General features: G+C 37.3%; 2 pseudogenes; one reads left to right on the top strand and one right to left on the bottom strand.

The window, feature by feature from the left end:
• Positions 1–21,795: 21,795 nt before the first annotated feature.
• Positions 21,796–32,081, top strand: LOC125935073 (olfactory receptor 2T27-like; annotated as a pseudogene).
• A 6,843-nt stretch (positions 32,082–38,924) lies between these two features.
• LOC125935071 (piggyBac transposable element-derived protein 2-like) lies at positions 38,925–51,015 on the bottom strand (annotated as a pseudogene).
• Between the last annotated feature and the right edge of the window lie 21,074 nt (positions 51,016–72,089).

The raw sequence follows: 72,089 nt of genomic DNA, 5'->3' as shown, positions 1-72,089 counted from the left end.
TTCACCTTCAACATAGTATTGGAAATTTTAGACAGAGCTATTAGTCAAGAAAAATAAACAAACTACTTCCAAACTGGAAAAAAAAATACATGTAAAATTATCTCTGTAGATGACATGAGCTTATATGTAAACAAGCAAACCTATATACTTTTAAAGTTTTATTTAAATTCCAGTTAACATACAATGTAATATTAGTTTCAGGTGTCTAATAGTGATTCAACACTTCCATACAAGACCTGGTGTTCATCACAAATGCTGTCCTTAATGCCTATCACATACTTAATCCATCTCACATCCATTACCCCATAGTTAATTATAGAGAACAAACTGATAATTTGTTAGAACTGGTAGCTCTAAGAGTCTAAACCCTAAAGATTTTTTTTTTAAGTTTTACAAAAAAATAATCTAAATTCATCAGATTTTCATTATACAAAATCAGTTCACTAGCAATAAGAGACATAGAAAGGACATTAAGAAAGCAATTATATTTACAATGGCCACAAAAAATGTAAAATACTTAAGAATAAACCTATCCAAGCAAGTGAAAACTACAAATTTATTGAAAATTAGAAACCATTACTCAAAGAAATTAAAGACACACATAAATGAAAACAACAATACCCTGTGTAGACTTAATGTTGTTAAGATATCAAGACCACCCAGAATGACCTATAGATTCAATGCAGTCCTGATCAATACTATCCAAAGTGATCTACAGATTCAATGCAATCTTTCTCAGAATCTCAAAAGCATTTTTAAGACATTTAAAGATGTATCTTAGAATTCACATAGAATTATAAGGGACATTGAATAGTCAAATCAATCTTTGAAAAGAACAAATTTAAATGACTCAAGATATATTACAAAGTCACAGACATAAATAAAAAAAAAGTACTATTGAAATAACAGACACATAGGCAAGACTTAAGACTTAATTGAAAGACTTAACTGAAAGGCCAAAAATGTTAAAAATCCTAGAAGAAAACACAGGGAAGTCTTCGTGACGTTGTATTTGACAACAACATGAGACTGTAATACCAAAAGTATAAGCAACATAAGGAAAATAGATAAATGGGGCTATATAAACTTACACCTTTTTGTGCCTCCAAAGACACAATGGACTGAGTGAGAAGACAACCTACATAATGGGAGAAAGTATTTGCAAATCATATATCTGATAAAATGTTAAAATCCAAATATATAAGTAACTTATAACAATGTAAAATAACCCAATTAAAATGAATACAAAAATTGAATAGGTCATTATCCAAATATGATACACCAATGACTAATGGGACTATGAAAAGATGCTCAGCTTACCATTGGAGAAATGAAAATCAAAGCCAGAGTGATTCATCACTTCACAATATTTTAAATTTTACTATTAAAAACAAAAACTTGAAAATAACAAGTGTTGGTGAGGATGTGGAGCAATTTGAAATTTTGTGCACTCTGGTGCAATTGTAAAAAGGTGCAACTGCTGAGGAAAATAGTATTGTGATTCCTCTCTCTCTCTCTCTCTCTCTATATATATATATATATGCTAGATGATCCAACAGTCCCACTTCTGGTTATGTATTCAAAAGAACTGAAGAATGATGTCACCAAGATGACTTCTTAATTTCCCTTCCCCCATGAACACACTGAATATACATCTATGCATTGATCAATTTCCTTTGAGAGGTGTCCAATAACTCGTTGATTGACTCTTATACATCAGGGGAAAATATCCAAATCAAAACAGGTATTAAAGGTTGTGACACAATTATCCCATTAACCTCACCCAAGGAACATTGCCTTATAATCAGGAGGGAACTTTCAACATGAAGATTCTTCCTTGCGGTGCTGGGTGGCTCAGTCGGTTGAGCTTCTGACTTTGGCTCAGGTCATGATCTCATGGCCCATGACTTTGAACCCTGTGTCGGGCTCTGTTTTGACAGCCTGCAGCCTGCTTCAGATTCTGTGTCTCCCTCTTTCTCTGCCCCTCCCCCACTCATGCTTTCCCCCTCTCTCTCTGTCAAAAATAAATAAACATTAAAAAAATAAAAAAAAATCTTCCTAAGGAGAGATTGGTCTGGAGCACACATTTAGCGCTCCAATTTTTGAAACTGCCACGTAGGGATGGAAATAGCTTAGCTCTAATATTAATGGGACTTGCAATCTCAAGTCTCACCAAACACTAGCAAACAAATAAACAGTTGTTAAATGAGCATGAAAGTACTCCCCCTGGATATAACTACAAGTAAGTGGAGAGGGAGCTGGCAAAAATGCCCATTTCACAGTTTATCTCTAGAAAGTCTTTGTATGCTTTCCCAGGTACTGTCTGAAGGTAGAGCTTCTAGAACAGCTAAGGGCTCATAGTTATCCTCCTGGGAGTTCTCCCCCCGACACACACACACACACACACACGCACACACACAAAACAAAACAAAACAAAAACAAAACAAAACAACAACAAAAAAACACTGGACAATTCCCCTGAATTTCCTCTCTTGGTCACCTCAGCAATAAAACCTATTCTCTAGCTTCTATCTGGAAGGAGCTCATCCGGACATCTAGCATCCCAAATGTTGTTGCTGCCAAACAAGGAAAAACCCTCAAATCATGTAGGTCTGGGAGCTGACATGACTTAGATTTCACAAGTCCTCCAGGACTACATAAAACAAACGCAGTTTTATTTGAGGGAACAACCATTCCTGGAAGCTATTCTTTCTGGCTTAGCTCAGATTTGGTAGGCAAACAACAACAACAACAACAACACAACAACAACAACAAAAAGAAAACAAACAAACAAACAACAACAACAAAACTCCCAATTTCTCCCTGGGGGTGGGGGTGGGGTCTATACAATGTATCTAATGTTCTCACCTCCCAGGGCTTTCTGAATGTCAGAATTGTAAATCAACTGTGTTGGGGAGCTGAAGAGCCAGGTAATTAGTAGTCCCCTGGGAGCCTAAATAGACATATTGTTATTTTCCATGTGTCTGGGACAACCAAACAGTAGTTTGGTATAAGTCTTGGTAAAACCTCCTCCACTGGGAGCCACTAATAACAAATATGACCGGTTTAAAAATCACAAAGTTTAGTCCAAAGACCCCACTAGAAAGGAGAGTTACAGACCAATCTCCCTGATGAATCTGGATTCAAAAATTTTAAGCAAGATACTAGAAAACTGGATCCAACAATATATTAAAATAATTATTCAGCATCACTAAGTGGGATTTATTCCTAGGATACAGTGGTCATTCAATATCCAAAATCAATCAACATGATACATCACATTAATGAATGAAAGTATAAGAACCTTATGATCTTTTCGATAGATGAAAAAAAGCATACGACAAAATACAGCATCTATTCTTGATAAAAACCCTCAAGAAAGTAGGTATAGAAGGATCATACCTCAAGATAGTAAAAGCCACATATGAAAGACCTACAGTTAATATCATCCTCAGTGGGGAAAAATGGAGAGCTTTCCCTGTAAGGTCAGGAACACGACGGGGATGTCCACTCTCACCACTCTTGTTCAACACAGTCCTGGAAGTCCTAGCCTCAGCAATCAGACGACAAACGTAAATAGGAGGCACCCAAATCACCAAGGATGAAGTCAGACATTCATTCTTTGCAGATGACAGGATACTCTAGGTGAAAAACCTGAAAAACTCCGTCAAAACAAAGGTAGAACTTATACATGAATTCAGCAAAGTCAACATAAAGAAATCAGTTGCATTTCTCTATACTCATAATGAAACAGTAGAAAGAGAAATAAAGGAATCAGTCCCATTTAAAATTGCACCAAAAACCATAAGATACCTAGGAATAAACCTAACCAAAGAGGGGAAAAGTCTATACACTGAAAATTACAGAAAGCTATGAAAGAAATTGTTTTGTTTTGTTTTTTCTCCACTCAAATAGTCACCCATAAAATTTCTAGCAGGGCTAGTTTGGTGGTCACAAATTCCTTTAGTGTTGTAGACTGTGAGTCTGGGGTTCTCTCTTGTCCAGCAAGAGAGCAGACACAGAATTAAAATGGAAGAAAGGCTAATGTCCAGGAGGAGACAAGAGCCTTGATCCGTTTTTATTAACACCAGAAGGTTTACAAGCATAATGAATGTGCACAAAGAGATAATGAAATGTGAACATTAGTTCATGTGTGTGAGAGAAGGAAGTTTCGAAGGTATGTAGTGTTAGGGGTTTGGATCAATACAAAACAAAATCCTGTCACTGTGCAGATGGTTATTTACAGCAGGCGCAAGGCACTGTGTCTGTTTATCTTAGCTTGCCTAGGGGATAAGACAAATAGAGAATGATATCTCAGGGTCAACAAGGCACCTTTCTTTTGATAATTAGCTCCACTCCTGGCAACTTCACCCTACTGTGGTCTATAGCCCTGTTTACCTATGTACCTATTCTGGTCCATCCCTCCTGTGAAAGCAGCTTTCTGCTATTGTGCTATGTTGGGGCGCTTCCACCCTGATGATCTAATCTTGGATGCTTTCATCCTGTGCCTTACTATTCCTCTATGCCTTTTTTCTTAAATTGGGATACTGTTGCCATGTTTACCTAATCTTAGATGTTTTTGTCCTGTGGCCTCCTATTCCTCTATGCCTTCATTCTATATTCAGGGTGCTTCCACTTTCTTTACCTAATCTTGGATGCTTTCATCCTAAGCCTTGTTAACTCATTGGTGCAAGCTCAGGAAATTCCTAAGCTTATTCCCCACAACTTTAGTTTTTTTTGGGAAACTCTTTATCTCTCCTTCTATTATGAATGGCAGCAGTACTGAGTAAAGTACTCTTAGTTGCATATTTTTCTCAATTAGCACTATGAGTATATCATGCCACTTCCTTCTGACCTACCAAGTTTCTGTGGACAGAGAAACTGATAACTTATTTGTCTTCCCTTGTAGGTTCATGACTTTGTTTTCCCCTTGCTGCTTTCATGATTCTTTCCTTGTCTGTGTATTTTGTGATTTTGACTATGATATCCTGTGATGATTGTTTGTTTCTGTTGAATTTATGAGATTTTTCTTGGATTCTTGGATTTCAATGTCTGTGTCTTTCCCATATTAGAGAAGTTTTCAGCTACAATTTGTTTGAATAAACCTTCTGCCCATTTTCCTCTCTCTTCATCTTCTGGGACCCTATGATACAAATGTTATTCCTCTTAATAAGTTGCGGAGTTCTTTAAATCTTGTATCATGATCTCTTGCCTTTGTTTACCTCTTTTATTTAGCTTTATTGTTTTCCATAATCTTTTCCCTCTATATCACTGATTCCTTGTTCTGCTTCCATCTTGCTTGTCATGGCATCCATTCGAGCTTGCATCTTGGTTACAACATTTTTAATTTGCCCTGACTAGATTTTAGCTCTTTTACCTCTGTATTTTCAGGAAGGGATTTAAGATGGCAGAGTAATGGGCACCCTGAGCTTGTCTCATCTCTAAAACACAGCTAGATCAGTATGAAACCATTTTGAACTCTTAAGAAGTTGATCTGAGGATTAATGCAACAATGTGCATAATTTGAGATAAAGACCTTGCCCAGTGCCTGGTGCATACAGGTGAATTGTGGGAGAGAAAAACCACAGTAGACAGAGGGTAGAGAGCCATTTTCAAGGAGATAGGACAGAGACAGAAAGAGGAAAGGTGAGAGAGTGCACTCATCAGGGTCATGCAAGAAAAGCACTCCCCCTAAAGGAGCTGGAGAGAAAAAGAGAGAGAAAGACTGAAAACTCTCTCAGGAGACTGGACAAGAAATCTGTTCCTCAAAACCATTGATGAGGAAAAAGGAGAGGGTTTCAATACTGCTAGGTTTCTGTAAAAAGTGGAGCACAGAGTCTGAAATTTTGAGCTCAGTCTCTGGAGGCACTCTGGCGAGGAAGCAGGGTGAATCCCCAGAAGAAGGAAGCAAAGACTGATAGGCCCATGTGCCACAGAAGTGGTTCCCCTGTTTGGAATGCATTTGGAAGAGGCGATAAGGTTACTCTGTGGGCAAAAGTCCTGGTGAACCTGGGAGAGCTGTTACATTTATGGATATTGGAAAAATGATGCCAGCTGAGTGCAGCAAATCTAGGTACATTCTGTGTGTTGTTATCTATCATCAACTCTGAGCCTTTTATATTGTACAAACATGTGAACATCTGGGACAAATCAGTACCCAGTCATTGATCAGCAAAACCTTCTTCCCAGAAGATCAGCGTGGGTCCAAGCTGTGGGGAGTCTCTTAAATGTGGGATTTTTAGACACAGCTGCACCTGAGACAAAACTCTGGGAAGAGGTGCTACCTGGCGGACAGACAGCTTGGACAAACAAACAAGGGAAAGGTGGGAGCAGATGGACGCCTGAATCAAAGAGTGATTGATCAGTGTCTATGGGGATGCAAAATTCTTGTACAGGGGACTAGAGAGGAGGGGAAATCAATTTTGCCTGTAATGCACCAATACTGATTGATCCCAGTGAACTAAGCAGCACCACCATGTGGAGAAGAGAGTGGTTATACTAAGCTCCACCCACCTGAGCTTTCCAGGAACACTCCCCAAAAGACCAGCACAAATACCTACCAACATCTTTGGGTGGAATGATTTACAGACCATAGGGTGTTGAAAAGTTTCAGTTCTAAGGGAAAATTGATCTAGTTTCCTTGGGCTTTCATTTTATTTGCTTGTTGATTTTTTCTTCATTTTCTTTGCTTCTGTTTTTGATTATGTTGTTTTCTTTTTCTTTCTTTTGATTTTCTTCCATGTATTCAGAAAGAGCAAAAATTTTTTAGTTGTACTATTTTTCTTTTACTCTATTTTATTATTTTAATTATTTGTTCATATTTTAAAACTTTTTAAAACTTTTATATTCTTTATTTTATCTCTTCTATAAAGATTCTCTTTTTAATATTTATTTTTGAGAGAGAGAGAGTAGAGAGAGAGAGAGATAATCCAAAGCAAGCACCAGACTCTGAGCTGTTAGCACAGAGCCTGATGTGGGGCTCAAAGTCACAACCCCAAGATCATGACCTGAGCCAAAGTTAAGAATTTGACTGAGCCACACAGGTACCCAAGATTCATTCAATAAGCAGAATAAAACACACCTTCTTATTTATTTATTTATTTATTTATTTAAATATGAAATTTATTGTCAAATTGGTTTCCATACAACACCCAGTGCTCATCCCAACAGGTGCCCTCCTCAATGCCCATCACTCACTTTTCCCTCCCTCCTACCCTCCCCCATCAACCTCAATTTATTCTCAGTTTTAAAAAGTCTCTTATGGTTTTGCTGCCTCCCTCTGTAACTTTTTTTCCCCATCCCATCCCCCATGGTCTTCTGTTAAGTTTCTCAAGATCCACATAAGAGTGAAAACATATGGTATCTGTCTTTCTCTCTGTGATGTATTTCACTTAGCATAGCACTTTCTAGTTCCATCCACATTGCTACAAAAGGCCATATTTAATTCTTTCTCATTGCCAAGTAGTATTCCATTGTGTATACAAACCACAATTTCTTTTATCAGTCCATCAGTTGGTGGACATTTAGGCTCTTTCCATAATTTGGCTGTTATTGAAAGTGCTGCTATAAACATTGAGGTACAAGTGCTCCTATGCATCAGCACTCCTGTATCCCTTGGGTAGATTCCTAGCAGCGCTATTGCTGGGTCATAGGCTAGATCTATTTTTAATTTTTTTGAGGAACCTCCACAGTTTTCCAGAGCGGCTGCACCAGTTTGCATTCCCACCAACAGTGAAAGAGGGTTCCCGTTTCTCCACATCCTCGCCAGCATCTATAGTCTCCTCATTTATTCATTTTAGCCACTCTGACTGGCGTGAGGTGATATCTCAGTGTGGTTTTGATTTGTATTTCCCTGATGAGGAGTGACACTGCTCATCTTTTCATGTGCCTGTGGCCATCTGGATGTCTTCTTTAGAGAAGTGTCTATTTGTGACTACTGCCCATTTCTTCACTGGATTATTTGTTTTTGGGTGTGGAGTTTGGTGATTTCTTTATAGGTTTTGGAAACAGGCCCTAGGTCTGATATATCAGTTGCAAATATCTTTTCCCATTCTTTTGGTTGCTTTTAGTTTTGTTGATTGTTTCCTTTGCAGTGCAGAAGCTTTTTATTTTGATGAGTCCCGATAGTTCATTTTTGCTTTTAATTCCCTTGCTTTTGGAGATGTGTTGAGTAAGACATTGCTGCTGCTGAGGTTTGAGACGATTTTTTTCCTGCTTCCCCCTCTAGGGTTTTGATGTTTTCCTGTCTCACATTCAGATCCTTTATAAATTTTGAGTTTACTTTTGTGAATGGTGTAGGAAAGTGGTCTAGTTTCATTCTTCTGCATGTTGGTGTCCAGTTCTCACAGCACCATTTGTTAAAGAGATTGTCTTTTTTCCATTGGATATCTTTCTTACTTTGTCAAAGATTAGTTGTCCATACTTTTGTGCCAATACCATGCTGTCTTGATAATTACAGCTTTGTAGTAGAGGCTAAAGTCTGCAATTGTGATGCCTCCCACTTTGGTCTCCTTCAATATTACTTTGGCTATTCGGGGTCTTTTACAGTTCCATACAAATTTTAGGATTGCTTCTTCTACCTTTGGCTGGTGCAATTTTGTATCGGATTGTATTGAATGTGTAGATAGCTTTGGGTATTATTGACATTTTAACAATATTTATTCTTCCAATCAATGAGCACTGAAAGTTTTTCATTTTCTTTGTATCTTCTTCAATTTCATTCATAAGCTTTCTATAGTTTTCAGCATAAAGATCTTTTACGTCTTTGGTTAAGTTTATTCCTAGGTACTTTATGATTCTTGGTGCCATTGTGAATGGCATCAGTTTCTTTATTTGTCTTTCTGTTGCTTCATTATTAGTGTATATGAATGCAACTGATTTCTGTACATTGATTTTGTATCCTGTGACTCTGCGGAATTCATGTATCAGTTCTAGAACACTTTGGTGGAGTCTATCTGGTTTTCCATGTGTAGTGTCATGTGATCTGCAAAAAGTGAAAGCTTGACTTCATCTTTGCTAATTTTGATGCCTTTGATTTCCTTTTGTTGTCTGAATGCTGATGCTAGCACTTCCAACACTATGGTAAACAACAGCAGTGAGAATGGACATTCCTGTAGTGTACCTAATCTCAGGGGGGAGGCTCTCAGTTTTTCCCCATTGAGGATGATATTAGCTGTGGGCTTTTCATAAATGGCTTTTATGATGTTTAAGTATGTTCCTTCTATCTCGACTTTCTCGAAGGTTTTTATTAAGAAAGGATGCTGAATTTTGTGAAATGTTTTTCTGCATTCATAGACAGGATCCTATGTCTCTTATCTTTTCTTTTATTAATGTGATGTATCACATTGATTGATTTTTGAATGTTGAACCATCCCTGCAGCCCAGGAATGAATCCCACATGATCATCATGAATAATTCCTCTTTTATGTTGTTTAATTTGATCTGCTAGTATCTTGTAGAGAATTTTTGCATTTATATTCATCAGCGATATTGACCTGTTGTTCTCTTTTTTTTTTTTTTTTTTTTTTTGGATCTCTGGTTTTGGAATCAAGGTAACAGTGGCTTCATAGAATGAGTCTCGGAGTTTTCTTTCCCTTTCTATTTTTTGGAACAGCTTGAGAAGGATAGGTATATCTCTGCTTTAAATGTCTGGTAGAATTCCCCAGGGAAGCCTTCTGGTCCTGGACTCTTATTTGTTGGGAGATTTTGGATAATTGATTCAATTCCTTCACTGGTTATTGGCCTCTTTAACTTTTCTATTTCTTCCTGTTCGATTTTTGGAAGTGTGTGGGTGCTTAGGAATTTGTCCATTTCTTCCAGGTTGTCCAGTTTGTTGGCATATAATTTTTCATAGAAATCCCTGATAATTGCTTGTATTCTGAGGGATTGGTTTTAATATTCCCATGTTCATTCATGATTTTATCTATTTGGGCCATCTCCCTTTTCTTTTTGAGAAACCTGGCTTATCAATTTTGTTTATGTATTCAAAAAACCAACTCTTGCTTTCATTGATTTGCTCTAAAAATTTTTAGATTCTATATTGTTTACTTCTGCTCTGATATTTATTATTTCTCTTCTTTTGTTGGGTTTGCAGTGTCTTCGCTGTTCTGCTTCTTTCCTCTAGGTGTGCTGTTATATTTTGTACTTGGAATTTTTCTTGTTTCTTGAGCTAGGCCTGGATTGCAATGTATTTTCCTTTTGGGACTGCCTTCACTGCATCCCAAAGCATTTGGATTGTTGTATTTTCATTTTCATTTGTTTCCCTATATTTTTTAAATTTCTTCTCTAATTGCCTAGTTGACCCATTCATTCTTTACTAGGGTATTCTTTAACCTCCATGCTTTGGGAGGTTTTCCAGACTTTTCCCTGTGGTTGATTTCAAGTTTCATAGCATTGTGATCTGGAAGTGTGCATGGTATTATATAAGTTCTTTTATACTTATTAAGGGCTGTTCTGTGACCCAGTATGTGATCTATCATGGAGAAGGTTCCATGTGCACTCAGGAAGAAAGTATATTCTGTTGCTTTGGGATGCAGAGTTCTAAATATATCTGTCAAATCCATCTGACCCAATGTATCATTCTGGCCTGTGTTTCTTTATTGATCCTGTGTCTAGATAATCTATCTATTATTGCAAGTGGAGTATTAAAGTCCCTTGCAATTACCACATTCTTGTCAATAAGGTTGCTTATGTTTGTGATTAATTATTTTATATGTGTGGGGGCTCCTGTATTCGGCGCATAGACATTTATAATTGTTAGCTCTTCCTGATGGACAGTCCCTGTAATTATTCTATAATGCCTTTCTTTCATATCTTGTTAAAGTCTTTAACTTAAAGTCTAGTTTGCCTGATATAAGTATGGCTACTCCATCTTTCTTTTAACTTCCAGTAGCATGATAGATAGTTCTCCATCCCCTCAGTTTCAATCTGAAGGTGTTCTAAGGTTTGAAATGAGTCTCTTTTAGATAGCAAATAGATGGGTCTTGTCTTTTTATCCATTCTGATACCCTATGTCTTTTGGTTGGAACATTAAATCTATTTACATTCAGTGTTATTATTGAAAGATTTAGGTTTGGAGTCATTGTGTTGTCTGTAGATTTCATGCTTGTAGTGATGTCTCTGGTACTTTGTGGTCCTTGCCACTTTTCACTCACAGAATCCCCCTATGATCTCTTGTAGGGCTGGTTTAGTGGTGATGAATTCCTTCAGTTTTTGTGCTTTGGGAGAACCTTTATCTCTCCTTTTATTCTGAATTACAGACTTGCTGGATAAAGGATTCTCAGCTGCATATTTTTTTCTGTTTATCACATTGAAGATTTCCTTCCATTCCTTTCTGGCCTGCCAAGTTTCAGTAGATAGGTCTGCCACTACTCTTATGTGTCTACCTTTGTAAGTTAGAGCCTGCTTATCCCTAGATGCTTTCAGAATTTTCTCTTTGTCCTTGTATTTTGCCAGTTTTACTATGGTATGTTTTGCAGAAGATTGATTCAATTACATCTGAAGGGAGTTTTCTGTGCCTCTTGGATTTCAACATCTGTTTTCTTCCCCAGATCAGGGAAGTTCTCAGCTATGATTTGTTCAAGTACACCTTCATCCCCTTTCTCTCTCTTTCTCTCTTTTTTTGGAATTCCTATGATAAAGATATTGTTCCGTTTGATTGCATCCCAGTTCACTAATTCTCCCCTCATACTACTTGATTTTTTTATCTCTCTTTTTCTCAGCTTCCTCTTTTTCCATAATTTTATCTTCTAATTCACCTGTTCTCTCCTCTGCCTCTTCAATCCATGCTATGTCTGCCTTCATTTTATTTTACACCTCATTTATAGCATTTTTTTTAGCTCCTCATGACTATTTCTTAGTCCCTTGATCTCTGTAGCAATGGATTCTCTGCTGTCCTGTATGCTTTTCTCAAGCCCATCGATTAATTTTATGACTATTACTCTAAATTATTTTTCCATTATATTGCTTAAATTGGTTCTGATCAATTCGTTAGCTGTCCCTAATTCCTGGAATTTCTTTTGAGGAGAATTCTTCCGTTTATCATTTTGGGTAGTCCCTACTGTAGCTCCAAACTGCAGGGCACTTCTGTGCTGTCTGGAGTAACTTGTGTTGGTGGGTGGGGCCACAGTGAGACCTGATGTCTGTCCCCAACCCACCACTGGGGCCACAGTCATATCAGTGTATACCTTATCTTCCTCTCTCCCAGAGGAAGGACTCTCTGTGGAGTGGTGTGGCTCCTGTCTGGGCTACTTGCTCACTGCCAGGCTTGAAAACACACCTTACTTTATTTGTTTTTTGTTTTGTTAGAGTTTCCTTTATTTTTTTTGTTTTGTTTTCAATTTTTAATTTTTATTATATTTCATCATTGTTTCTTCTTCCAAAATGACAAGATTGAGGAATTCACCCCAAAAGGAAGAACCAGAAGAAATGATGATCAAGGACTTAATCACATAGATATAATTAAAATGTCTGAACTAGAATTTAAAACCACAATTATAAGAATAATAGCTCGGGTTGAAAAAAAGCTTAGAAAACAATAGGAATCCCTTTCTGCAGAGAATTCTTTAGATTATCAGAAAAGGAGAATTAAAGGTGAAGTAAAGAGAGTAAATATAGAAGGGGTAAGGTCACAGATGGAAAAAATATACATATATAGTGCCATTTCTAGGTTCTGGTTACTAATTCCGATCCTATGATTTCAACATCTTTATGAATTAAGGAAATTATGTTTTCAGTTCCCCCATAAAGTGGTTCATGCTATGCTGTCAATTACTATATTTTATAGACCTGCTTCATATACATGTGTTTGAAGACCTCCATTATCTTTCAGTTGAAACTAGTAGGGAGACAGCATAGAGAAAGGAAATGAAACATTGGGCACAGACTTCATTCTCCTGGGCTTCTTCCCTGGAATGAGACATACTGACCTCCTTGTCTCTGTTGTCCTCCTCATCTACACTTTTGCTATCACAGGAAACACTGTTTTGATCATCCTCATCTTGTCAGATCCCCACTTCCACACCTCCATGTATTTACTGATTTGACAACTCACTCGACCCGGTTTTCATCTTTAGCATACTTCCAAAAATATTGGTCATCTTTTTCTTAGGTAAAAGAAAAGTATCACTGATCAACTCTGGAACCCAGGTCCTCTTCACCTTGACTCTTGGGATTACTAAGTGCCTACTCTTGAGTCTCATGGATTATGATTCGATGTGGCCACCAGCAATCCATTCAGATACCCAATTATACCTGTCTACAGGTCTTCCAGAATATGGTCTTTGGGACCTGGGTGGGAGGGACTCTGGCATCCTTGGTCTGTGCAGTTTATGCCATAAACTTTCCTCTCTTTAGCCCCTGAGAACTCCACCTGTTCTTCTGTGAGGTATTGTTGAGAAGTCTTTGACATCTTGGAACTGTTTTATGAGGACATCTCAGCCTATGAGAAAGCGATAGTAGTGATCCATATTGTTGTGGTTCTTCTTCCCAAAAGCTTTTCCCTGACCTCCATCATCCTCATCTTCCTGCACGTCTTGCAAATAAACTCCTGTGAATGCAGGATCAAGGCCCTGACTACTTGCTCCTTCCATCTGATGGTGCTTATCATTTACTTTGGTCCATGCATGCTGATATAAATGAGGCCTTGATCTTCCCACACTTTCATCCTGAACCAGGTTCTCTTTATGTTTGACACCATCCTCACTCCTATGCTTAACCTCCTCATCTACAGTCTAAAAAAGTGGGAGGTTGTGGGCCCAATGGTGAAGGTGTTTGAAAAGTGCCCCATCAAAACAGGTTTCCATGCTTCAATGAGTGGACAGAAAACTTCATGGTTCAAATAATCCTAAGAGGCCACAGGGTCTGAGGAGACAATGGGACTCTGTGTCTCCATTTCCTCTCTTCAAATCTTGGAGTCCTCTTATCCTTGTCTCATGTTAATATCAATTTTAAGTAACAAAACAAAACGAATTATCTAAGCAGAGAGGAAAACAAACTCTTCTAAGAGGTGTAAATCACAACTAGTTTTCTGTGTGAATATGAGCTTTCACCTAATTCCCTCATCTTTCTTCATGTCAGTTTGAATGGAAGAGCCCTCTTCCTTATTTTAGATGTAGTGAAAAATATAAGAAAATTATAGTGCCCTTGCGAAGAAAATGCAGAGGTTTATTTGCTATCACTGTCCCATTAGATTTCATTTGTAACAAGTTTCCAAATTCCCATTAATTCTTGGGTTTTGAGCCAATGAATAAAGAAAAAGTAAGCATTTCTAAATAGTCATCACTTTTGACAATCTGGTAACACAGTAAACAGGGTCCATTAATCCCTCAAGTATCATGAATACCTTTATTCCCTTCTTCTTTTCTTTCTGTAATTGCTAGTAATAATTGTGTAACCATGTAACAGCTCTGGTCTCTTGGTTCATTATGATTATGGATAAATCAGTGTGTTTTTTTCTGTGTAAACATACCCATTTCCCTGGTCAGAGGTTCCTCACTCATCAGTGGACTCCCACAACCTATGGGGTATGTGATAGCAAGGCCTTGTATGACATCTGTCAGTCTACCACCAATTCCACCATCAACTGGAGCTGCAGATATGCTCAACAGCTTTTAGCATCTCCAGATGTCATTTTATCTCCAAACTCTCCACCTTGACATAAGCATTACTTATGCTTAGACATTAATATTCCACCTCACCCCACTCTCCCCACTCTCTGCCTGAGCTCCTTTCCTTCAGATCTCAATTCAATACATCTCACTTAATGTAACCTCCCCAGCTCCCTACCAGGTTGATTTGGTAAAAGTAGATCTCCTTCCAGGACTCATGTCTCCTTCTGTATATCCTATATCTTGCAAAATACTCACAATTTATAATTGATGATTGGATTCATTACTGAACTTGATTGTCAGAGCCAGTCTTTGTTGCTCTTTCCAGATTCTCCTCTTATCCTTTGTCATGTTAGCTTTTCTTCTTCTTAATAGCTTCTTATATAGGGGAGCCTGGGTGGCTCAGTTGGTTAAGCATCCAACCTGGGTACACTCAGGTCATGATCTCACAGTTTGTGAATTCTAGCCCCACGTCAGGCTCTATGGTGACAGCTCGGAGCCTGGACCCTGTTCTAGATACTGTCTCCCTTTCTCACTGCCCCTCCCATGCTCACACTCTGTCTCAAAAATAAATAAACATTAACTTTTTTTAATTTAAAAAACTTCTTATATAAATTATCAATAATAGGAATCTAAATTCTTTTTTACTCATTGAAAAACTAAATAAAATAAAATAAAAATTTGTGCTTCCTATAAGTTATTTTAAAAGCAAAATCTCAATATATTGTTTTTTTTGCATATTTTAAGGCAAAGCAGTTGAAATGTTTTGCACTAACAAAAATAATTATAAAAGTGCTTTCTTTCATTGTTCTCACACACACAAAAAAATGGATCTTTCTCCTCCAGGGTCAAAGATCTCTGTTCCAAATAGCAATAACATTAAAAACCCAAAATAAAAATTATTGTTTAATTTAGAATTTCTAGAAATAAAGTAACACCTTGTTAGCTGCTAATGCTGAACATGCTCAACATTTTAAAAATAGTGTTCCACAAAACCCAAGAGTCTAGAAAGTATTAGCAGTTGGATAAACAAGCTCAATCTCAAAGTACAGAAGATACAGTTTTAAAAAGAATGAAGAAGGTTTTTTTTTTTTTTTAGAAAGGATGTTGCATTTTGTCAAATGCCACATTGTGTATCATGTTGATTTATTTACAGATATTGACTCACCCTCTGGTGCAAGAATAAATTTCACATAATCTTGGTCAATAATTATTTTAATGTATTGTTGGATTTGAGTTACAAGGATCTTGTTAAGAATTTTTGCATTGTGGTTCATCAGGAAAATTGGTCTGTAATTCTCCTTTTTAGTGGGGTTATTGTCTGGTTTTGGAATCAAGGTACTGATAGCTTAACAGTATCATTTTGGAAGTTTTCCTTCCATTTCTATTTTTTGGAACAATTTCAAAAAAATAATGGGCATAGAAGGAACATGGCTCAACTTCATAAAGACCATATATGAAAGATCCACAGCTAAAATCATCCTCAATGGGGAAAAATAAGAGCTTTCCCTGTAAGGTCAGGAACACGACTGGGATGTCCACTCTCACCACTGTTGTTCAACATAGTACTGGAAGCCCTAGCCTCAGAAATCAGACAACAAAAAGAAATAAAGGGCATGTTAATTGGCAGTGAAGATCTCAAACTTTCACTCTTCTTAGATGACATGACAGTCTATATGGAAAACTCAAAAGACTCCACCAAAAAGTTGCTACAACTTGTACATGAATATAGAAAATTCCTTGGATATCAAAATTTTTAAAAAAGTACATAAATTGGTTGCATTTCTATACACCAATAATGAAGCAGCAAAATGGGAAATTAAGGAATCAATCCCATTTACAATTGCATCAAAACCCATAAAATACCTAGGAATAAACCTAAACAAAGAGGTAAAAGATCTGTACACTGAAAACTATAGAAACCTTGTGAAAGAAATTGAAGAAGACAGAAAGAAGTGGAAAAAGCATCCCATGCTCTTGGATCAGAAGAACAAATATTGTTAAAATGTCACTACTACCCAAAGCTATCTACACATGGTAATACATATATATCTATCAATAATTACTTTAGATGTAAATGGCCTAAATGCTCCAAACAATAGACAAAGGATAGCAGAAGAGATATAAAAACAAGTCCCATATATATGTTGTCTACACAAGACCAAAAGACACATACTGAATGAAGATAAAGGGATGTAAAAATATTCGCCATGCAAATAGAAGTAAAAAAAAAGATGAGATAGCAATTCTTATATTAGTATGAAAAGAAGAAGTTTAAACAAAAACTGTAACAAGAGACAAAGAAGGACATTACATAATGATAAAAGGATCAATCCAACAAGAGGATATAGCAATGTAAATATCTAGTCACCCAACACTGGAGCAGCTAAAAATATAAAGCAAGCATAAATGAACATAAATAGAGAAATTGATGGTAATGCAATAACAGTATGGAGAATTACCACTCTACTTACATCAATGGGTAGACAGAGAATCAATAAAGAAAAAAATATCTTAATGACACATTGCACCATATGAACATAACAGATATACACTGAATATTCCATCCAAAAACAGCAGAATACACATTCTTTCAACTGCACATGGACCTGACCTTCTCCAGAATAGATTACACATTTGGGGGGGCGGGGGGAAGCAAGCATCAATATATTTAAATAGATTGAAATCATACAATGTATGTATTCTGATCACAATAGTAGGAAACCAGAAATAAATCACAAGGAAAAAAGTGGAAAATATACAAACACATGGAGACTAAACAATATGATACTAATGACAAATGAATCAATAAAGCAATCAGTGAATAAATAATAGATAAGAAAGTTAAAACATAACGTTCCAAAGTCTATGGGACACAGACAAAGCAGTTCTAAGAGGAAAGTATACAGCAGAGAAGGCCTGTGTCAAGAAACAAGAAAAAGCTCAAATAAACAATTAAGTCTTACACTTAAAGAAACAGGAAAAAGAACAAATATAGCCAAGCATGCATAAAATAAAGGAAATATTAAGAATTGGAAATAAATTACATAGACACTAAAAAGCACAATAGAGAATTTGAAGAAAACAAAAGCTGGTTATTTGAAAACACAAACAAAATTGACAAATCCTTAACCAGACTCATCAAGAAAAAAATACAAAACATCCGAATAAGTAAAATCCAAAAGAAGAGAGGGAAAGTACCAATTGACACCACAGAACTAAAAGTATTATAAGAGAATACAATGAAAAATTATATACTAATAAATGGATAACCTAGAAGAAATCAATAAATTGAAAGAAATTTACAACCTTCCAAAAATAAAACAGGAAGAAATACAAAATCTAAACAACCTGATTACAAGTCATAAAATTGAATCCGCTATCAAAAAACCATGAAGTGTGAGGAAGAGAAAGATGGTGGCAAAGTAGCAGGACCCTAGGTTCATCACATCCACAAACAAAACTAGATAATTATCAAATTATCCTAAATATCCTAGACACACAAAGCAAACTCAATGATTAAAGTGAGATAAGAGGTCACATCAAAGCATGTAGGAAACACAGAGACATGGTTTAGGGGAGAAAAGGATCATAGATATAAAGGGATGGAGTCATGGTCACAGAGACAGGTGAGAGGGAGAGAACACAGAACACACAAGGAGAATATTTCCCTATAGGCTTGGACAATAAGAGGGGTTGAATTATTTGAGTTCTTAATACCAGTCTGGTTTAAAGCCTGGAGTTTTAAAAGTCAGCACACTTGGCTGGGATAGAGCCAGAAGGCATTGTACTACTTCTGGAGAGAAGGCAGGAAAATAACCTGGGGTAGAAGGCATGGACACAACAATCTGAAGAGGCTTGAGGGACAAAGTGGGGAGATTATTTACTCTTGGAGTGTGTCCCTAAAGGTAGCATTCAAGGACACCTCTCTAGGAACAAAGGATTTGGCTGGATTCATTTCTCTCCCCGACTCTAAGCATAAACACATGGAAACACTTGTTAAAGCAGCACCTAACTTGCTTACACCAAGTCCTACACCCTTGTGCTGTGGTGAGAATGCTCTTCTCAGTCAAACTTGCCCCAGTGCAGCGGGCACCTCTTCAAGAGAACCAGAACAAACCTCTGCCCACACCACATCTCTGAGCCAGAGAGTTCTTCAGGCCTTAGTGCTCATAGTAGTATCAGGTCTTATTTCACCAGCAGATGAGAGCACACCTAGTTAAAACCTGTCACATTCTGACCAAGGATCAAACACTGCCCACAGCAGGCAAGGAGAGCCTCTGCAGATAATTAGCATGTAGGTCAGTGCAGTCAAAGCACAACAGCAGAGGGTATGGATCACACATCACAGAAACTCCCTGAAACATCAGTGCCTACACACTACATACCTCTTCTTCACAGAGCCATTAATTTCAGTGCAGGAAATATAACTGGATTTTCTAATACAAAGAAGAAGGCAGAGAGTTAGACAAAATAACAAGACAGAGGAATTAATCCCAAATGGAAAAACAAGAGAAGGCCACAGCCAGAGATCTAATTGAAACATATATAAATAATATATCGGATGGAGTTTAAAAAACAATCATAAGCATACTCACTGGGCTTCAGTAAAGAATAGAATGTTCAGGGAGATCCATACCACAAAAATAAAAGTTAAAAAAGGATCAATCTTTTTTCAGTTCTTCAACTGAAGAATCCAATAAATGAGACTAGAAACAGGTTTGAAGCAATGAACAGCAGACTAGAAGAACCAGGGAAATGAATTAATGACATAAAGGCCAAAACGATGGAAAATAATAAGTTGGACAAAAGAGAGAAAGAATTATGCAAAATGCGAATAGATTTAGAGAACTCAGTGACTCCATATAATATAATAATATCTGTATTATAGGATTCCCAGAAGAGAGAGAAAGGGATGCAAAAAATTTATTTGAGAAAATAATAGCTGAAAACTTCCCTAATCTGGGGAAGGAAACAGACACCCATATCCAGGAGGCACAGAGAACTCCCATCAAAATCAACAAAAGCAGGGAAACACAATGACATGTAATTAGATTTTTAAATATAGTGATAAAGAAAAAAAATCTTTAAAACAACAAGACAGGGGTGCCTGGATGGCCCAGTTGGTTCAATGTCTGACTCTTGATTTATGCTCAGGTCATGATCTCATGGTTCATGATTTCGAGCTCTACATTGGGCTCTGTACAGACAGCACAGAGCTTGCTTGGTATTCTGTCTCCCTCTCTCTGCCTCTCCCCCGCTTGATTTCTCTATCTCTCTGAAAATAAATAAAAGTAAACTAAAAAACAAAACAAAACAAAACAAAACAACAACAAAAACAGCAGTGAGACAAAAGAAGTCCTTAACATGGAAGGAAAGAACCATAATGCTATCTTTAGATTTCTCAACAGATACTTGACAAGCAAGAAGGGAGTGTCATGATATATTCAAAATGATAAATGGGAAAAATCTGTAACCAAGAGTATTCTTTTTAGCAAAGCTTTCATTTAGAATGGAAGGGAAGATAACTTCCCAGACAAACAAAACATAAATGAATTCATGACCACTAAACAGGCCTGCAAGGAATATTAAAAGGGACCCTTTGAGAGGAAAGGAGAGACCAAAAGTGACAAAGACAAGATGATCAGAAGAAATCTTTGCAAATCGTGACAAGATAAGAAATAAAATGAAAAATAATTCTATCAATAGTTACTTTGAATATAAATAGACTAAACCCTCCTAACAAAAGACATAGGGTGTCAGAATGGATAAAAGACAAAGCCCATCTATATGCTGCCCACAAGGGACTCATTTCAGACTTACAGGCACCTGCAGATTGAAAGTGAGGGGGTGGAGAAATAATTACAAGCAAATGGATGTCAAAATAAAGCCAGAGTAGCAATACTTTCAGTCTTTGAGCCCCACTGGTTGAAAAACTAGGCTTTAACACAAGGACTGAGGGGTGCTAGGGTGATGGTGAAGTAGGAAGACTCTAGGCTTCTTTGTCCCTCAAACACACCCTGGTCATGGAGAAAGGGGAGGGAGAGTAGAGTGCACAAGGATACACACAAAAAGAACACTTCCCCAAAGCCATTGGCTGAGGAAATGTGAGGGGCTGATTTTTGTGAGTTTTTCAACCAGTGTGGCTCAAAGAGTTACATTTTAGAAGTCCCCAGGTTTGGCTGGGCTAGAGACCTGACAGCACACCATACTCCTAGAAAGAAGGTAGACAATCAACCCTGGGGTAGATGACAATATCTGAAGATCAGCTAAGGATCAGAGGGAAAGTCTGTTCATACTTGGAGAACTCCCGCAAGAGGTGGCATTGCCTGTCTAGGGACAAAAGAACTGGAGAGTGACATTTCCCTCTCCCATCCCTCAGCATAGGGAGAGAGACAACTGCTGAGGCTGGCTAACCTGGATACTAGATGTTCCGCCTGCTTTGCTCCAAATCCCATGTCCCTGTGCTTTGCCACAGCTGTCCTTCTGGGGAAAACCTGTATCAGTCCCAGCATAGCAAGACCTTCCCACTAAAGACCAGCTCAGGTACCCACCACAGCATGTTACTGAATTTTATAGTTCTAAGTCAGCTGGTTTGTCTGTGATAGAGCCCAAAGTTCACTGTGCTGCTCTACTCTGGCAAGCAACACAGAGACAGACAGTGTGAAAACAGTGATCTGAAATGCCTAGGGTATATGAGGGGAATATTTTTGCTCTTCTAGGCGTGCTTCCCACAGAGCAACAAGCACAGAGTCTCCTCTCTTGGGACAAAGGAGCTGGCTGGGAGTTTAGTTAATAATGAACTCCTGGCACTCAGTATAAATTAACTTCAATATGCAGCACAGCAGCACCACCTGTGTATCCTGCTTACACCAATTCCCACCCCACTGTGTTCTGCTGGTACTACTTTTCTGGAGCAAGTGTGCTTATAGACTAGCATAGTGGGTCCCTTCCAAGGAAGACCAGCACAAACCTCCTTATGCACTACATCTACTGGTAAAACAGTTTTGCAAGCTTTGAGTTCTAGTGGAAGTAGCATCATGTCTCATTTCCAAAGCAGACCATGGACACACCAAGTTAAAAGTCAACACATTCTGGCCAAGATCCAAACACTGCTCACACTGCAGGCAAGGAGAAACTCTGCAGACGACTGACCTGAGAGAGCAGGCAAAACACAGCTCCAGAGCGTATGCAGCACACATCAGAAACACTCACTGAAGCAACAGGTTCTGAATATTGTAAGATCTCTTCTTCATAAGGCCATTACTCTCGGGAGCAGTAAACATAACAGGCTTTCCTAACACAGAGAAGACAGAGACTTGGAGACTTAGACACAATGCTGAAACAGAAGAATTCATCCCAAAAGAAAGAACAAGAAAGAGTCATGGCCAGAAGTCAATTGAAAAAATATAAGTAAAATGCCTGATGGAGAATTTAAAGCAAAATCATAAGGAAACCAGGGGGGCTTGAGGAAAATATGGAAGGCACCAGGGGACCCTAACTGCAGAGATAAAAGACCTAAAAAACATCCAGACAGAAATGAAAAATACAATAATTGAGATTCAAAACAGACTGGATGTAAATAAGCACAAGGATGGAAAAAGAAGACAAATAAATAAGTGATACAGAAGATGGAAACATCTATCAAGCAGAAAATAATGAATCTGAAAGAAGAGAGAAAGAAGAATGGTGGGTTATGAGGGTAGATTTAGGGAACTCAGTTACTCCACCAAACATAACATTCATATCGTAGGACTCCCAGAAGAAAAAGAGAGGGAAAAGGGAACAGAGGTTTATTTGAGGAAATAACAGTTGAAAACATCCCGAATCTGGGGAGGGAAACAGAAATCCAGATCCAGTAGACACAGAGAACTCTCATCAAGATAGACAAAAACAGGCCAACATCAACACATGTTGTAGTTACATTTCATATATATAGTGATAAAGAAAAATCCTAAAACTGGCAAGGCAAAAGAAGTCTCTAATTTACAAGGTAAGTCCCATAAGATTAGTTACAGACCTCTCCACAGAAACATGACAAGCCAGAAGGGAGTGGCATGATATGTTCAGTGAACTGAATGGAAAAATCTGCATTCATGTAGACTCCATCCAGAAAGATTATCATTCATAATAGAAGGAGACATAGCAAGTTTCTAGGCAAACAAAAACTGAAGGAGATGGTGACCACTAAACCAGCCTGCAAGAAATGAAAAGGAGCTCATTGAGTGGAAAAGAAAGATCAAAAGTGACAAAGATGAAAAAGAAACAGAGAAAATCTCTAGAAACGATAACAAAACAAGTCATAATGACACTAGATACATATCTATCAGTTATCATTCTAAAATTTAAATGAATGAAACACACCAATGAAAAGACATAGGGTGTCAGAATGGATAAGAAAAAATACCCATCTATATTATGCTTATAAGACACTCATTTTATACCTAAAGACACCAGCAAATTGAAAGTGAGGGGATGGAGAAACATCTATCAAGCAGAAGAACATCAATAGAAAGCCAAAGTAGGAATGTTTATACCAGACAAATTAGATTTTAAGCCAAAGACTGTAAGAAGAAATGAAGAAAGGCACTATATCGTTAAAAAGTGGTCTCTCCTAAAAAATAATATGTAATAATTTCAAATGTGTGTGCTCCCAGTTTTTGGGAAATCAAATATATAAAACAATTAATGACAAACAAAGGAATGCATTAATAATAATGCAATAATAGTAGGGGACGTTAACACTTATTAACCCACTTATATCAATGTATAGATCATCTAAGCAGAAAATCAACAAGGAAACAATGGCTTTGAATGACAGTGGACCATATGGACTTAATATTCAAAATTTTCATCCCAAAGCAACATAATACACATTCTTTTCAAGTGCCGTTGGGCATTCTCCAGAATAGATCACATACTAAGTCACAAGCCAGGTATCAAAAAGTACAAAAAGATTGCAAACATACCATGCATACTTTCTGACCATAATACACTGAAACTTGAAATCCACCACAAGAAAAAAATTAGGAAGGCCACAGATACATGGAGGTTAAACAACATGCCACTAAAGAATGAATTGGTCAAACAGGAAATTAAAGAAGAAATTTAAAAATACATGGAAGCAACTGAAAATGAAAACATGATTGTCCAATATCTTTGGGATTCATCAAAAGCAGTATTAAGACTGAAGTGTATAGCAATACAGACCTACCTTAAGAAGTAAGAAAAATCTCAATTAAACTACTTAATCTTACATTTAAAGAACTCAGAAAACTAACAGCAAATGAAACCTAAACAGCAGAAGTAGGGGGGAAATAAATATTAGAGCAGAACTAATGATATACAAAATAAACAAACAGTATAACAGATCAATAAACCAAGGAGCTGGTTCTATGAAAAAAAGTTTTTTTTTTAACTTTTTTAACTTTCTATTTATTTTAGAGAGAGACAGAAACAGAGCCTGAGCAGGGGAGGGGCAGAGATAGAGGAAGACACAGAATCTGAAGCAGGCTCCAGGTTCTGAGCTGTCAACACAGATCCTAACACAGGGCTCAAACCTATGGACGGTGAGATCATGACCTGAGCCAAATCGGATGCTTAACCAACTGAGCCACCAAGGCGCCCCTGAAAAATTTAATAAAATTGATAGCCCCCCCCCAGCATGACTTAATGAAAAGAAAAGAAAAAGGACCCAAATAACACAAATTAGATAGGAGAAATAACAATTACTACCACATAAATGCAAGCAATTATGAGAATATTATAACAATTTACATGACAAACATCAGATAATCTGGAATAGATGGATACATGCCTAGAATCCTATGAACTATAAAACTGAGACAGGAAGACATGGAAAACATGAAAACACCAACAGCCAGCAAAGACATTGAATTTGTATTAAAAAATTTCCCAACAAACAAAATCCAGGGACTGATGGCTCACAGGGAAATTTTACCAAACAGTTGAAGAATAGTTAACACCTATTCTTCTTAAAGTATTAAAAAAAAACTGAAGTAGAAGAAAAACTTTCAAATTCATTCTATGAGGCCAGTATTGCCCTGATTCCAAACCAGAAAAAGATTCCACCAATGAAGAGAAATACAGGCTAATATCCTTCATTAACATGGGTGCAAAAATTCTCATCAAAATATTAGCAAACCAAACACAACAGTATATTAAAAGAATCATTCATCGTGATCAAGTGGGAACTATTCCTGGGATGAAAAAGTGGTTCAATATTTACATATCAATCAAGGTACTACACCACTTTTAAAAAAGAGAGGATGAGAACTTTATGATCAGCTCTGTATGTGCAGAAAATTTTTAGACAAAGTGCAACATCCATTCTTGATTAAAAAAAAAACAACAACAATAAAGTAGGGAGAGAGAGGGAACATACCTCAACATAATAAGAGCCACATAAAGAAAGACTGACAGAAAATATTGTCCTTAATAAGGAAAAATTGAAAGCTTTTTCTCCACAGTTAGGAGCAAGACAGGAATGTCCACTCTTACTACTGTTATTTAACATAGTACTGGAAGTCTTGCCCTCAGCAATTAGACATGAAAAAGAAATAAAAGGCATCCAAATTGGCAAGTTAGAAGTCAAACTTTCATTATTTACAGATGGCATGATATTCTATTTTGAAAAGCCAAAAAAAAAAAAAAAGAGTCCACCAGAAAGTTGCTAGAACTGATACACAAATTCAATAAAGTCACACAAAATGAAATCAACGGAAAGAAATGTGTTCCACTTTTCTACACCAATAATGAAGCAGCAGAAGGAGAAGTCAAGGAATCAATCCCATTTACAAATACACCAAAAACATAAGATACCTAGCAATAAACCTAACAGAGTGAGGGGATGGAGAAACATCTATGAAACAGAAGAACATCAAAAGATAAAAAGAGTGTAGAAAAAAGAACACCGCAGAAAACAAATAATCCAGTTAAAAATTAGCAGAAGTCATGAATAGACATTTTTTTTTTCAAAGAAGAAACAGATTGCTAAGATACACTTGGAAAAGTGCTCAACATTGCTCATCATGAAGGAAATACAAATCAAAGCTACATTGTGGTAACATCTCACACCAGTCAGAATGGCTAAAATTAACAACATAGGAAGCAATAGGTGTTGGCTAGGATTCAGAGAGAGGACTTTTGGTAAGAATATAAACTGGTGTAAGTTGATAGAAGTTGTGATGGCCATTGATGATGATCTAAAGAAGCTGTTGTGAAGATTATGAGGGTGCAATTAGATAAAACACAGAGAGAACTTAGTAGAATGGTGAGTACTTACAAAAGACTCTATGAATGTTAGCTGTTATTACTGGTGTTATTTTACCCACAACAAACAGAACGGGGGAATATCCAGAGGATAGCTGAAATTGATGGATCAACTCAGTTAAACCTCAAAGCAAAACCTGTGTGACATTCTTGTTAAGGATTGGAACTAAATCATCTCTTCCAAGTAGAAGGATATGAATTTCTTATACTTTCTACCTGTGTCACGTTTTCATTTATGCCAGGAAAACCATGTTATATGTGATAAGATTTATGGGGCGCCTGGGTTGTTCAGTCAGTTGAACGTCCGACTTCAGCTCATGTCATGATCTCGCAGTTCGTGAGTTCCAGCCCTGTGCTGGACTCTGTGCTGACAGCTGAGAGCCTGGAGCCTACTTCAGATTTTGTGTCTCCCTCTCTCTGCCCCTTCCCTGCTCATGCTTTGTCTCTCTCTGTCTCTCAAAAATGAATAAACATTAAAAAAATTAAAGATTTACAATGCCTGGTTAACTCACCACTAGAAGTTCAGGATTATCACTAATCCCTTGAGTCTATTTCATAGGTATTAGTGGTAACCTACTACACATCTGAATGTGGCTCTAACTGAAAATATTTATGAAGTAAACTATATGAATCTTGATAATGGTTATACTTATACGCATGTTCATGTGCATTCACATACACACACACAAAATCTTTCCAACATGAATCTGGTAAACCATCTTTTGAGAAACTAATATTTTCCTACTTATGCTATCTCCTGGGGTTTAGGAGAGTTAGGTAAAAGGCAGGTAGGAATTTTCATCTTTTTATTGGTTACTTTCTAAATGGCACAAAATCCAACAAGTTTCTTAGAAGGCAATGCCTTCTGGAATCTGGAGAAGAGGACATGGGTCAAAACCCTGAATCTTAGTAACTGTGTGATCTTAAAATACCATCTTCACTGTCCAAAGGTTGAAATGATAATGCATAGTCTCCACCTCACATTGTGCTTTTGATGATTAAGTGACACAAATTAAGTGAAATTGGGTTTTTCAGCTCTAAATTCCAGAATAAATAAAATTTGCTTTTTCTGTCTCAAAGATGAGCCATGCAAATCTCAGTAACATACCCATAACAGTTTATATACACAACTCATTTAAGACAGAGTCAGAACAAGCATTCAGGCTGACAGAAAGTTCTACAACCCAGGGAGGGCTATGAGTCTGCTATGAGTGAGCCTTTTGGGAAAAGGGAACATAAAAAGTCCAGGTGATGATTCTTGTCATTGCAGAAAACTGTACACAGAAAGGAGTATTACCACTACCTGGTTGAAATCCAAAGCCAAGGAGAACATTTTAAGCATAAAAGCCCCACTTCACAATTTCTAGGTTTTCTTGTACAGATGACAGGAAAGATGGTCAGTTTTGTCTTACTGAACGGATTAACCCAAGAAAACTGACAAAAACAAATAAATACATAGGTTTTCAATGTATTCATAGATTAAACTAGAAAAAAAAGATAAGAAAAAAATAAGGAAAATGGTCTCCTTTATGACATAACATTTACACTGGTTACATTTAACATATGTCATAAACAGTTTCATTTTAGTGATGTCAAAGACATATTCTTTTGATTAGCATATCAAATATTTCACAAATGAATCCAGAGTTTCAGATTAAGTTTGACAATATGTGTTTGTATTATGTGCAGTTGACTATTAAAATGATTGCCTTCAAACCAGAGAAAAGAAGAAAACCATATCTTCCTTTTCCTAGTGATGAATTAACTTGAAAGTGATGAAGAAATTTCCTAGAAGTGATAACAGGTATAATACTTAATTATAAAAAAGTAAAACCCCTCAGAAGTAGCTGTGAATTGTGTTTCTGCCTGGTTTGTAACACTGTATAAACAAACACACATATGCCACCAATCATTATTAACCAATAATTTGGAAATAACAAAGCTCATATCCTTTTATGCCACTGACAAAATTTCTGTGCAAATATGTTTTTTCTTTTTCTTGTGACTGTCAGGGAAATTAGGATTTGATTTTCCAATGAAAAGGGAGAAACTCAATGTAAAAGAATTTGATTGTTTTTCCCTTACAGAAGTATAGAAATAAGTTGCAATAGAGTTGATGGCTAACTAAGAAAAGGAAATAGAGAGGAATGGTGAGTGGAAGATTACACTTTTAAATGAGAGAAAAGAAGTCTGAAATATTTTTTGGAATCTAAACATGTGACTTTATTTGATATATGGAATGAAGTTCAATAAGTGTGTGGATAAAGAAGAATTAGCAAATGAGTAAGAGAGACTGGACACAAGGAAGCTGATTTTCTTTTATGTGTGGATGTGTACCAAAAATGTTTCCACACTCTGCTTCTCCAAGTTGGTTCCTGAGGTCAACAGTGAATTCTTCAGAAATCTGTCCTTTAAAATAAAAATGTTTCCTTATTTATTTTGAGAGAGAATGAAAGAACAAGGTGTGCATGTGCAAGTGGGAGAGGAACAGAGAAAGAGAAGGAGAGAGAGAATCCAAAGCAGGTTCCACACTGCCAGCATATAACCCAATGTGGGGCTTACTCCCACAAACTGTGAGATCATGACCTGAGCCCAAATCAAGAGTCAGACACTCAACCAACTTGAGCTACCCAGGCACAACAGAGATCTGTGTCTTTGACTCTCAACTTTATTTCCTGTGGAAATATTTCCTGTCCTCATAGAGGAGAGCCTGTTAAATCATAAGGCATGAATCTACTATATCATTTGCTGGGAGGTGTTTAATAAGGGACAAACTGTTAGAGCAAGAGGACACCAAGCCCTTCCAAAATTCAAAGAAAGTAATTCACCAACAAGGCAATGTTTGAAATGGGACAGATCTCAGGATGAACATCCCCTGTCACATCATCATCCAAAAAATTCACTGACACATGAACGCATCAGAGACCCTAAAGGTTAGCACATTCTACCCTGAGTAATGTCTATTTACTAATTTGTTTTTGTCTGAGAGCTGTGAAAAACAAAGGTCTGCATCTATGCATGTGCCAATACAAGGATTAAGACCCAGAAAAAAGAAAAGGTGCATAGCAGGCCATTAACTCAGGTTTAAATAAAGTACCAGAATCTACCATAAAATGCAACCATCATGACTGAATCTTCTAATCTGGCTCTGCTGGTCATATGCCATTGTAACCCAACAGAAATCATTCATTTGACTGACAATTATAAAAAAAGTATAGTTATCAAAACAATCTGTCAAGACACAGAAATGTCCAAAATATGACACATATATTTGCAAGTCTTCATTCAAGGCTTAAGGGCTGCATGTGGGTATCAATTTTTTTAATTATGCATATATGAAATTTATAAATATATAAAAGTGAATACATTCATATTTACGGTACAGTCTAGATGATAAAAAATTCTCATATAAACTATAACATTAAATTTGGTTATATGACTGGTTTTCTAGACAGGTCTTCATAGTTCTTATTCGTGAGAATGAATTTACACATTTACAGCATGTTTAGTTGTCCTCTAAGGTTTCTAGAAGTAAAAGAATCATAGAAAATAAGTTAAAAATAACTCAAGGAATAATTTAGAGTAAAGTTCTTCAAGGAGTCAAGAAAGTCAAAATAATAGTGGACCTGGGTATAGTTCCTTCATTTTTAACTAGTTGAATGTTCTGGGGCTAACCATTTCCATTTTTGAAACTGTGATTTCTTCATCATTAAAATAACAGGGAGAAAAAAAAAATACTGGGGATAAGTGTAAAGTGGATTTTTCTAAGACACCTTCTAACTCTAAAATTCAAAGTTTTGACAAAAATACTATGAACTTGGAGAATCTCGTGATAGGCAACAATCCAGCACCAACAATCCCTGTTGGCCAGGATTCATGACCTTGTGTATTCTCCCCTTGAGCAAGGGATGGATCTTGTCACCTATTACTTCTGATTTATTTATTTTTCAGACAGAGAGAGACACAGCATGAACAGGGGAGGGGCAGAGAGAGAGGGAAACACAGAATCGGAAGCAGGCTCCAGGCTCTGAGCCATCAGCCCAGAGCCCGACGCAGGGCTCGAACCCACGGACCGCGAGATCGTGACCTGAGCCGAAGTTGGACGCTTAACCGACTGAGCCACCCAGGCGCCCCTACAAGGCTTTATTTAATAATAACTCTAGTAAATATACTTAATAAGGATCTAATGGTGGAGGATAATTGGAAAAACTTCTGGGATGTGAGTTTTGGTCACTTCTCTTCAACATTTAGTAATAATAAGAGCTTGGACAAGCTACACAACTTTTCTCTGAGACACGCTTTTTTTTTTTTTTTTTGAGAGACACAGAGAGAGAGAATGATTAAGTGGGGGAAGGGAAAAGGGGAAGGGAGAGAGAGAATCTTGAGCAACCCCATGCCCAGCATGGAAACCAAAGTGAGGTTCAATGCAGGACTTGATCTCGTAACTGTATATCATGACCTAAGCTGAAGTCAAGACTCAAATCCTTAATAAATGAGCCACCCAGGTGTCCCTCTAAAAGACTATCTCCTTCTAAATGCCAACAGATATGATGGCTTAGTTTTTGGTTGTAGTTTTGTTAAAAAAGATAAAAAAGTTTATGTGAAGTTAGATTTCCATCATTCAAATCCTCTAGTCTTTTAAAATGAAGGCTACTTTCCATCTCCTTTGTACAGTGTATCATCTATATTCTTCCATTATAACATCTGTCTAATTTTTCCACATGTTCCTGATATCTTCTTCAATAAAGTTAAAGGTCTTTAGCATCAGAAATCATACTTTATTCATCTTTGTCTTTCTAAGATTTAGCATAGTTATAAGAACATATTAGGATGGAAACTGTGATTTGGTGAGGATAGAACAAATGTAATATACTTCTCAAAGGTTAAAGTATGGCAGTGAGAGAGTATAAGAAGGGAGATGGGAATGGGGTCTCTGAGAAATGACAGAAGGGAGGGGAGGTGGTAGTAATGGATATGAACTACCATTACTAGATGAAGTCTGGAAATTAACTATACAATATTCGGGAAATTTATTCTGTGAATAAAGAATATAACTGGAGGCATTAGATAGGTTATTTAGCCATGAAATTGGCTAAATTGCTGTTAGTTGCAGAAATATCACAGCCTACTGATGCTGATAAGAGTTATAAAGGAAAGCGTCTGGGGAACAGAATCCAATAAATCTTTGTGATGTCTCCAAATCTGGTTTGTTCCCAGGTTGATCACTTCTAACAAGACAAAGACTTGGATAAAATAAATTAGTCTTCAAATATGATTTTATGCTCTTGAGCCTATTCCCTGGTATAAAATATGTAAATGTCCTTGTCTCTGCTATCCTTATGATCTACACTGTGACTCTCACCACAAACGTCATCCTTATTTTCCTCATCTGGGTGGATTCTCATCTCCACACACACATATATTTTCTGCTCAGCTAAATTGCTCTCATGGACCTGACATTAATCTCCCGCACTATACTCAAGACGGCAACTGACTTCTCAGGGCAGAGAAACATCTCACAGGTTGCCTGTTAAACTCAGATCTTTTTTCTTCTGGACTCTAGTAATTGCTGAGTGTATCTTTATTACCCTCATGTCCTTTGGCCAGTATGTGACAATTTGTAACCTTCTGAGATATACCCTGATAATAAGCCAGAAAGTATATCTGCAGATGGCTATTATCTCCTGTATGTGGGTGCCTTTACATTACATCATTTGCATACACAGTTTTTTCTATCTATTTCCCCATCTGTGGTTCCAGAGAGGTTTCCCATTTCCTCTGTGAAGTCATGGCCATTCTAAAATTGGACTGTGAGCACATTTCTGCCTATAAGAAAGGTGTAGTGATGATAACCATTATGATGCTCCTCATTCCCTTGTCCTTTATCCTGTTTTCTTATACTCTCATTTTCCTTGCTATCCTCAGCATGAACTCCCTGGAGGGCAGAAATAAAGCCCTGGCCACCTGTTCCTCCCACTTGACTGTGGTGAGCCTCTACTTTGGCCAGCCATGCTGGTCTACATGAGGCCTAATACTTATCACAGTCCCAAGCTGGACCAGTTTCTCTTTATGCTTGGTTGTATCCTCACCCCCATGATGAACCCTCTCATACACAGTCTGAGGAGCAAGGAGGTGGTGAGTGCTCTGATAAAAGTGTTGGAATGCTGCCTAACATCAAATTAGACCACAAATATAAGATGAATATCAATCACTACCTATTTTCATTTCCATCTAAATCAGGCCTTCTTAGATGTTCAGGTTTTAGTTCTGGTCTTTTCATAATTAAAATTGCAATGGGACCACTGGCTGTATGGATTCTCTCTCTCTCTCTCTCTCTCTCTCTCTCTCTCTGTCTGTCTCTGTATATGTAGATAGAAATAGGTAGATACAGAGATGGAGAGAGATTTATCTATATAGATAGATATCTGTATATATCTACATGTGTCTCTATATCTATCTATCTATCTATCTATCTTATGTTTCTTTGACAATGTTTGGCCCACACCCTCAGATTATGGGCCAGCAGGAGTTAGGCACTCCCAGTTGATGATTGATGGTGAGGGTGGTGATGATAGTGGTAGTAAATATGATGATAATGTAGTTGGAATGCTGGTATGTAAGGTGATGGAGGTAATGGTGTTAACGATGATGAAATTTCACCAAGAAAAGTAATTGAATTAGCAATCCTTCATTCAACTATAAAGGGAATGTATACCAATTTCTGTCCTTGAAAGAGGCCAACCACCGCTGAAAGCCTAGGGATGTTTCATTTTCCAAAGATCTGTAAGTGAAGATAAGAATTAAATTGAGTTCTTGATTTCTAATCTTTTAAATGAAGGGGTTAGATAACAAACCTAAACAAAAAGCCAATTATATTAGTCTATTTTAAATATTTTTCACTTAACATTTCAATTATTTTATAGAATTGTCCCTATTATCAAAAATAATCTGTATTATCAAAAATATTAGGACTTTTTTTTAGTTTTAACTCTTTATTTGTAAAATTACATAATTATATAGACTTGATGGAAATAGACAGTTATTTACAGGCTTCTATTACTGGAATTTATTTATTTATTTATTTATTTATTTTTGTTTTACATTTCTAGTGACTTTCTGCCATGTAATGTCAAAGGATAAAATATTCAAATTTTAGCAGAAAGGGAAATAGAGTGAATGTAGCTGAACCTATAAATGTGGAAGAATTCCTGTCTTAATATCTGAACCCAAATGGACAGCAATTGGACTTAAAGGATTTCATAATTTACTAGTACATTCATCACATTTTAATTCTCATTGTTGAGTGACTGAAATATCACAATGTAAACTTATTTAGACAGTTATTTAACACCCAGAAAGGAAAGTATATGTCCATATATCTAGATAGATAGATAGACAGATATATTGATGATATATAGATATATGGACAGATACACACACACACATACACACACATATATATATATATGTATATATGTATATATATATATATATATATATATGGAAATCATAATGTATATGTATAAATCATCCCTAAATATCTAGGGGAAAATATAAATCATTTTTAAATCTGAAATATATTGAGGGTTATATGAAAAAATGTTTTGATCTACAAAATGGATAAGTAACAACATTTTAGGCTATTCTTCATATTGGTGATTAATGCAAATTATTTCTGCAAGGAAAAAAATGTATGTACCAACTGAAGTATAGGGAAGGGTGTATTGGGGGAGGATTATAAACCAGAAACCTTTTCTTTAAAGATTTTTTAAAATTTAAATTTGAGTTTTTTAACATGAAGTATTTTTTAGTAATTACTGCACCCAGTGAAAGGCTAGAACTTACAACCTTGAGACCAAGAGTTATATGCTCTATTAACTGAACCACCCAGGCACCCCTAAACCAAAAATATTTTTGGCAGTGATTAAGCTGATATATGCAAGGACATGTGCTTTAGCCTATAAGCATTGATTCAGGTATCAGCTGTCATTTTTAAGCATTTATAACAATAAATCTGAATTCCTTGCACTTAACTTTTCTTTACAATATAAATATTCTATTAAACTAAACAAAAGAGGCAATGGTTTACAAATGCCCTACTCAGATGGTTAAAAGTATACTCAAAGAGCCATTCTGCTTCAATTTGTTTCAGTGAAGTGGTACCATAGTTTGGGAAAAGCTCAGTATGGCAGAGCTCTCTTCCACACTGGGGTGAAGCAGGAGGAGTTCACTTGGATGGGACTTGAGCTGAAAAAAGGAAATGAGATCCACAGTTCTTAGTTGCTTTAAGGTCTAGTGGCTTCACACAAAGTTGTATAATTGCCCTCTTCCTCCTTGCAGAAACAAATGGCTTTAATACATTGCCTTCTTTTTTAAGATAATAAATGTGAAAGGCTGGGAAAAGAAAATCCTCAGGCAAAGTTCTCATCCATTTGCTCACTGTAGCAGATATCATTTGTTAAAAGAGTTCTGGTAAACCAAGCAGTTAGGAAAAAAGACATAAAGAGTCCAATGCCTTGTCAAAAATATACCTTCATGGAGAACAAATCTATGTGGCAGAAACCACTTATTTCTTATCTAATTGGAAAACTTTCTCTATAAATGTCTAAAAAGAGAAGATAAAGTTATCTAGTTCAACTGCATTTCCTACAGTTCTAAAAATAAATGAAATAAGACACTTCGGAAGATAAAATATGACTAAGTAAAGACTTGTGACAGAGCAGGGCAGGAGGTGGGTAAAGTAGAATGGGAAAGCAACTCTTCTCTCTTCTTAGATTGGAATTTCTTTCGTAGGTGTTCTTTGGAACACTCTAATATAAACTTAAGATTCACTAAAATAAAAATTGCGTTTTGTAGATAACTGAATTGATACTGGTCTCTTATTGTCCTCTTCTTTTGAAATGAACAATTAGATGACCAGAATCCTCACTACTTTTTTTCAGATTTTATTTTATTTTATTTTATTTTTATTTTTTATTTTTTAAAATTTACATCCAGATTAGTTAGCATATAATGCAACAATGATCTCAGGAGTAGATTCCTTAATGCCCCTTACCCATTTAATATCCTCACTATTAAACAGAATCTCATCACTGAATATTGTAATGAAATTACTCTTAAATTCTAATTATTCTAACCAAACAATTTCAGTTTCTGTATTCAATTTTTTTTCCTCTTGAATGATTTAAATTCCACATCTTGGGGCATTTTTATTATAATGTAACCGTCCTCCCTCTCCCATCCCACAGTTTTGCCATATTACTTAAGGTGTAATTGCGACCCATTTGATTGCCTTGGTTTCGGTTGCCATTATTTTGCCTATAGGATGTGAAGACTCTCTATATTTTCATCCTGATTATTCCCTTTTAATCTGTGAGGAAATTGTGCCCCTCTTCTCCCATATGAGATCAGAGACCTCACACACAAAAATCTGAAGTCAGACTGGAATAAGCCCACCATAGTCATTCAAAGAAAAAAAAATGCTGTCATTCTAGTCTAGAGCTGAGAAAATCCTGGTCTCCACGTAACTTTAACACTATTGCACTTAAGATTCTTTAGTACTTACAGCTAAAAGAATGTGAAGAGTTGGAATCAGTGGCTATATGGCTTCATCAATTTCAAAGAAAGAAAACTCATGTGAAGCACAAAGTCAAGGAAAGCATGAATATACATTATAGTCTCTGAATGCCCCCTCACTTCACCTATGTTGTCTCTTGTTCTGTCCCTCCCTCATCTATTTCTTGGTATTTCTCTTTTTATCTATTTCTCAGTATCTCTTTCTTTATCTGTAATTACTCCTACATCTCAGGTCTCCCATGTCTTTCAGTAGCCCTTTCTTGAATACACTTCTGAATTGTTTTGCCAGATATAATCTTTTTTATTATCTTTTCCATTTTTTTTCCAAATGTTTTTTTTTTTGCCATTTTCCCTTTGATGCCCCAAACCTCAGCTTTCTGTTTTAAAGTGCCAATATTATTGGTGATAAAAAAGAATGAAATCTTACCGTTTGCAACAGTATGGATGAATCTATAGAGTGTATCATGCTAAGTGAAATAAGTCAGGCAAAGAAAGATAAATATCATATGATTTCACTTTTATGTGGAATTTAAGAAACACAACAGATAAGCAGGGGGAATTAAGGGATATTAAGATAAAAATATAGAGGGAGACAAACCATAAGAGATTTAAATACAGAGAATAAACTGAGGGTAGCTAGATGGGAGGTGGGTAGGGAGGTGGATTAAATGGGTGATGAGCATTAAGGAGAGAACTTGTTGGCATGAGTACTGGGTGTTATATACAAGTGACAAATCACTGTGTTCTACTCCTGAAACCAGTACTACACTGTATGTTAACTAACTCAAATTTAAATAAATATATCTTAAAAAATAAAGTGTTGCAGAGAGAACATTTTTGAATGTTCGTTCACTGAAATAAGTTTTATATATTTATACATTTTATGAAAAAATATAATTGAATCTTTTATATTCCTCACTCTAAAGAAAATAACCGTTTACCTTTGGGGGTTCTTTATAATTTCCATTTTATTATATGTAATTTAATTATTAGGAAATTACTTTTTCATGTCCTAATATTAATTAATTCCCATATTAATAGTTAAGGATATAGACAAACAATCCAAGCAATTTACCCTTTCACTGGAACCTCAGAAATGAAATATTCCTTACCTCCAGAAAGATTTTATATCTTGCCCTACCTGCAATCTCACTAACCACTATATTAAGCTCTAAGAAATGCTAAGAGCTAACTTTTTAAAGGTGCATATAATTGGTACTACAAGCTGAAGGATTCCAACTATGGGGATATTTGCTATTATGTAAACAACATATCCAGTCAATTGAATGAATCTTTCTAACTCCATCAGTACCTCGTAGCATTGTACAAGAAGAGCTGCCCAGATATATTTCTAATTTAATGTAACAGTGAATGAATTTCTTCAGAATATTTGACACCAGAGTTTCTCAGAATTATTCCATAGGACACCAGCAAGAAGTTGCAAATCAAAGCTGTTTGAGTTACAGTGAGAGAGCCACCAAGTTGCTGTCAAAACTGACTCTTCTGCACACTCAGTCATCCACCAAGTATGAGCCCCAGTGTAGACTGGTACATCCAGTTTTCTGCAGTCTCTGTCAATTGAGTCCACTTTCACGTTGGAATTTAAAAGTACCTGACATTCCTTTGTCATGTATGGACTATTCTCACTAAGATTAAATCTATGTTATCATGTTCTTCGGGTTATCCAGTCTTTCCATCTTTGATTTCTGTGTTCACCAAACCAAGCATCTACTTAATAACAATAAACAAAATGGACTTTTCCACACATTCAAAATGTTTCACACATTTTAATATTGCTAACAGAGCCAGAAGTGGAAAGCTTATATTAACAAAATGGAAAAGATTTTCAAGAACTTACAAATACACAGACTCTGGTTTTCCTACCAATAAACACAGACTTTTTCCCCTTTCCACGAGTTTTCAGGTGAAATTTGTCGAAGCTCAGACACAAAACCAGGAAATAAAATAGTCAATGCAGACTTCATTTTCTAAGACTATACTGTAAGAACTTCTTTGTATCTTCACTTCCACTCATCTTCCATCCAGGTTGTTTTTATAACTGGAAAAATAGCGACAATTCACCTTTATGCAACCTGCGCCTCTTTCCCTGCACTAGCTTCATCCACCACCATCTCCAAAACAACCTCCAACTTCTCAAAGTGGAGGAAGTCCTCACAAGCATGCTATGGAACACATTTTCTTTTCACATGTTACTTACTAAATATTTCCTTTTGACTCTTCTGTCTTATAAATTATTCCTAGATGTCAGGTCTTGGTAAAATTCTCACAGAGTTCTGGATTTCTAATCTTTTAAATGAAGGGGTTAGATTATAGACCTAAACAATAAGCCAATTAAATTAGTCTATTTTAAATATTTTTCTTCACTTAAAATTTCAATTATTTTATAGAATTGTCCCTATTATCAAAAATAATCTATAGGAGGAGTATTTCTTAGTTTCAAGTCTTTATTTGTAAAAATACATAATTATATTAGACTTGGTGGAAATAGACAGTTCTTTGCAGGCTTATATTATTAGAATGAATTTTATTATAAACAAACAATTATTAAACCATTTACTATTCATGAAATTTTCTCTAAAGTTTTCAGCTATATTTGCTTGTCTTTACAAGGAGTCAGCAATAATCCAAAGCAAAAGTTTCATTTGAATATAAAGGGCCCCAAATGTCCATTGACTGATGAATGGAATTGAATATATGCGTTTATATATATGTATATATAATTGAATATATGTGTTTATATCACAGCCATCAAAACCATCAAAAAGAATGAAATCTTGCCATTTGCCAGAACCTGGAAAGAACTAGAATGTATTATGCAAAATAAGTCAATCAGAGAAAGTCAAATACCATATGATTTCACTCATATGTGGGATTTAAGAAACAAACCAGATGAACGTATTGGAGAAGGGGTATAAAAAGAGAGAAGGAAACAAACCATAAGGTATTCTTAAAGAACAAACAGGGTTGATGGATGGAAGTGGGTGGGGTATGAGCTAGATGGGTGATGGGTGTTAACAGGTCCTTTGTTACTGTGAGCACTGCATGTTATATGTAAGTGATGAATCAGTAAATTCTAGTCCTGAAACCAATATTGTACTGTATGTTAACTAAGTGAACTTAAAATCAAAGTTTGAAAAGAAAAAGAAAAGGCCCTATAAGTTGAAATAAATGACAGTATAATCTATACATTTACAGATATTTATTATTGCTAATATAAATATTAATTTATGTTGCATATAGGAAACATAAAAGACAGTAAAAGGTAATAGTAATGAAGTGGGGAGAAAATACAAAACCAAGTTATTAGGGATTCAGGTCTCCTTTTTCCAACACAAATAAAACACAAGTGCTCTGTCTGCTTTATGAAATTAGCTGTCAACATCTCATTATAAATGAAACACCCAAAGGGCTCCTTCTCCCGATTGTACATCACTGTATGTGGTACTTTCCGAAGCACTTGGAATGGACACCCTTATGGCATTTCTCACTGTAGTGGCAGAGAGCACACTAGATCTTGTCCTGGTTGATGACCCAGTGTCCAATCATGCCAAAGTGGCTCTCAGTTTCCAGCTTCCTGTTTCATTTCCCTTGTCACATTGCTGTCTAGATACACACAGGCCACATATCTCTGGAAGGCCAGGAGGTTTACTTGGGAATCATGGCTGCAGATCTTGTGTAACTGCCATGCATTGCGGAGGTCAGCGCCAATGAGGCTTGAGTACCACTTTGTGTCTCGGATCTTCACTTTGTACTTGGCAATATTCTGGTCCACCTGCTGACACTACCCACCTTTCCTGGTACAGGGATGGTTGGTGGACCTAGTTCTGTGCTTTGATTATTCCTGAATGATAATTGGTCATCCCCACTGTTTCTATACCCACAACATTGGAGCAGATGTTGACCACACTGCTATCATGCTAGCAGCAAACAATGATCTCCTCACTCTCATCAACTTTATACTCAAATGAACTCCCTCTTCATTTTTAAAATCCTTTGTGATCTTTGAGGGGACTTTGCTCAGTCCTGTATTCATGAAGTTTCTGCAGCCTTCACCTCCTTTATCCTCAAAATGGACATAAGTTTAACACTTATAAAAACCTTGTCAAAAAATATGTGTTGTGGCAGACAGCCATGCTCCTGAAGAACATCCACAAAATTTACCACCATACTGCCACCTCAGCCCAAGCCCCTGTCTGACTTGGTGAACAGTGTGCCCTGTGAGGGCGCAAACCACACAAGATAGCCCCTGCTGGTTATTCCACACCAGATCTTGTAGCCCAGCTCCATGGGTTTCTCAACAGGCAGCTGCTTGGATCCCTGGTGCCCAAAGTATTCACACATGGACTCACCAAAGCTGTAGAACTCTTCCAAGGGTGCGTGCTTCTGGAAATTGCAATTAATCCAGACAATGAGAGCCCTGACCTTGGCAAACCTATCACTATCGTCCAGCTTATTGTTAACTGCAAAATGCATGTATGCGTGAGAAAACCAGTTCAAATCTGTCCCTTCTAATTGCATCAGGCACAAGATGGGCATGTGAATTGGGAGATGTTTCTCAAAACATCCTCCTCCTTGGATAGGCTACATAGGTCTGACCTCTGGGGAAGTGAGTTATTTCTCATGTTCTGTGTGGGCCAGGAAGAGAGCCCAACTTTCAAGGACAAGAAACCTGAAGTCCTTCCCATGGACCTCAGATTGAGGTTATTAGGGGACAGTAACCATCTTCATACCTCCCCCAGTCTCTCCTGGTTTGTAACAGTAGACACAGGCTTAACATCCTGGGTTTCCACAAGTCTCACTACCTCAGCTGCTGCTTGCCCCCTGCCTCCAAATGCCTTCTACACGTGACAGTTCATACCCTTAGAGTGGGAATGCTTCCAGAAACTGAGAAACCCCATTAGCAACCATCTTGTGCATTAAGAGATGAGGAGAGTAAATCACATTTGTTGATCACATGTAGATCCTGGAGCTAAAAGCCACTTCAGTACCACATGCACTGCTTTGTCTGCCTCACCTTTTCCTGAGTGTCACTTGTCTCCTCTCCTTCCTTTGCTTAGTGAGGCCAGCAGGATTAAGGGCTTAAAATGTGATAGGCTTGGCCTTTCAAAAAGAGAGGAGTAATTACTTGCATAAAGCCTTTCATCAAACAGCACTTAACTTGAAGTTGAAACTAAGATGAACTGGGAAAGTGGGGTCGTCTTTATGTGCAGAGACAAAGAATCTGTAATAAGAGATAAGTCAATTAAAAAAAAGTATCTTGGAATCAGGGAAGATGGCGGCATAGGAGGACGCTGGGCTCACCGCGCGTCCTGCTGATCACTTAGATTCCACCTACACCTGCCTAAAGAACCCAGAAAACCGCCAGAGGATTAGCAGAACGGAGTCTCTGGAGCCAAGCGCAGACTAGAGGCCCACGGAAGAGGGTAGAAAGGGCGGCGAGCTGGTGCGCACTGCACGGACTGGCGGGAGGGAGCCTGGGCGGAGGGGCAGCCTGCCGGCCAAGCAGACCACCCGAGTCTGGCTGACAAAAGCGGAGGGGCTGGACAGAGTGCATTCCGACAGCAAGCACGACTTAGTGTCTGGGAGGTCATAAGTTAACAGCTCTGCTCAGAAAGCGGGAAGGCTGGAGGACAAAGGGAGGGAGAGCTGCTGAGCCCCCAGGGGACAGAGCTCAGTTTGGCGGTGAACAAAGGCGCTCGCCAGCGCCATCTCCCTCACCCATCCCCGAGCCAAAAATCCCAAAGTGAACCAGTTCCTGCCAGGGAACTTGCTCCCTCTGCACAAACACCCAACTCTGTGCTTCTGCGGAGCCAAACCTCCGGCAGCGGATCTGACTCCCTCCCGCTGCCACAGGGACCCTCCTGAAGTGGATCACCTAAGGAGAAGTGAGCTAAGCCTGCCCCTCCTGCCCCCGTGCACCTTGCCTACCCACCCCAGCTAATATGCCAGATCCCCAGCACCACAAGCCTGGCAGTGTGCAAGTAGCCCAGACTGGCCACGCCACCCCACAGTGAATCCCGCCCCTAGGAGAGGGGAAGAGAAGGCACACACCAGTCTGACTGTGGCCCCAGTGGTGGGCTGGGGGCAGACATCAGGTCTGACTGCAGCCCCCCCCCAACTCCAGTTATACACCACAGCACAGGGGAAGTGCCCTGCAGGTCCTCACCACTCCAGGGACTATCCAAAATGACCAAACGGAACAATTCCCCTCAGAAGATTCTCCAGGAAATAACAACAGCTAATGAACTGATCAAAAAGGATTTAAATAATATAACAGAAAGTGAATTTAGAATAATAGTCATAAAATTAATCGATTGGCTTGAAAACAGTATAGAGGACAGCAGAGAATCTCTTGCTACAGAGACCAAGGGACTAAGGAACAGTCACGAGGAGCTGAAAAACACTTTAAACGAAATGCAAAACAAAATGGAAACCACGACGGCTCAGATTGAAGAGGCAGAGGAGAGAATAGGTGAACTAGAAGATAAAGTTATGGAGAAAGAGGAAGTTGAGAGAAAGAGAGATAAAAAAATCCAGGAGTATGAGGGGAAAATTAGAGAACTAAGTGATACACTAAAAAGAAATAATATACTCATAATTGGTATCCCAGAGGAGGAAGAGAGAGGGAAAGGTGCTGAAGGGGTACTTGAAGAAATAATAGCTGAGAACATCCCTGAACTGGGGAAAGAAAAAGGCATTGAAATCCAAGAGGCACAGAGAACTCCCTTCAGACGTAACTTGAATCGATCTTCTGCACGACATATCATAGTGAAACTGGCAAAATACAAGGATAAAGAGAAAATTCTGAAAGCAGCAAGGGATAAATGCGCACTCACATATAAAGGGAGACCTATAAGACTCATGACAGATCTCTCCTTTGAAACTTGGCAGGCCAGAAAGGATTGACACGATATCTTCAGTGTGCTAAAGAGAAAAAATATGCAGCTGAGAATCCTTTATCCAGCAAGTCTGTCATTTAGAATAGAAGGAGAGATAAAGGTCTTCCCAAACAAACAAAAACTGAAGGAATTTGTCACCACTAAACCAGCCCTATAAGAGATCCTAAAATCCTGTGAGACAAAGTACCAGAGACATCACTACAAGCATAAAACATACAGACATCACAATGACTCTAATCCCGTATCTTTCTATAATAACACTGAATGTAAATGGACTAAATGCGCCAACTAAAAGACATAGGGTATCAGAATGGGTAAAAAAACAAGACCCATCTATTTGCTGTCTACAAGAGACTCATTTTAGACCTGAGGACACCTTTAGATTGAGAGTGAGGGGATGGAGAACTATTTATCATGCTACTGGAAGTCAAAAGAAAGCTGGAGTAGCCATACTTATATCAGACAAACTAGACTTTAAATTAAAGGCTGTAACAAGAGATGAAGAAGGGCATTATATAATAATTATAGGGTCTATCCATCAGGAAGAGCTAACAATTATAAATGTCTCTGCACCGAATACCGGAGCCCCCAAATATATAAAACAATTACTCATAAACACAAGCAACCTTATTGATAAGAATGTGGTAATTGCAGGGGACTTTAACACTGCACTTACAGAAATGGATAGATCATCTAGACACACGGTCAATAAAGAAACAAGGGCCCTGAATGATACATTGGATCAGATGGACTTGACAGATATATTTAGAACTCTGCATCCCAAAGCAACAGAATATACTTTCTTCTCGAGTGCACATGGAACATTCTCCAAGATAGATCATATACTGGGTCACAAAACAGCCCTTCATAAATATACAAGCATTGAAATTATACCATGCATACTTTCAGACCACAATGCTATGAAGCTTGAAATCAACCAAAGGAAAATGTCTGGAAAACCTCCAAAAGCATGGAGGTTAAAGAACACCCTAATAAGAATGAGTGGGTCAACCAGGCAATTAGAGAAGAAATTAAAAAATATATGGTAACAAACGAAAATGAAAATACAACAATCCAAACGCTTTGGGATGCAGTGAAGGCAGTCCTGAGAGGAAAATACATTGCAATCCAGGCCTATCTCAAGAAACAAGAAAAATCTCAAATACAAAATCTAACAGCACACCTAAAGGAAATAGAAGCAGAACAGCAAAGGCAGCCTAAACCCAGCAGAAGAAGAGAAATCATAAAGATCAGAGCAGAAATAAACAATATAGAATCTAAAAAGACTGTAGAGCAGATCAACGAAACCGAGCTGGCTTTTTGAAAAAATAAACAAAATTGACAAACGTCTAGCCAGGCTTCTCAAAAAGAAAAGGGAGATGACCCAAATAGATAAAATCATGAATGGAAATGGGATTATTACAACCAATCCCTCAGAGATACAAACAATTACCAGGGAATACTATGAAAAATTATATGCCAACAAATTGGACAACCTGGAAGAAATGGACAAATTCCTAAACACCCACACTCTTCCAAAACTTAATCAGGAGGAAATAGAAAGCTTGAACAGACCCATAACCAGTGAAGAAATTGAATCGGTTATCAAAAATCTCCCAACAAATAAGAGTCCAGGACCAGATGGCTTCCCAGGGGAGTTCTACCAGACGTTTAAAGCAGAGATAATACCTATCCTTCTCAAGCTATTCCAAGAAATAGAAAGGGAAGGAAAACTTCCAGACTCATTCTATGAAGCCAGTATTACTTTGATTCCTAAACCAGACAGAGACCCAGTAAAAAAAGAGAACTACAGGCCAATATCCCTGATGAATATGGATGCAAAAATTCTCCATAAGATACTAGCAAATCGAATTCAATAGCATATAAAAAGAATTATTCACCATGATCAAGTGGGATTCATTACTGGGATGCAGGGCTGGTTCAACATTCGCAAATCCATCAACGTGATACAGCACATTAATAAAAAAAAAGAGAAGAACCATATGATCCTGTCAATCGATGCAGAAAAGGCCTTTGACAAAATCCAGCACCCTTTCGTAATAAAAACCGTTGAAAAAGTCGGGATAGAAGGAACATACTTAAACATCATAAAAGTCATTTATGAAAAGCCCACAGCTAACATCATCCTCAATGGGGAAAATTGAGAGATTTTTCCCTGAGATCAGGAACATGACAGGGATGCCCACTGTCACCACTGTTATTTAACATAGTGTTTGAAGTTCTAGCATCAGCAATCAGACAACAAAAGGAAATCAAAGGCATGAAAATTGGCAAAGATGAAGTCAAGCTTTCGCTTTTTGCAGATGACATGATATTATACATGGAAAATCCAATAGATTCCACCAAAAGTCTGCTAGAACTGATACATGAATTCAGCAAAGTTGCAGGATACAAAATCAATGTACAGAAATCAGTTGCATTCTTATACACTAACAATGAAGCAACAGAAAGACAAATAAAGAAACTGATCCCATTCACAATTGCACCAAGAAGCATAAAATACCTAGGAAGAAATCTAACCAAAGATGTACAAGATCTGTATGCTGAAAACTATAGAAAGCTTATGAAGGTAATTGAAGAAGATATAAAGAAATGGAAAGACATTCCCTGCTCATGGATTGGAAGAATAAATATTGTCAAAATGTCAATACTACCCAAAGCTATCTACACATTCAATGCAATCCCAATCAAAATTGCACCAGCATTCTTCTCAAAACTAGAACAAGCAATCCTAAAATTCATATGGAACCACAAAAGGCCCCGAATAGCCAAAGTAATTTTGAAGAAGAAGACCAAAGCAGGAGGCATCACAATCCCAGACTTTAGCCTCTACTACAAAGCTGTCATCATCAAGACAGCATGGTATTGCCACAAAAACAGACACATAGACCAATGGAATAGAATAGAAACCCCAGAACTAGACCCACAAACGTATGGCCAACTCATCTTTGACAAAGCACGAAAGAACATCCAATGCAAAAAAGACAGTCTCTTTAACAAATGGTGCTGGGAGAACTGGACAGCCACATGCAGAAAGTTGAAACTAGACCACTTTCTCACACCATTCACAAAAATAAACTCAAAATGGATAAAGGACCTGAATGTGAGACAAGAAACCATCAAAACCCTAGAGGAGAAAGCAGGAAAAGACCTCTCTGACCTCAGCCGTAGCAGTCTCTTACTTGACACAACCCCAAAGGCAAGGGAATTAAAAAGCAAAAGTGAATTGCTGGGACCTTATGAAGATAAAAAGCTTCTGCACAGCAAAGGAAACAACCAACAAAACTAAAAGGCAACCAAAGGAATGGGAAAAGATATTTGCAAATGACATATCGGACAAAGGGCTAGTATCCAAAATCTATAAAGAGCTCACCAAACTCCACACCCGAAAAACAAATAACCCAGTGAAGAAATGGGCAGAAAACATGAATAGACACTTCTCTAAAGAAGACATCCGGATGGCTAACAGGCACATGAAAAGATGTTCAACGTCGCTCCTTATCAGGGAAATACAAATCAAAACCACACTCAGATATCACCTCACGCCAGTCAGAGTGGCCAAAATGAACAAATCAGGAGACTATAGATGCTAGAGAGGATGTGGAGAAACGGGAACCCTCTTGCACTGTTGGTGGGAATGCAAATTGGTGCAGCCGCTCTGGAAAGCAGTGTGGAGGTTCCTCAGAAAATTAAAAATTGACCTACCCTATGACCCAGCAATAGCACTGCTAGGAATTTATCCAAGGGATACAGGAGTACTGATGCATAGGGGCACTTGTACCCCAATGTTTATAGCAGCACTCTCAACAATAGCCAAATTATGGAAAGAGCCTAAGTGTACATCAACTGATGAGTGGATAAAGAAATTGTGGTTTATATACACAATGGAATACTATGTGGCAATGAGAAAGAATGAAATATGGCCTTTTGTAGCAACGTGGATGGAACTGGGGAGTGTGATGCTAAGTGAAATAAGCCATACAGAGAAAGACAGATACCATATAGTTTCACTCTTATGTGGATCCTGAGAAACTTGACAGAAACCCATGGGGGAGGTGAAGGAAAAAAAAAAAGAGGTTTGAGTGGGAGAGAGCCAAATCATAGGAGACTGTTACAAACTGAGAACAAACTGAGGGTTGATGGGCGTTGGGAGGGAAGGGAGGGTGGGTGGGTGATGGGTATTGAGGAGGGCACCTTTTGGGATGAGCACTGGGTGTTGTATGGAAACCAATTTGACAAATTTCATATATTGAAAAAAAAAGAAAGAGAAAAAATTTAAAAAAAGTATCTTAATTAACAATGCAATAGGACTTTGTCCACCATTTAAGAGAAAAAAAAATCTCTAGCTTAAGCTTCACCAGCAACCAGAGGGTAATAATTTGCATACACACAGGAGATAGTATCTAGTTGATTGGCTAATTAGAGGGGAAGAAAGAACAAAATACCCACCTTACACCTCACAACAAAACACATTCTAAGTCACAGTTTCCACCATCATAACTTCTGGCATGTACGCCTGGATGAGTCTTTGTTATGGGGGCTGTCTTATGTACTGTGGGATGTTTAGTACCTCCCAGGACTCTATATACTAGATACCAATAGGATACCAAATATCCTACTTGTGAAAACCACAAAAGTTTTAGACATGGCAAACATCAATGGGGTACAGAATTATTCTTGGCTGACAACTACTATTCTAGATCAGCATTACTAACAAAAATTATTGTAATGATGGAAATGTTTTGTATCAACCCTTTCTAATATGTTAGCCATGAGGCATATATGGTTGTTAAAGTTTTGATATATGACTAGTGTGATTGAGAACTTGAATTTTTAATTTTATGTAATAGCCACATGTGGTTGCCTATTGAACACGGTATTGGAAAGAAACCTTAGGTATATAAGTTATTTGTGCTTTATGGAACGTTTGTGATAATTGATTAAAATTTAATTATATTATTAGTTATTATTTGTAACATTTTCTCTGGCAAATTGATTCCTGTAGATATTATATCTTGGGGTGTGTGCAGTTCCATTTCCCAGAACATTTGAATATCAATGCCTATGTTAGAAAAATTGTCATTAACCTGTGGTAATAGTATTTGTGTGACAAATCCAGTTTTACACCAAATAGAGGTGAAAACACAGGAAAATACATTACAATACACGTGAAGGATTTTTATAGAGGTGTTCTGTTGCCACCACCCCCCCCCCGAAAACTTCTTTTACCAATATACCATATGTTAGATTGATCTGGTTTCATAATAATAAAGCAGGTTATTGTGAATTCTATACTCCTTTATTGTTCTGGACAGAGGTATATCACTTTTATCATCACAAACACCAATAGATATTCACATACAAAATGTATTATTATGCAGTAAAGTCCATCTTACTCCAATAGGAAGAATACACATAGAATTAATAAGCATCCCAACTACCCACTAATTGAACATCATAACTATGATTTGTGACTAATTTATGCATAACGGCAGTGGGAGAACAATGATGTAAGTTACAAGTTCCTTTAGTAATTTTCTGTAGGTTAGGGTGACTATGTAATTTCCATAAATTCATATTTTGGGCTGCTGCTCTTAACACAGATGACATTGATTCATTGTCAGTTATAATACATCTGAATTAATTTATCAGATAAACCTTGTTGCCTTAAACTGCATGTCTTTTCCCATTGCTGAGCACAGGCATTTGCTGCCATAGGGTTTTGGGTTTGGACTAGCCAATTTATCAGTTTTAAGCTATCAGCCCAGGTAGCTTTACAACATTGACTCTCATCTTGAAGTATCTACTCTAGTTTCCCCTTTTCTACAAGTTTATGTGTCTTTTCAGTATACCTTTACTTAGTAAAGGCAAATTCTGCTTGCCCTAAAATTCCAAGTTCTACCCCAAGGCTCCCAAAGCTTGCTTTGTTCTTTGGAGCTAATATTGTTTAATCCACCATAGGTGCTATTGCCATTGTAATCTAACAGAATTAGTACAGTTTGGGTACAAATTTTGAACCCCCAAAATGTTGAGTTCTCCATGTCAGATTAATTGGGTATTAGTTACTTCTAAGTACAATTTGGTTTGGGTGTATCAAAGGGCTTCACATAACCTTCCTGATCTTATAGTCAAATTAGTATATGGGGGAGGTTGTGACCACCAAGCGTTTTTTTTTTTTCTTTCTTTCTTTTATTTTTTTAAAAGTTTTCATTCCTTTTGTTTGTTTGTCTTAATTTATTCCATCCAAAAATCATGGCTTGTGTATACATTGAATATTTTGACAGCTAGGAAAAGCTGCTGCTAATAGTTGTCTTTCATATTCTGCAATCTTTTGCAAGATAATTATTTAAATTTATTGAAACACAGTGATAAAATTGTTGAATATTATAAATTGTATAGGTAGGATTTGAATTTGGTGATATTTATTGGAACATTCATCCTATCATGTGTCTCCTATAATAAATATATCCCAACAAGTAGGCACCAAAAGTTAAAGGCAATTTGAGATATTCCATGAAGTCATAAACATGTGGTGTAAGTTGTCATTAGAGTGTATATCTGTGGTGCTCTTGCATGTGAGATTAGCAAAAATAGCATGTAACAAAATTTTATCAGGGTGTAATGGAAAAGGGGGTGGAGATAAACATTCAGGTTTAACATCATCTAAGTTTACAGAGTTACAAACATAATGAAAAAAGAACAGGCCTGGTCCTCAATCTTGGGAGTAGATGCCTACTCAGTTGCCATCTGCTTCTCATCCTGGTTAACAGCAAATGTTGTTTTAGGAGGAGCCCAGTGTCAGAAATAAGAGTTGAAGTCCAATCGGGTGAAGGTGACTTTTTTAAAATGAGAAACATGGATCCATGAGTTTACCTCCTTTAAGTTGGAGGTACAGGAATATGTTAAGAGTACCTGATAATGTCCTTTCCTTCTCTCTCTCTCTCTCTCTCTCTCTCTCTCTCTCTCTCTCTTTCTCTCTCTCCTTCAATTGGGAACTCATTTAGGAAGGAGTCAGAAATCAAAGCAGTGCTTTGTTTTAGGACCTGAATTAGGCCTTGGCAAGAGGATAGAATATTCCCTTTTAATAAGGTGGGCTCATATTACCCTTCATTAAACCTCATAAGTCATCTTGTTATCATTTCAAACAGGTGAAGTTTATGTTTGCCTAAAGGAGTAGACCTGAAGCTCAAGCACACCAGGGTAGAGGGTTTGGCCGTGGTAGGTTAAAAACTTCAGTAAATTTTGTTAATTAAATTTTAATTGTGCCATTAGTTCTTCCTACCAATCCAGAAGATTGAGGATGAAAGCACAGTGAAAATGCTGCATTATTGGCCAAACATTGCATATTGCTTTGTTCTTTGAAATGGGAGCCTTTGTCACTATGTAGTTCTGAAGGAATGCTCCAATCAGGAATAATTACTTTCAGTTAATATTTTAGCTACTGTGAGGGAAGTAGCTCTCTGATAGGGAAAGACTTTGACCCAATGAGAAAACATGCAACTCATAATCAAAACACATTTATATCCTTGAGTAAGCAGTAAATGAATAAAGTTGGTTTGCCATCCTTCAAAGGGACCCTTTGGGAAGGGAAAAAACCTGGAGATCCATGGAAGGCTTGTGTTTATGACAAATTGTACACCGTTTATATAGCTTATAAGCATCTGTTGGAGAGAGTTTCCAAACGTATTGTTTTCCCCACATTACCATTTTTCAGATCCCTAATTAATTAATTGATGAAAATATAATAAAAGGGGCATGTGGGAAGTAATAGAAACAATGTGTTTTCCATTGGCCCTTCCCATATCTGTGAGGGGTGGTCTAATTTTCTTCCTTCTTCTTCCATGGTCGTTGGTTTTTGTTTTATTTTTTTTTTCCTTAGAAGCATTTTTTTTTTGTGCCTGCAAAATATTTTTTTACGTTCATTTATTTATTTTGAGAGAGAAAGAGCATGGGGGAGGAGCATAGACTGAGGGAAAGAAAGAATCACAAGCAGGCTCCACGCTGTCAGCACAGAGCCTGACATGGAGCTTGATCTCATTAATCATGAGATTACGACTAGAGTTGAAATCTAGAGTTGGACACTTAAACAACTGAGTCATCCAGGTGCTACAGGAAATGTTTATTTTAATTAAATGGAATTAAGATTAAAGGAACACTCAAGAATATGGGTAAACTTCAACTTTAAGGCTGCCTGTTTAACAGCTGAATCAGATAAATGGTTTCCTTTAGTTCTGTGGTGTCTGCCTTGCATGTCCAAGAATTTTTATAATAGCAAGTTGCTTTAGTAATTGTATAGCTTTCAGTAATTGGAATACATGTTTTCCATTTTTAAGTTTGTCTAGTAGAGGTCAGAAATTCTCTTTGTTTCCATAGCACGCCAAAGTAATGAGTGGCTCCAAAAGCATAATGGCTTTCACTATAAATATTAGCCATTTTACGTTTTGCTAGCTGGCAAGCCCTGATAAGAGCTTACTTAACAGTTGAGTTTACTTAACAGTTGGTAAATAAGAGCTTCCAGTAATATCAGTTAATGATGTGATAGCGTGCCTAGCTTGGTAATGTCCTTGTTCATCCTTAGATAAGACTTGTTTGGGGACCATGTTAGGTCTGTATAATCAAGAGTCATTCCCTGTAAATCATTTCCTGGTATAAGAATATAATTGGTTAACATAATACAATCATTGCTATTAAGGTGTGAAGTGCCCTCTGGTGTGAGTAGTAAAGTGGCAAGGTTCAGATTACAACATTGCATTAGCGTGATGTTGGTTGCAGTTTAATCAGAGTAATTCATAAAAAGCAAGTTGGCTAGCACAGAACTGTAGGATATGGTGATAATTCAGAATGGCTTCAGTTGAGGGAGTCACATAATTAAAAGAGCGCTCATAATTATTTCTTCAGTGGCTTTACAGAGGAGTGCTGTGGCAGAAAATGCCCATTAACAAGGGTGGGGTGGTGGAATCCCTTAGTTACTGAATCTTGTTGCGGCTATAATATCCTGGTGGCCAATAGTAATCACTGTTTTTAAGCTAATACTCATAGGGAATGTCTTCATGTTTAAATAGGGAAAAAAAGGTAATTTATAGGTAACTTGACCTAAAGCAGTGGTCTGAGTTAATGTAGACTTTAGCATTTCTACAGTTTTTCATCCTTCAGGGGTCAAGGTTATGGGGCCAGATTGGTTTAACTCTAATAGATTTTTTAAAGTTTCCTTATTTATTTGTGGGTATGAGAGAGACATAAAGAGAATCTAAAGTAGGCCCTGTGCTGTCAGTGTGGAGCCTGACACAGGCTGGACCATGAGATCATGACTTGAGCAGAAACCAAGACCTATAAACTTAACTGACTGAGTGCCCTTATCTTTAATAGATTATATAAAGGTTGAACTATAATGGGAAAAATCAGGCATCCAATTTTGGCAATAGCTTATAAGCCCTATAAATCCTCTTAGTTGTCTCTTGGTTTTGGGTAAATGAAAACCCAAAATTCCTCTTATTGTTTCAGCATTTGTCAATAGGCCATCTTTTGATATCATCCTAGTTTTGTGGTATTTTACCATAGGTAAGCAAAATTGTAACTTGTCTCATAAGATTTTGTGGTCCTAAAAGACCAGTTGTTTTAACAAAATAGTGTCCTTTTGACAATCTGTTTCTGTGTTTAAGCATAGCAGTAAGCCATCTACATATCTCAGCCCTATCTGAGATAAAACTCTGGAGGGAGATACAACCTGGTAGGCAGACAGTTTGGAACTGGACAGGATAGAGGTGAAGAGAGGACAGAAGCCTAAGGCAAAGGAAGGGTGCTTGATCATGGGTCTGTGAGATCTCAAAGTTTCTGCACCAGAGATTACAGAACCCAGTGAAGCCATTTCTGCCTCTCCTGCACATGTGTCCCACACTAACACACTCCATTGAGCTAAGCAGCACCAGTTAGTGGAGAACCGAGCTATTATACCAAACCTCACTGAATTGTGCCTTCCAAGTACATACCCTAGAATTTCAGTACAAGTCACTCAACCTCCTTACTGTATGGAGTATAGAGTGCTTCATAGTTTCATTTCTAAGGGGGACTGGATGTAATGTCACTCAGATTTCATTCTGTTTGCTGATTCATTTATTTGTTCATTTTCTTTGCTTCTGATTTTTCTTATATTGTTTTCTTTTTTCTTCCTTTTTTTTCTTTTTCTTGAATATAGAAAAAGAAAATATATTTTTATTTATTTTATTTTTATTGTTTAAAATTTTTATTCTATTTTATTATATATGTATTTTTTAATTTTTTAATTTTTTCTTAACATTTTTTAAACTTCCTTTCCTTTTTCCTCTATGCTATCAAGCTTCTTTCAGCAAGAAGACAAAAACACACAAAGAATCTAGGTTCTTTTATTTTATTTTTTGTTTTATTTTAAATTTTTTAATTTAATTTATTTTTTAATTTTTTTATTTTTTTAATTTTTTTCTTCCTCCAAAAGGACAAAATGAAGGAATTCACTCCAAAAGAAATAACAGGAAGAAATGATAGCCAGGGACTTAATCAACAAAGATAAAAGTAAGATGTCTGGAATAGAATTTAGAACCATGATAATAAGAATGGTAGCTGGGGTTGAAAAAATCATAGAAGACTCCAGATACTCTCTTTATGTGGAGATAAAAGAAATAAAATCTAGTGAGGCCAAAGTTAAAAATGCTGTAACTGTGATGCAACCTTGAAGGGATGAGACAACAGCAAGAATGTACAAAGCAGAGCATCAAATCAGCGATTAAGAAGATAAAACTGTGAAGAATAATGAAGCAGAGAAAAGGGGGAAACAAAGGCAAAAGGTCACAGTACAAGACTTAGAGAACTCAGTGACTTATTAAAAAGGAATAAGATCCGAATCATAGGAGTCCCAGAAGATGAAGAGAGAAAAAGAGGCAAAAGGTTTCTGTGAGTGAAATATAGGGGAAAACTTACCTAATCTGGGGAATGACACGGACATTAAAATCCAAGAATCACAGAGAATTCCAGTTAGATTTAAGAAAAACTGACCATCACCAAGGCATATCATTGACAAACTCACAAAACACACAGACAAGGAAAGAATCATGAAAGCCACAAAGAAAAAAATAAGTCCACAGCAGACCTATACGCAGAAACTGGGCAAGATAGAAAGGAGTGGCAGAATATATTCAAATGTGCTGAATCAGAAAAAAATATGCAACCAAGAATTATTTATCCAGCAAGGCTGTCATTCAAAATAGAAGGAAGATAAAGAATTTCCAAGACAAACAAAAACTAAAGGAATGTGTTACCACTAAACCAGCCCTGCAAGAAATTTTAAGGGGGGCTCTTTGAATTGAGACAAGACAAGACAAGACAAAACAGACCAAAAGCAACAAAGACTAGAAAGTACAGAGAACAGTACCAGAAACACCAATTCTACAGGCAACACAATGGTGCTAAATTCATATCTTTCAGTACTCACTCTAGAGGTAAATGGACTAATGCTCCAATCAAATGATATAAGGTATCAGAATGGATAAGAAAACAAGACTCATCTATATGCTGCTTATGGGAGACTTACTTTAGACCAAAAGATACTTTCAGATTGAAAGTGAGAGGATGGAAAACTATCTATCACACTAATGGTAATCAAAAGAAAACTGGAGTAACCTTATCTATGTCAGACAAATCAAACTTTAAAATGAAGACTGTAAGAAGGGATGAAGAAGGGCATTATATCATAATTAATGGGTCTATCCACCAAGATCTGACAATTGTAAATACTTATGCCCTCAATGTGAAAATACCCAAACATATAAGTCAATTAATCACAAACATAAATACATTCATTGATAATAATACAATAATAGTAGAGTACTCCAAAATCACACTTACAACAATGGATAGATCATGTAAGCTGAAAGTCAACAAGGAAACAATGGCTTTGAATGACACATAGGACTGTTGGCCCTAACAGATGTATTCAGAACATTTTATCCTAAAGAAGCAGAACACATATTCTTCCCAAGTGCACAATGAACACTTTCCAGAATATATCACATACTAGGTCACAAATCAACCTTCACCAAGAACAAAAAGATTGAGATCATATGTTGCATAGTTTCAGACCACAATGCTATGAACCTCAAAATAAACTACAAGAAAAAATTTGGAAAGACCATGAGTATATAAAGATTAAAGAACATCCTACTAGAGAATGAATGGGTTAACAAAGAAATGAAAGAGGAAGTGAAAAATTGCATGGAAGACAATAAAAATAAAAACACAACCGTCCCAAACCTTAGGGATGCAACAAACGCAGAAGAGGGAAGTACATAGCAATCCAGGCATTCCTATGAAGGAAGAAAGATGTCAACTACACGACCTAACTTTAGAACTAAAAGACCTGGGAAAAGAAGAGGAAATAAAGCTCAAAATCAGCAGAAGAAGGAAAATAATAAAGATTAGAACAAAGGTCAATGATACAAAAATCAAAACAAAACAATACAGTAAAACAGATCAATAAAATCTGGAGCTTGTGCTTTGTTTTGTTTTGTTTTGTTTTGTTTTTTACTTATTTTTTTTTATTTTTTAATATATGAAATTTACTGTCAAATTGGTTTCCATACAACACCCAGTGCTCATCCCAAAAGGTGCCCTCCTCAATACCCATCACCCACCCTCCCCTCCCTCCCACCCCCCATCAACCCTCAGTTTGTTCTCAGTTTTTAACAGTCTCTTATGCTTTGGCTCTCTCCCACTCTAACCTCTTTTTTTTTTCCTTCCCCTCCCCCATGGGTTTCTGTTACGTTTCTCAGGGTCCACATAAGAGTGAAACCATATGGTATCTGTCTTTCTCTGTATGGCTTATTTCACTTAGCATCACACTCTCCAGTTCCATCCACGTTGCTACAAAAGGCCATATTTCATTTTTTCTCATTGCCACGTAGTATTCCATTGTGTATATAAACCACAATTTCTTTATCCATTCATCAGTTGATGGACATTTAGGCTCTTTCCATAATTTGGCTATTGTTGAGAGTGCTGCTATAAACATTGGGGTACAAGTGCCCCTATGCATCAGTACTCCTGTATCCCTTGGGTAAATTCCTAGCAGTGCTATTTCTGGGTCATAGGGTAGGTCTATTTTTAATTTTCTGAGGAACCTCCACACTGCTTTCCAGAGCGGCTGCACCAATTTGCATTCGCACCAACAGTGCAAGAGGGTTCCCGTTTCTCCACATCCTCTCCAGCATCTATAGTCTCCTGATTTGTTCATTTTGGCCACTCTGACTGGCGTGAGGTGGTATCTGAGTGTGGTTTTGATTTGTATTTCCCTGATAAGGAGCGACGTTGAACATCTTTTCATGTGCCTGTTGGCCATCTGGATGTCTTCTTTAGAGAAGTGTCTATTCATGTTTTCTGCCCATTTCTTCACTGGGTTATTTGTTTTTCGGGTGTGGAGTTTGATGATGGAGCTGGTGCTTTGAAAGAATTAACAAAATTGATAAACTACTAGTCAGATTGATCAAAAATAAAAAGTGAAGGGCCAAATAAATAAAATCACAAATGAAGGAGATCACAACCAACACCACAGAAATAGGAGCAATAGAATACTATGAGCAATCATATGCCAACAAATTGGGAAATCTGGAAGAAATGAACAAATTCATGAAAACATATAAACTACCAAAATGGAAACAGGAAGAAATAGAAAATTTGAACAAACACATATTCAGTAAAGAAATTGAACCAATAATCAAAAGTCTCCCAACAAAATGGAGTCCAGGACTGGATAGTTTTCCAGTGCAATTCCACCAAACATTTAAAGACTTAACATCTATTTTTTGAAGCTGTTCCAAAAAAATAGAAATGGAAGGAAAACTTCCAAACTCATTCTATGAGGCCAGAATTACCTTTATTCCAAAACCAGACAAAGACCCCACTAAAAAGGAGAACTACAGACCATTATCCCTGATGAACATGGATGCAAAAATTCACAATAAGATACTAGCAAACCGGATCCAGCAATACATTAAAAGAGCTTGCTTTTTTTTTTTCCATTGGATATTCTTTCTGGCTTTGTCAAGATCAGTGGCCATACCTTTGGGGGTGCATTTCTGGGTTATCTATCCTGTGCCATTTATCTATGTGTCTGTTTTTGTGCCAGTACCATACTGTCTTGATGACAAGACAATCAAGTGGGATTTATTCCCAGTATACAAAGCTGGTTCAATATCTTCAAATAATCAATATGATGCATCACATTAATCAAAGACAGGATAAGAAGCACATGACCCTCTCAAGAGATGCACAAAGAGCATTTGACAAAATACAGCATTGTTTCCTGAATAAAAACCCTCAAGAAAGTAGTGATAGAAGGAACATATTTCAAGATTATAAAGGTCATATATGAAATATCCAAGCTAATATCCTCCATGGCAAAAAGCTTAGAAATTTCCTCCTAAGGTTAGGAACACGACAGGGATGCTGATTCTCAACACTGTTATTCAACATATTGTTGGAAGTCCTAGCCTCAGCATTCAGATAACAAAAAGAAATAAAGGTCTCCAAATCAGCAAGGAAGAAGTCAAATTTTCACTCTTCACAGATGACATGATACCAGATGTGGAAAGCCCAAAAGACGCCACTAGAAAACTTCTAGAATGGATAAATAAATTCAGTAAAAATACAGGATATAAAATAAATGTACAGAAATTGTTTGCATTTCTATACACCAATAATGAAGCACCAGAAAGAGAAATCAAGGAATCAATCCCAACTAAAATTGCACCAAACCATAAAATACCCAGGAATAAACCTAACCAAAGAGGTGAAATATCTATACACTGAAAAATATAGTAAGCTATGAAAATGGATGAAGATTTCTTCCACACAAAAATGAAGAACATTCCATACTCATGGATTTGAAGAACAAATATTGTTAAAATGTTGATACTACCAAAAGCAATCGACTTATTCAATGCAATCCCTAACAATTACACCAGCATTCTTCTCAAAGCTAGAGCAAACAATCCTAAAATTTGTATGCATTCAGAAAAGACCCTGAATAGGCAAAGTAACGTTGAAAAAGAAACCAAAGCTGTAGGCATCACATTTGAGGAATTTAGACTGTATTACAAAGCTATAATCATTGAGATATTCTGGTACTGGCACAAAAACAGACACATAGATAAATGGAATAGAATAGAGAACCAGAAATTCACCCCCAAATGCAAGGTCACTGATCTTTGACAAAGCAGGAAAGAATATCCAATGGAAAAAAAAAAGCAGTCCTTTCAGCAAATGGTGCTGAGAAAACTGGACAGCAACATGAGGAAGAATGAACCTGGACCATTTTCTTACACCATACACAAAAATAAATTCAAAATGTATGAAAGACCTAAACGTAAGGTATGAAGCCATGAAAATCCTAGAGGAGAAAACAGGCAACAACCTCTTTGACCTCGACCACAGCAACTTCTACCTTCATATGTCTCTGGAAGCAAGAGAAATAAAAACAAAAGTGAACTACTGGGACCTCATCAAGATAAAAAGCTTCCACACAGTGATGGAAACAATCAGCAAAACTAAAAGGCAACCGATGGAATGGGAGTAGATATTTGGAAATGAAATATGGGATAAATGGCTAGTGTCCAAAACCTATAAAGAACATATCAATCTCAACACCTAAAAAACAAATACTCCAGTGAAGAAGTGGGCAAGAGACATGAATAGACACTTTTCCAAAGATTTCCAGATGTCTAACACACATATGAAAAGATGCTCAACATACACATCATCAAGGAAATACAAATGAAAACCACAATGAGATACTACCTCACACGTGTCAGAAGGTCTATAACAACTCAGACAACAACAGATATTGGCAAAGAGGAGAAAGAGGAACACTTTACACTGCTCATGGGAATGCAACCTGGTGCAGCTGCTCAGAAAACAGTGTCAAGGTTCCTCAAGAAATTAAAAATAGATCTACCTTATGACCCAGCAATTTCACTACTAAGAGTTTATTCAAAGGATATGAAAATGCCCATTCAAAGGGGCTTATGCACCCCAATGTTAATAGCAGCAATATCGACAATAGCCAAAGTATGGAAAAAGCCCAAATACCTATCAACTGATGAATGGATAAAGTAGATGTGGTATACACACACACACACACACACACACACACACACACACACACACACAATGGAATACTACTCAACAATCAAAAATAATTAACTTTTGTATTTTGCAACAATGTCGATTGAACTAGGATATATTATGCTAAGGAAAATAAGTCATTCAGAGAAAGACAAATATATGATTTCACACATGTGGAATTTAAGAAACAAAGCAGAACAAAGCAGAAGGGAAGCAAACATAAGATAAAAACAGAGAAGGAGACAAACCATAAGAGACTCTTAAATACAGAGAACAAAATGAGAGTTGCTGGTGGGTTGTTGGGTAGGGAGATGGGTTAAATGATGATGGCCATTAAGGAGGGCACTTTTTATTTGTTTGTTTGTTTATATATGTAATTTATTGTCAAGTTACATAACATTCAGTGTATACAGTGTTCTCTTGGTTTTGGGGATAGAGTTCTGTGATTCATCGTTTACATACAATACCCAGTGCTCATCCCAACAAGTACAATCCTCAATACCCATCACCCATTACACTCATCCCTCACCCCCCATAAACCCTAAGTTGGTTCTCTGTATTTAAGGATCTCTTATGGTTTGTCTCCCTCTCTGTTTGAAAATATTTTTCCTCTTCCTTCCCCCAGTGTCTTCTGTTAAGTTTCTCAAGTTCCACATATGAGTGAAAACATATTTTATCTATCTCTGACTGACTTATTTCACTTAGCATAATACCCTCCAGTTCCATTCATGTTGTTGCAAACGTCAGGATTTAATTCTTTTTCATTGCCAAGTAGTTTCCATTGTATATATAAACCACATCTTATTTCTCAATTCATCAGTTGATGGACATTTGTGCTCTTTCCATAATTTGGCTATTGTTGAAAGTGCTGCTGTAAACATTGGGGTACAAGTGCTCCTATGCATCAGCACTCCTGTATCCTTTGGATAAATTCCTAGTAGTTTCAAAGGGTAATTCTATTTTTAATTTTTTGAGGAACCTCCATACTGTTTTCCAGAGTGGCTGCACCAGTTTGCATTCTCACCAACAGTCAAGAGGGTTCCATTTTCTCCACATCCTTGACAACCAACATCTGTTGTTGCCTGAGTTTTTTTTTCCACTCTGACCAATGTGAGGTGGTAACTCAATGCCATTTGTATTTGTATTTACCTAATGATTAGTGATGTTGAGCATCTTGTCATGTGTCTGTTGGCCCTCTGGAGATTTTCTTTGAAAAAGTGTCTAGTGATGTCTTCTGACCATTTCTTCACTGGATTATCTGATTTTGGTATTGACTTTTTGGTAAGTTCTTTATATATTTTGGATACTAACCCTTTATCCAATATGTCATTTGCAAATATCTTCTCTCATTTCATCAGTTGCTTTTCATTTTGTTGATTGTTTCATTTGCAGTGCAGGAGATTTTTATCTTGATGAAGTCCCAATAATTCAATTTTGCTTTCATTCCTTCTTCTTCATGGTGCTATGCAGTTCTCCCAGCACCTTTTGCTAAGGATACTGTCTTTTTTTTTTTCCATTGGATACTCTTTCCTGATTCATCAAAGATTAGGTGGCCATACATTTATGGGTTCAATTGTACACTTTCGTTTCTATTCCATCAGTCTATGTGTCTGTTCTTGTGCCAGTACCATGCTGTCTTGGTGATAACAGCTTTGTAGTAGAGGTTAAGTCTGGGATTGTGATGCCTCCCACTTTGTTTTTCTGTTTCAACGTATGTTTGTCTATAAATGGTCCTTTGTGGTTCCATACAAATTTTAGGATTGTTTGTTCTAGCTTTGAGAAGAATGTCAGAGCAATTTTGATTGGGATTGCACTGAATGTGTAGACTGTTTTAGTTAGTATCGTCATTTTAACAATGTTTTTTCTTCCAACCCATTAGTACGAAATATTTTTCCATTTCTTTGTGTCTTCAATTTCCTTCAAAAGTTTTCTATAGTTTTCAGCATACAGCACTTTTACATCTTTGTTTAGGTTTATTCCTGGCTATTTTACGGTTCTTGGAGCAATTATAAATTGGATTGATTTCTTGATTTCTCTTTCTGGTGCCTCATTATTTGTGTATAGAAATGCAACTGATTTATGCACATTTATTTTGTATTATTCAACTTTGCTGATTTCATGTATCAGTTCTAGAAGCTTTTTGGTGGAATCTTTAGGGTTTTCCATGTAGAGTACCATGTCATCTGTGAAAAGTGAAAGTTTCACTTCTTTCCCAATTTGGATGCATTTTATTTCATTTTGCTGTCTGATTGCTGATGCTACGACTTACAACACGATGTTAAAAAACAGTGGTGAGAGTGGACATTTCTGCCGTGTTCCTGATCACCAGGGGAAAGATCTCCATTTTTCCTGATTTAGGATGATATTAGCTGTGTGCTGTTCATAAATGGCTTTTATGATGTTGAGGTATGTTCGTTCTATCCTGACTTTCTGGAGGGTTTTTATTATAAGATGCTGTATTTTGTCAAATGCTTTTTCTGCACCTATTGACACAATCATACAGTTCTTATGCTTTCTTTTATTAATGTAATGTATCAAATTGATTGATTTGTGAATGTTGAACCAGCCCTGAAGCCTATGAATGAATCCAACTCGATCATGGTGAATAATTCTTTTGATATACTGTTGAATTCAATTTACTAGTATCTTGTTGAGAATTTTCGCATCCATGTTCATCAGGGGAATTGGCCTGTAATTCTCCTTTTAGTGGGATATCTGTCTGGTTTAGTAATCAAAGTAATGCTGGCTTTGTAAAATGAATCTGGAAGTTTTCCTTCCATTTCAATGTTTTTGTAACAGCTTGAGAAGGATAGGTATTAACTCTGCTTTAAATGTCTGGTAGAATTGCCCTGGGAAGCCATATGGCCCAGGACTCTAATTTGCTGGGAGGTTTTTGATAACTGAGTCAAGTTCTTTGATTATGGGTCTCTTCAGTCTCCCATTTCTTCCTGTTTGAATTTTGGTAGTGTGTGGGTGTCTAGGAATTGGTCCATTTCTTCCAGGTTGTCCAGTTTCTTAATGTATAATTTCTCATAATATTCTTTGAGAATTGCTTTTATTTCTGAGGGATTTGTGGTGATAAATCCATTTTCATTCATGATTGTATCATTATGGTTCTCTTTCTTTTCTGTTTGAAAAATCTGGCTATAGGTTTATCAATTTTGTTTATTTTCCAAAATCCTGTTCTTAGATACATTGATCTGTTCTACTGTTTTGTTTTGTTTTGTTTTGTTTTGGGATTCCATATTGTTTATTTCTGCTGTGATCTTTATTATTTCACTTCTTCTGCTGACTTTGGGGTTTTGTTCCTCTTCTGTTTCTAGTACTTTTAGGTGTGCTGTTATATATTGTATTTGGGATTTTTCTTGTTTCTTGAGATAAGCCTGGATTGTAATGCCTTTTCCTATTAGGACTGTCTTTGCTGCATCTCAAAATGTTTCTAATGTCCTGTTTTCATTTTCCTTTGTTGTGTGTGTGTGCGTGTGTGTGTGTGTGTGTGTGTGTGTGTGTATTAATGTAATCTTTAATTTCCTGGCTGACCAATGCATTCTTCTGTAGGATGTTCTTTAATGTCCATGCATTTGGGGGCTTTCCAAATTTTTTCTTATTGTTGATCTCAAGTATCATACTGTTGTGACTAGAAAATATGCATGATATGATCTCAAATATTTTATATTAATTGAGGGCTGTTTTGTGACACAGTATGTGATCCATCTTGGAGAATGTTCCATGTGCACTTGCAAAGAATGTGTATTCTACTGCTTTTGGATGTAAAGTTCTCAATGTATCTGTCAAGTCCATCTGGTCCAAGGTATCATTCAAGGCCATTGCTACTTTTTTTATTTTTAATATGAAATTTATTATCAAATTGGTTTCCATACAACACCCAGTGCTCATTCCAACAGGTGCCCTCCTCAGTGCCCATCACCCAATTTCCCCTTCCTCCTACTACCCCTCAACCCACAGTTTATTCTCAGTTTTTAAGAGTGTCTTGTGGTTTGCGTCCCTCCCTCTCTAACTTATTTTTTCCCCTTCCCCTCCTCCACGGTCTTCTGTTAAGTTTCTCAGGATCCACATAGGAGTGAAAACATATGGTATCTGTCTCTCTCTCTGTGACTTATTTCACTTAGCATAACATTCTCCAGTTCCATCCACGTTGCTACAAAGGGCCATATTTCATTCTTTCTCATTGCCACGTACTATTCCATTGTGTATATAAACCACAATTTCTTTATCCATTCATCAGTTGATGGACGTTTAGGCTCTTTTCATAATTTGGCTATTGTTGAAAGTTCTGCTGTAAACATAGGGGTACAAGTGCCCCTATGCATCAGCACTCCTGTATCCCTTGGGTAAATTCCTAGCAGTGCTGTTTCTGGGTCATACGATAGATCTATTTTTAATTTTATGAGGAACCTCCACACTGTTTTCCAGAGAGGCTGCACCAGTTTGCATTCCCACCAACAGTGCAAGAGGGTTCCCGTTTCTCGACATCCTCTCCAGCATCTATAGCTTCCTGATTTGTTTATTTTAGCCATGGTCACTGGCGTGAGGTGATATCTCAGTGTGGTTTTGATTTGTATTTCCCTGATGAAGAGTGACATTAAGCATCTTTTCAGGTGCCTGTTGGCCATCTGGATGTCTATTCATGTCTTCTGCCAATTTCTTCACTGGATTATTTGTTTTTTGGGTCTGGATTTTGGTGAGTTCTTGATAGATTTTAGATAGTAGCCCTTTATCCGATATGTAATTTGCAAATATATTTTCGCATTCCGTCAGTTGTCTTTGAGTTTTGTTGATTGTTTCCTTTGCAGTGCAGAAGCTTATTATCTTGATGACGTCCCAATATTTCACTTTTGCTTCTAATTCCCTTGCCTTTGGAGATGTGTCAAATAAGAAATTGCTGCGACTGAGGTCAGAGAGGTTTTTTCCTGCTTTCTCCTCTAGGGTTTTGATGGTTTCCTGTCTCACATTCACGTCCTTCATCCATTTTGAGTTTATTTTTGTGAATGGTGTAAGAAAGTGGTCTAGTGTTATTCTTCTGCATGTTGCTGTCCAGTTCTCCCAGCACCATTTTCTAAAGAGAAACATAATTTTATGTTTTTCTAAACATAAAATTCCTAGGTATTTTATGATTCTTGGTGTAATTGTGAATGGGATCAGTTCCTTTATTTGTCTTACTGTTGCTTCATCATTAGTGTATAAGAATGCAATGATTTCTGTATATTAATTATGTATCCTCCCCCTTTGCTGAATTCATGTATCATTTCTGACAGTTTTTTGGTGGAGTCTATGGGGTTTTCTCTGTATAATATCATGTCATCTGCAAAAAGTGAAAGCTTGACTTCATCTTTAAGTCCATTGTTTTTTTATCGATTTTCTGTCTAGGTGATCTCCCCATTCGTGTAAGTGAAGTATTAAAGTGTCTTGCACTTACAGTATTCATATCAATAACATTTCTTATGTTTGTGATTAATTGATGCATATACATGGTTATCCCCAAGTTGGGAGCATAAACATTTATAATTGTTAGCTTTCTTGATGGATAGGAACTGTAATTATGATATAATGCCCTTCTCCAACTCTTGTTACAGCATTTAGTTTAAAATCTAGTTTGTCTGATATAAGAATGGCTACTCCAATTGTGTTTTGACTTCCAATAGCATGATAGATGCTTCTCCATCCACAGTTTCAATCTGAAGTTCCCTTCAAGTCGACAATGGGTCTCTTCTAGTCAACATATAGATGGACCTTGTTTTTTTAATCCATTCTGATACCCTATGTCTTTTGATTGGAGCATTGGGTCCATTTACATTCAGAGTTATTATTGAAAGATATGGATTTAGTGTCATTGTGTTATCTGTATGTTTCATGCTTGTGGCAATGTCTCTGGTCCTTTGTAGTCTTTGCAGCATTCCACTCACAGGTCCCCCTAAGAATCTATTGCAGGGCTGGTTTAGTGGTCATGAACTCCTTCAGTTTTTGTTGTATGGGAAACTTTTATCTCTCCTTCTATTCTGGATGACAGCCTTGCTGGATAAAAGATTCTTGGCTGCATATTTTTTTTATTCTTCATATTGGATATTTCCCACCACATTCTACTGGCCTGCCAGGTTTCAGTGGACAGGTCTGCTACTACTCTTATGTGTCTATCCTTGTAAGTTAGGGTCCTTTTGTCCTTAGCTGCTTTCAGAATTTTCTCTTTTTCTTTGAATTTTGCCAGTTTCACTATGATATGCCATGGATAAGATATTCCTGTTAAATCTGAAGGGAGTTCTCTGTGTCTTCTGGACTTGGAAGTCCTTTTCCTTCCTTTAATTAGGGAATTTCTCAGCAATAATTTGTTTAGGTAAAACTTCTGCCCCTTTTTCTCTCTTCTTCTTCTTCCAGAACTCTTATGATATGAATATTATTACATTTCATTGAATTATTTAGTTCTCTAATTGTCTCATGGTCTAGTGTTTTGTTCTATACAACTATAAATTGTTTATATCCATTTTTCAGGAAATCCCTATCTGTCATTTATTCCTGGAATTTATTTTAAGGAGAAATCGTCTGTTTCATCATATTGGCTAGTTTTCTGTCCCATATGTGTTTTAATAGCTTATTATGAGTCCTGCACCTGTGAGCATTTCCGTATTTAAAAGGATCCTTATGCTGTCTGGGTCCTGCCCTTCAGGAGGTGTTTTTGGAGTGTGTTTCATGTTCTGTGTTGTGACTCTAATTGCTTTATCTCCCTACTTGCATTGGTGGTTTAGACCTTCCACCAATTGTGCTTTGATTTTTTGTTGAAGTATCCCTGGAATTTTTTTTTTTTTAAAAGGATGGGGTGGTGGAAGAGACCTTATCCTATAGAAAGAGAGAAATGTCAAGGGCAGTGAAAAGAAAAAAGAAAAAAAAAACACAATTGACCAGGCAGAGAATCAGAGAAACTATATGGCTTAGTCCAGAGAGAAAAAAAAAAAAAATAAAGGAGATACAGAAGAGGTGCAAAAATAATAGTTAAAAAGAGTCTGCTTAAATACACCAAAAAACAGAATAACCAGACTAGAGAAGGGAAGAAATAAGGGGAAGAAAAAGAAGAAAAATACACACAAACACACATGTGTATATATATATACATAACATAATATATCATAACATAATATAAATATAACATAAATATATAAACATAAACATAAAGTAATAATTGACCAGAAATCAAATCAAAGAATGCAAAACCACTGGACCAATATTTGACGGTGCCTCGGGACCATTGGCTTCATTGGTCTGAAGTTGTGACTGTCTGGTTCTTTCAGTGTCAATCTTGTTCTGTTACATATACAATTACCTGGCATGGAGGGACATGGTTTGGTGTAGGCAGGTCCCACCTCCACCCTGGACCAGTTGTCTGTTCTGCAAAACCCACCTTGGTGATGGGGAGAAACATGACCACACCCCAGTCTCTCTTCCCCAGACCAGGTGTCTGAAACCACTCTGTTCATGGGATTTTCACAGTGCCATATGGGCTCAAGTGGTCCGGTTTTTCTCTGCTCCACAGTCTCCCATGCCTCCCAGGTGCTTGGCTGGATTCAAACCCCAATGTCTTAAAAGATCCTATTCCACCTGCCCTGGTTATGGGGAAATGCCACTTCACCCCACCTGCCAACAAAGGGCCTCTGGCTCTTCACAGTGCTGAGCAGGCATGAGCGGGCTGCTATGTTATGCTCCACCATCTACCCTGCCTCCCAGGTCTCTTGGCTTGGATTCAAACCGTGATGTCTTAAAGAATATCAATCAGTGTCTCCAGTTCTGGGGTGCTGTCACTCCACCAGCCAGCTGACAAAGAGCCTCTGGCCAGTGGGGTCATACAGGTCTTTTGTCCTTTGAATGGCTATTTGCTTTCTTCCCACAGCACTCAAGAGAGTGGACTGCTCTCTCTGACTACTTCTTGGAGCTGGCTACTGATCCTGGGCCTGGCTCCCCTCCTCTCCAGGTGTGTGAATAGGGTGAAGAAAGCTTGGCAGTTAGAAATTGGTTCTTTCTCTGTTTTGTTTTTTTTTTTTCTGTATCCCAGTCTGTTTTTTTTCTCTTGTACAAATACAGTTCAACATTTTATCACCCTCTCTTTCTCTTCCTCTTGTCTCTCCACAAAAGGAGATCCATCCTCTGCATGCCTGAACTGCCCATTTTATCTCTCCCACTTTGCAATCACACACCGATGGCCCATCAAGTTGTCCCCATGGGCCCCTGGAGATGTTTCTGTCACTCTATAGCCTGAATTCCTGGAATTCCAAGTCTTCTGGCCTCAATACTGCTGTGTTTGAGGGACAAGGGAACTTCTGGTCCCCTTACCTCTCTGCCATGTTGACTCCTCCCTCCAGGAGGGCATATTTTGGATGAGCACTGGATGTTTTATGTAAATGATGAATCACTAAATTCTATTCCTTAGTCATTCAAAGTCATTATTACTCTCTATGTTAAGTAACTTGGATTTAAATATTAAAAATGCAAGTCATATGTGATGAATTATCTGTTTTTTTTTCTCTTGTTTATTCAAAGCCATCTCACCACTGCATTTATTTTTTCAGGTTGCATTTATTGGAGCCCTTTTTCTATCCACATATCATTGTTATAAATGCTATACCAAATGTAAGATGAGATAATCTAGGACAAATACATGTATTATGCTTGCTCAACAATTGAAATTAATAGAAAACATATATCATTTTTAGGCTTCTCATTATCTACTGTTTAAATAAGTGAGCCCCCAACAATGAACTCTAGATAAAAAGAGGCATATTCATACCTAGCAATGAGAGACTTGATGGATCCGAGGCAGATCCTGGCCTTGAGGGACATAATGACATAAAGTTGATTATTACTTATTTCTGAAGAAATATTATTGATCAAAAAGGGGAAATGGTACAGAAAATTTCAACTTTTAATGCCGTGGGCTTTCTTGAGCTCTCAGGGAAGCCATATGTAATTGTAAATGTTTATTTATTTTGATAAAAGAGAGCACCCACTCATGTAAGAGTGGGGGAGGGGTAAAGAGAAAGAATGAGAATTCAATGCAGGCTTTGCACTGTCAGTGCAGACTCTGATGCAGAGCTCAAGCCCGCAGACTGTGAGATCATGACCTGAGTCAAAATCAAGAGTCACATGCTTAACTGACTGAGCCACTGAAGTGCCACTTATCTTGCTGCTTTTAAGGTTCATTGTTTTTTTTTTAACATTTATTAATTTTTTAGAGACAGAGTGTGAGTGGAGGAGGAGCAGAAAGAGGGAGACACAGACTCCAAAGCAGGCTGCAGGCTCTAAGCTGTTAGCCCAGAGCCCAACACGGGGCTCAAGCCCACCAACTGTGAGATCATGACCTGAGCCAAAGTCAGATGCTCATCTCAACCCACTGAGCCACACAGGTGCCACTAAGGTTCATTCGTTATCACTATAGTTTCCAATTTAATTAGAATATGTCTTGGAGTGAATCTGCTTTTGTTGATTTTTTGGGGGGTTCCTTGTGCCTCCTGGATCTCAAAATCTGTTTCCTTCAGAGATTAGGAAGTTTTCTGCTATTATTTCTTCAAATATTTTTTTTTTGCCCCTTTTCTCTCTCTTTCTTCTGGGACTCCTATAATATGAAAGTTATTCTAATTGATTGGGCCATTGAGTTCTCTAAGTCTTTTCTCTTTTTGCATAATTCTTGTTCTCTTTTTTTGCTCAGATTAGTTACTTCCTCATGCTTTGTCTACTGGATCATTGAGTCATTCTTCTACTTCTTCCAGCCTGCTGTGTATTTCATCAAGCATGTTTCTTATTTCATTTATTGAGCACTTTGTCTCTTATATGTTATTCCTTATTTCCTTTTTTTAATGTTTATTTCTTTTTGTGAGAGAGAGAGTGTGTGAGTAAGGAAAGGCAGAGAGAGAGGAAGACAGAGAATCCAAAGCAGTGTCTGCACTGACAGCTGAAAGCCCAATGCAGGGCTCAAATCCACAAACTGCCAAAACATGACCTGAGCCAAAGTAGGCCTGCTTAACTGACTGACTCACCCAGATGTCCCTGTTATCCTTATTTCTGTATTAAGAGTCTTATTCATGTCCTCCACTCTTTTACCACACCCAGTGAATATACTTACAATAATTGTTTTATTTTTTTTAATTTTTTTAATGTTTATTTATTTTTGAAGGAGAGAGAGACAGAATGTGAGTGGGGGAGGGGCAGAGAGAGAGGGAGACACAGAATCGGAAGCAGGCTCCGGGCTCTGAGCTGTCAGCACAGAGCCCTATGTGGGGCTCGAACTGTGAGATCATGACCTGAGCCGAAGTTGGACGGTCAACCAACTGAGCCACCCAGGTGCCCCACAATAATTGCTTTAAATATTCCATCCAGCATGTTACTCATATTTGTTTTGCTTGGATCTCTGGCCATGGTTTTGTGTTGTTCTTTCATTTGATATTAATTCCTCTGTCTTCTCATTTTTGTCTACATCTCTGTGCCTGTTTCTGTATATTAAGAAAGTCAGCTATGTCTGCTGTTCTTGAGGATGATGACCTTATGGAGAAGAGATTGTGTAGTCCCCCCACCCCCGCCATGTAGTGTCCACTGTTTCCCAGAGCCTGACCCTCATGGGAATATATCCAATGTGTTTTGAGTATACCTTGATGTTTTCTTCTGGTCATTTTATCCTTCAGTCCAGTCTTTTCCTTAGGCTTTCTTTGCATGTTATGAACAGCATTTGGTCCCTTACCTGAATGTGGTGAGTTCTAAATAGGTGTGCTTTGGTCTGCTTGTGAAATGAGTTATGTCCACTGCTGGAACTGATACTCTGCAAAACTCTAGGCTTGGGAGATGGGATGTGGGCAGGGGGATGGGCAGGTCTTCTGGGGGGAAAGAACATGTGTTTGGACTGAGGCAAGTGTGACAGGGAAAGGTAGTTCTATCAGAGAACTGGGGGCACAGCTTGGTGTAAACAAGTTAGGTAGCTAGTGATTGCACTGCATAGGTTCTCACAGGTAGTCCTGAGCTTATGCTGAGTGTGGGAAGGGAAGTGCTGCCTGCAAGTTTCTTTTCTCCCAGAGGAGTCTCTCCATGAATGCTGCTTCTCTGGGACAGGCTCCAAGATGACCAGATAACCTCCCCACTGTGTGCTCCAGGTGCTCTGCAAAGGGTCTTTCCATGATGTTTGTTGGCAAGTTCTTTCCTTGTCTTTTCTCTAAGAGTAGCCCCATTGCCATTCAGGCTGTATACCTGTAAAGGCTGCTGACTTGAGAATTCAGGCTGAAGCCCAGTTTGTTGCCAAAAGTCACAAAATTCAGTCTCTCTCATTTTTAAAGCCAATTTCTCTTGGAATTTGTTTTCCCTATACCCTCCTCTGTATGTTAGTCTGTCTCTTACCCTTCTCCATGTCTGTTGCTCCCACCCAAATGCAGCAACCATGATCCATTTTTCTACCAAACTGTGTCTTCACACTTTCTACATTCTTTGATGTAGCCTCTTCTCTGATTTTAGTTATGGAGTTTGTTCTGACAGTCTGATTCTGCCAGGTTGATTTCTGGGGTATTTAAGATGATTTGATAGTTATATAGTTGTATTCGTGGGAAGATGTGTGCCTAGGGTCTTCCTCTCTGCATCCATCTTCCAATCTCTTCAGAGTGTATTTTTCTGAGTAAAATGTCAGAGAAAGAAAAATAACAGATGATTTTATTTATGGGGTGAATTTAAAATAAACAAAAACATGGGACGCCTGGGTGGCTCAGTAGGTTGGGCGTCTGACTTCGACTCAGGTCATGATCTCACAGTCCGTGAGTTTGAGCCCTACGTCAGGCTCTGTGCTGACAGTTCAGAGCCTGAAGCCTCCTTCAGATTCTGTGTCTCCCTCTCTCTCTGCTCCTCCCCTGCTCATGCTGTGTCTCTCTCTGTCTCAAAAATAAATAAAAATATTTTAAAAAATTAAAAAAAAATAAACAAAACCAAAATCATACTCATAGATACAGAGAACAAATTGTTGGAACAGGGAGAACAGAGGGAACAGTTTTCATAAATGGGGAAAGTGGGTAAAGGGGGTTTAATTAAATGGTGACAAACGGTAACTAGAATGTTTGTGGTGAACACTTTGTATGTATATGAATATTGTCTTATTATATTTTACACTTGAAATTAAAATAATGTTATACACCAGTTTTATCTCAATTATAAAAATCATGTTAACAACTACCTTAACAAGGTGGTTATCACTATGTGAAGGAGCCATCTCCATCTCCCATAAGTCTTTCTCCCATGGATCATTTTCTCTGTATGTTTATTTTCCTGTACCTTTCCAGGCAGCCTTGAGAAAGTGATTGGCCCAGGGTGTAACAGAGGAAAGACAAATAAATCCTCTATTAATAAGAAAAAATGTTGTTAATTGACAGAAATAATTTGTATTTTGCAAACTTTGCTCTTTTTCTTGTAACAGATATTATTGTCAAACAATTTTATCAGCCCTGGAATTTAACTGTTAGAATTATATTTTGTTTATATCTAATGTATAGAGTCATGACTAAAATAATCACTTAGGATCACTGTAGCGGACACTTGAAAGGTGCTATGAGAGTATAGATTTAATGTTATCACCATAGCAACAGAAATAAAATGGCAATTATGTGAGGAGTAAAATGTGTTAACTAACCTTATTGTGGTAACCATTTGGGAATCTATACATGTATCAGGTTATCATATTGTCCACCTTATTCTCATACAGTGTTATATGTCTATTACATGTCATAAAAATGATTTTAAAAAGCAGCATTGCTTGTGAATTAAAAAATAACTGGGTAGAATAGTTGAGGCAAAAAGTAACAACCATGAGGACCTACAATAGGTAAGATGATGATGCCTGACTGATCTTGGCTGACTATTGATAAACTATGAAAAAGTAAAGAACAGAGGATATGTTAGCATTTATCATGCATTTCCAGGTTACCATGATCCCCCAAAAGAGCCTAGAGTGATATCGGATGCACTCTGGAAATACCAAAAGCATCATTGAGAATTTCATAAGCAGCTATCCATTTTGGCCAGATTAATAGACAAATATATTACAGAGTAATCAGAGCTACATATGTAAGTGGGAAAGAAAGGGCCCAGGCAAAACATGGCCCATGTTTTGTATAAAACACTTTATTTATTTTTATTAATTTTTAATTTTTTTAACGTTTATTTATTTTTGATACAGAGAGAGACAGAGCATGAACGGGGGAGGGTCAGAGAGAGAGTGAGACACAGAATCCGAAACAGGCTCCAGGCTCTGAGTGGTCAGCACAGAGTCTGACGCGGGGCTTGAACTCACGGACCGCGAGATCATGACCTGAGCCGAAGTCGGACGCTTAACCGACTGAGCCACCCAGGCGCCCCTAAAACACTTTAAAAGTATGGTGTACATAGCTTACAAAATGGACATGGACACTGACACTCTTAAGCTGAGATATATGTGCAGCCACCAGAGTATTGCTTAACTGATAAAACTAAGATAAAGACTTGAGGGGTGAAAATCTGATAAAAGATC

Source organism: Panthera uncia (genome assembly GCF_023721935.1).
Source record: "Panthera uncia isolate 11264 chromosome A1 unlocalized genomic scaffold, Puncia_PCG_1.0 HiC_scaffold_17, whole genome shotgun sequence".
In the NCBI taxonomy this organism is placed as follows: Eukaryota; Metazoa; Chordata; class Mammalia; order Carnivora; family Felidae; genus Panthera; species Panthera uncia.
This window is presented reverse-complemented; position numbering and strand designations above follow the sequence as displayed.